Source organism: Capra hircus, chromosome 23, assembly GCF_001704415.2.
Source record: "Capra hircus breed San Clemente chromosome 23, ASM170441v1, whole genome shotgun sequence".
Taxonomy (NCBI): domain Eukaryota; kingdom Metazoa; phylum Chordata; class Mammalia; order Artiodactyla; family Bovidae; genus Capra; species Capra hircus.
In genome coordinates, this window is record NC_030830.1 from 24,555,405 (window position 1) to 24,627,493 (window position 72,089).

Sequence of the window (72,089 nt, forward strand, 5' to 3'; positions counted from 1 at the left end):
GCCATTAACCACCCATCCCTTTGGGTACTTCATGTCCTTGGGGCTCAGTTTCCCTTTTAAGAAAATTAATTTTTGCACCAGGCAATCTTAGATTGTCTGAATTTTTAGAGAAAGAAAACAGTGGGAGAACAAATAGGGGCAGTAAATTAGGGGCGATGACTTTGCTTAGTGATTTTCCTCAGATTTATCAGCCTTGCTTCTTGGAGGCCTGGGGAACAGGTACCCACAAGTAACCAGGAACTGCAACCTGGCTGTTGAGAGCTGGGTAAGGTATGGGGAGGAGGAGCAGATAGAGGCTGGGAGGCTGGGAGGCTGGCTTCCTGGGAGCCAAGCATGCTTTGGAAGGGATGGTCCTAGTGAAGTGTCTCTGGGATTCTTGACTTAGGGAAATGATCTTCAAAGCTCCTTGACTGTATTACATTATCAAACAGCATTCCCTTCTACTTATAGTAGAGAATGACATGGGAGATAGAAGGATATATATTCCTTAAATTAAGACTGCCATTAAAAAATTAAATAAATAAATAAATAATTTTTTGCTTAGGTGGTGGGGTTACCATGGAGATAATCACTGTTGTCTTTTTTATTTCTACTCTAGAGCCTTTTAAAATAAATATAGCAATAGTCTGAGTAGAAGAGGAGGCCCTGTGCCATCATTAATGATTTCTGTATATTACGCCTTAAAGACAATGGCTACTCAAAGAAATGGGTGTCATGTTGTCTCATGGTGTTCACATCACCAGTAATCCTCCTTTCTCTTGCTGTTGATTTACTATAGAAAGGATAATGAGTAGCTGCCAAGAATCTTGTTGGGTTTTGAATTTGTGGGTCAGCATACAAGAACCAACGTCAGATACTTAATAGGAAGACATGGTTTTGAGGGAAGGGAATGTTTGCAGCAGAGTCATCTGGAGGGCCTTGGAGGAATCAGTACAGTTGGGATTTAGCTGAGATCCAGATTTAGATCCAGTTGTTCAAAATCGAGATCATCTAATTTTGAGGTATTAATAGTGTTATGTACCAGAGGCTCAGCTCTGCGGTTAAAGCTGTTGTGTTTAAAGGATCACAAGTTACTATATGTGAAATCACCATGGTTTTTTTAAATAAGAAAGATCAATCTTAGTATCAGCCTGATAGTATCATTGCTCATCTCCAGAGCAAAGCTGTTAAGCATTCACTATGGCTGTGTTTCTGAGGGCCATCCTGAACGATGAACTGTTGGGTGGGAATTCTGCAGGGGTAGGTAACAGACTTCCCCTGAAATCGCTGGTGGAGGGATTTCCCCCCTTATGTGACATGATAAATTGAAGGAGATATGAATAGAGAGAAGCTCTAAATGAATCATTGTTAATGGGCTGGTGAGGGCTGAGAAGTGAGGAGGCAGAATCCTTTTCCAACATTTGGACTCCATTTTTTCACCACTGGTCATTCTAACTCTCGCAGGGTTGTTGATGAAGATACACTGTAAACAGCTCCTGTGAGTGACTAATTATCTTTCTTCTGCTATTCGTTTTTTGAAATTTTATTTTATTTTTTGCTATTCATTTTTGATGTTGCAAGAGCCTAGATCTAGCCCAGACCAGACTATTTTTATCTGATAGAGTCAGATCACAAAACTGTACGTCTTTTTCTTTTTTTTCCATTGGGATATAGTTGCTTTCTAATGTGTTAGTTTCTGCTGTACAATGAAGTGAATCAGCTATGTGTATACAAGTATCCCCTCTTTCATGGACCTCCTTCCCATCCTGCCCCGACCCCCTCTACCTCGGGTCACCACAGACCTCTGAGCTGAGCTCCCAGTGTTATATGACAGTTTCCTCTAGCTATCTATTTTACACATGGTAGTGTGTATATTTCAATCCCGTTCTCCTGATTCATCCCATCCCCTCCTCCCATCCTGTGTCCACATACCTGTTCTCTACATCTGCATCTCTGTTCCTGCCCTGCAAATAGTTTCATCTGTACCATCTTCCTGGATTCCACATACGTGCCTTGATATATGATATTTTAACAAACTCATTCTATGTAGTCAAAAGAATGTTGATCAGCTGTGACTTTAGCCACCTGAGGGATTTGATTGACAAGCATTCTGTCCCTGGTGACTCCCCAGAAGTGCATCTTCATTATTTGGGTAAATGAGATTTACTCTTACACATCTTTTCCCGGCCTGAAAGCATTGAGATGATATTTGGAAGATGTGACGAAACCAAGCCATACAAGAAGGAAGATATATCACATCACGTCATCTTAAAACAACCGCAGTCCATCAGTGTTTCCCCAGTGTCTGCATGAACATCCACAACCCAACTCATCAGACGAGCATGTCAGTTTCTCCTTTGAGTAATGATTACTACTAACCTCATGGAAACCAAGCCTCTTCCTTAGGTAAGTTTTTCATTAGCATTTTACTGAAACACTGATTTAAAGTGGGTCAGAAAACTTTCCATTTCTTTTCAAACCAAAGCATTTAGAATTCTATCCCAATACGTTAGCAGGCCCATGCAAATTTTCTTTTTACGGGTGGGCTTCCCTTTGGTAATGCTGACTTCATCTGATACCTTGAGAATTAAGGTCAGCAAATGACTGAAGTTTCAAGTCTGAACGGATGTCACTGAAAAGTAAGGTCTAAAATTAAACAAGCAAACCAAACCGCACACTGAGGTTGGGCCATCAACTTATCAGTTTTATTTTCTTTGCAGCAATTTTGAAGTTAATATGATTTAGAGACAACCGCAAAATGTATTTAAATGCAAGATTCTACATGCAGACCCGGAACAAATTGCGAATTGGTTTTTCTTTTTAGACAACACAGAGGATCCTCTGGTTAAGGTGGTTTCTCCGAAGACTGGAAATATAGTAAAATCAATATATAGTGATGTTATGTTCGTTTATTCCAAAATCCTTAGAAGGACTTGAGATGATTTATAACAAAAATTCAGATAATAGAGTAGATAAAAAATATGAATCAGGCCTGGCAAAAAGAGAGTCAAAGGTCAAGATCGGGGAAAGAAAACCCAAAGTCTTAGTCTATTGAGTTTACATTTGTCTCTGTGCTTTCTGGCAGCCAAAATGAAAGGTAGATACACTCAGTTACATAGTTCTCATTGTCAGCAAGGAAGAAGCTAGCTAATTCCTCAGAATAGATGGAATTTTTCTTATCATTATCTTTCGAAATAAAATTTTCATTCGGGGCTTATACGGGGCTCCTGTTTGACATGTTCTGGCATGTTCTGGCAACAGACATTCCTATAATGATACATCAGCCTCATTTTGGTAGCTGTGTGCCTTTGGGGACATTATATCATGTACATCCCAGTGTCCATACCTATAAAGTGGACATAACAGTAGAATATGACTCATAGATTATTGAAAGGAGTAAATTAAATAATATATGTGTCAGTACATATTGACAAAATATTAACTTTTATAGGAACACCAGGGCAATAGAATCTGACAGTTTGTCAGATTTTTTTTAAAAACCATTGAATCTGAGAGTCAGACATTGAATCTGACTAGTTATCTGCTAATTGAATGTCTACTCTCTGGGTAAGGAGGGAGATTTCTTCAGGCTTTCATATGGCTGAGGTGAGATGGCCCTTCATTTAAAAAGTTTTTCTTGAGCACCTGTTCTATGGACTTCCCTGGTGACTCCACGGTAAAGAATCCATCTGCCAATGCGGGACACATGGCTTTAATCCCTGGGTCGGGAAGATCTCCTGGAGAAGGGAATAGCAACCCCCTCCAGTATTTTTGCCTGGAGAATCCCATGGACAGAGGAGTCTGGTGGGCTACAGTCCATGGGGTCACAAAAGGTCGGACGTGACTTAGTGGCCGAACAGCAGCAGCCTTTTCTATACCAGGCAGGCACTGTGTGCGCTGTGGGGAGAGAGCAGGGCACCAGCAGGAAAGGCCCTGCTTCCAGGGAGCTGTCATCCAGAGTCATGCAGGTTCTTTATTTGTATTCTGTACTTTTCAGACTGCCTGCTGATAATGAATTGGGTTTCTTAGGCACTAGGATAATTTGGAAATCAGTGCTCTGGATAGGAGACATGGGAATCTGGCTAGTGGAAAGGAATAGTTCTTTCTACAATTTATTTGTCCTGGTTTATATACTGGTGCACTGATGATAAAGAATTTCAAGACTTACCTTACATTGTATTGAACTTAATTCAGAATTGCCACTCCATATATACATATTTATGTACATATTTTATATCAATCTATCATCTCTCTATCTATCTATCTATTATCTATCTACACAGGCACAAGCACACACACACACATATACTTTCCTTCTGACCATGAACGTGATATATGCTCTTTTGTTATATACAATAGACAAGACCTGGTTCAGGGAGCAAAAGGAAGACAGCAAAATTAACCCATAATCCTGGTCATTAAAAACAAAGTTTAGGATTATATTGTTCCTGTTATTTTATAAAACTGGTGTCATTTGAAGTGTATTACCCTAGTTTAAAAAAATACATTAAAAAACTACAAGTATTTTATTTTACCAAATTAGATCATGTTACAATATGCTTTGTTTTCTCATGTGACAATATATTCTAAACATTTTTTCCCCTTTTAAAACTTTTTTATTTGTTTGTGTGTGTTTGAAACTGATTGGCTACCTAACATCCTGAAAATGAAGAAATAGCCGACCATTTAACCAGTTGCTTTTGTTCAACATTTTAATCGCTTCTGTGTTTTCATTATTTCTTTGATTTTTCTGTGTCATCTCCCCATAGCAGCAACAAGTCTCATACTTAGGTGCTCAGTAATTATTGTAGAGTTCCACTTTTGCAAAGTGACTGCATTTGACAGAAGACCAGTGCTATCAAGACCTAAAAACAAAGGAAGAAAAGATCCACAGGGTTGTACATGCTTGGTTGTGTAAGGAGAGCGTCCATCATGAATTCATAGCACTAGGAATTTATAATTGTTTTTATTTTTTTAATTATTTTTTTAATTTTTATTTTTACTTTATTTTACTTTACAATACTGTATTGGTTTTGCCATACCTTGACATGAATCCACCACGGGTGTACATGCGATCCCAAACATGAACCGCCCTCCCACCTCCCTCCCCACAACATCCCTCTTGGTCATCCCCGTGCACCAGCCCCAAGCATGCTGTATCCTGCATCGGACATAGACTGGCGATTCGATTCTTACATGATAGTATACATGTTTCAATGCCATTCTCCCAAATCATCCCACCCTCCCCCTCTCCCTCTGAGTCCAGAAGTCCGCTATACACATCTGTGTCTTTTTTGCTGTCTTGCATACAGGGTCATCATTGCCATCTTTCTAAATTCCATATCTATGTGTTAGTATACTGTATTGGTGTTTTTCTTTCTGGCTTACTTCACTCTGTATAATCGGTTCCAGTTTCATCCATCTCATCAGAACTGATTCAAATGTATTTTTTTAACGGCTGAGTAATACTCCATTGTGTATATGTACCACAGCTTTCTTATCCATTTATCTGCTGATGGACATCTAGGTTGTTTCCATGTGCTGGCTATATAATTGTTTTTAATAATGGCATCACTCAGAAGGAAGAAACCCCAACCCAAGAGTTAAAGAATGACCTGGTGACAAGGCCCTACAGGATGGGTTAGGAGAGCAAAGCTTTCTTTGTAGTTACAATGGTATGAAAAGTTTAACTATAACGGGACATATTCAATATTTTAATGATTCAGTTCAGTTCAGTTGCTCAGTTGTGTCCAACTCTTTGCGACCCCATGGACTGCAACACGCCAGGCCTCCCTGTCCATTACCACCTCCCAGAGTTTACTCAAACTCATGTCCATTGAGTTGGGATGCCATCAACCATCTCATCCTCTGTCGTCCCCTTCTCCTCCTGCCTTCAATCTTTCCCAGCATCAGGGTCATTTCAAATGAGTCAGCTCTTCACATCAGGTGTCCAAAGTATTGGAGTTTCAGCTTCAGCATCAGTCCCTCCAATGAATATTCAGGACTGATCTCCTTTGGGATGGACTGGTTGGATTACCTTGAATATTCTTGAATCTCAAGAATATTCTCCAACACCACAGTTCAGAAGCATTAATGCTTCGGTGCTGAGCTTTCTCTATAGTCCAACTCTCACATCCATACATGACAACTGGAAAAATCATAGCCTTGACTAGATGGACCATTGTTGGCAAAGCAATGTCTCTGCTTTTTAATATGCTGTCTAATATGGTAGGTCATAACTTTTCCTTCCAAGGAGTAAGTATCTTTTAATTTCATGGCTGCAATCATCATCTGCAGTGATTTTGGAGCCCCCCAAAATAAAATCTGCCACTGTTTCCCCATCTATTTGCATGAAGTGATGGGGCCGGGTGCCATGATCTTTGTTTTCTGAATGTTGTGTTTTAAGCCAACTTTTTCACACTCTTCTTTCACTTTCATCAAGAGGCTGTTTAGTTCTTCTTTGCTTTCTGCCATAAGGGTGGTGGCATCTGAATATCTGAGGTTATTGATATTTCTCCTGGCAATCTTGAATCCAGCTTGTGCTTCATCCAGCCCAGCATGTCTCATGATGTACTCTGCATATAAGTTAAATAAGCAGGGTGACAATATACAGCCTTGACATACTCCTTTCCCTGTTTGGAACCAGTTTGTTGTTCCATGTCCAGTTCTAACTATTGCTTCTTGATCTGCATACAGATTTCTAAGAAGGCAGGTCAGGTGGTCTGATATTCCCATCTCTTTCAGAATTTTCCAGAGTTTGTTGTGATCCACACAGTCAAAGGCTTTAGCATAGTCAATAAAACAGAAATTGATGATTTTCTGGAACTCTTTTGCTTTTTTGATGACCCAATGGATGTTGGCAATTTGATCTCTGGTTCCTCTGCCTTTTCTAAATCTAGTTTGAACATCTGGAAGTTCATGGTTCACATACTGTTGAGGCCTGGCTTGGAGAATTTTGAGCATTACTTTACTAGTGTGTGAGATGAGTGCAATTGTGTGGTAATTTGAGCATTCTTTGGCACTGTCTTTCTTTGGGATGGGAATGAAAACTAACCTTTTCCAGTCTTGTGGCCACTGCTGAGTTTTCCAAATTTGCTGGCATATTGAGTGCAGCACTTTCACAGCATCATCTTTTAGGATTTGAAATAGCTCGACTGGAGTTTCATCACCTCCACTAGCTTTGTTCATAGTGATGCTTCCTAAGGCCCACTTGACTTTGCATTCCAGGATGTCTGGCTCTAGGTGAGTGATCATACCATTGTGATTATCTGGAGATCACCAGATGGTCAACACCAAAATCAGATTGATTATATTCTTTGCAGCCAAAGATGGAGAAGCTCTATACAGTCAGCAATAACAAGATTTGGAGCTGACTGTGGCTCGGATCATGAACTCTTTATTACCAAATTCAGACTTAAATTGAAGAAAGTAGGGAAAACCACTAGACCATTCAGGTATGACCTAAATCAAATCCCTTATGATTATACAGTGGAAGTGAGAAATAGATTTAAGGGACTAGATCTGATAGACAGAGTGCCTGTTGAACTATGATTGAGGTTTGTGACATTGTACAGGAGACAGGGATCAAGACCATCCCCAAGAAAAAGAAATGCAGAAAGGCAAAATGGCTCTCTGAGGAGGCCTTACAAATAGCTGTGAAAAAAGAAGTGAAAGACAAAAGAGAAAAGGAAAGATATACCCATTTAAGTGCAGAGTTCCAAAGAATAGCAAGGAGAGATAAGAAAGCCTTCCTCAGTGATCAGTGCAAACAAATAGAGGAAAACAATAGAATGGGAAAGATTAGAGATCTCTTCAAGAAAATTAAGGATACCAAGGGAACATTTCATGCAAAGATGGGCTCGATCAAGGACAGAAATGGTATGGACCTAACAGAAGCAGAAGATATTAAGAAGAGATGGCAAGAATGCATAGAAAAACTATTTTAATGATTATAAATTATTAAACAAACGATTTATTTGTTTAGCCTTCTTTAAGTTACATGTTTACTGGTTTGCATTTTCCCATGCTGAGAAAATGAGTGATTATTTTACTCAAAATACTTTCCCATCAATTTTTGCTTGATATGACAAAAATAAAAATTGTGTTGATATCAACAGCTTTATTAAGGGAATTATGCTGTCTTGTCCCATAAGAACATGAATATAATGTGATCAACTTATAGATGTATGACAATCAAATATAATAATAAAAATAATGCTTAAGAAACATTGACAGAAAATTATGAAACTTGTTAAAATTGTAGGCAATGTTATTTCAATGGTAATAGCCATTAAAGACATCAATAAAAATATTTGCAATAAAAAGGCTTATGATACTGTAAAAATAGTGGTCTGCCATATGGTTGATGTCAAATAAATATAAATGATACAAATTTTGTAATGTCACAGAGAAAGAGCTTTTGGGTATATTTATCCATTCATTTAATCTCTATAACAATCTTGTACTTTGATCCTATAACTATCCTATATATTTAGATACTATTACCCATATTACAGAAAAGAAAACTAAGGTTTGGAAGGTTTCTGTAACGAGTCCAGAATGATCTAGCTAGAAGGTTGCTACCCTGAAATGAATCAGAGACATGATGATTCTCGGGTCTGTGGACTTTTCACTGTGACCAACTGAAAACACTAATACTGAAAACATTTTAAAAGCTTATTTTGCAAGTGATTTTCCAACTTTTTGAAACTGACTTTCTCTTCTGATATTTTTAAAGTTTGAAATCTTAAAGATTATCAAATTGTTTTTCTTTCATCATCCATTTTGTGGTATCACTTCTTTCATTTACCCTTGTCCATTATCTTTGTTTTACTGACAATCCCTCTTTGTCTAGTGCTATGACTAAGACATTCCCAGCTTATCTTCATTTTGTGATTCCCTCAAAGTGGAGATTTTCATGAAAGTAATGCAAGGAAAGGCAGAGAGAGGTGTCTATGGTGGTGGTGGTGGGTTAGTTGTGTCCGACTCTTGCAATCCGTGGACTGTAGCCTGCCAGGCTCCTCTGTCCATGGGATTCTCCAGGCAAGAATACTGGAGTGGGTTGCTATTTCCTTCTCCAGGGGATCTTCCCAACCCAGGAACTGAACCCAAGTCTCCTGCATTGCAGGCAGATGATTTACCAACTGAGCTATGAGGGAAGCCTAGGGGTGAAACACATCTGTGTTTCACTAAGGGTAGAGATAAGAGGATTAGTGCTCACTTTCCCAATCATATTACAGTGGCAGTAACTTTTCCTTTCTTTTTCTTTTTTTTTTTTCCTATAAAAAAATGTGGGGGTTGGGAGAAGCAGAATTTAAGCATGAGAACCATATAGATGACGGCTATGAATCAGACTGTGTTTTCTCTTTGATCTGAAAAAACTAGGCCATTACAGTCATAATGCATTTTGGCTATCATGAAAAACTTTGCAGAAGTCAGGCTTTTAAACATTAAACCTTTATTGAGTTAAACCTCATGAACTTGATGTCAAGTATAAGAGGATAATACATGAAGAGCAGTTAATTAAAAAATTTTCCAATGTATGTATCATTTAAACATGTTTGCTTAGAATTCAATTGCAAGTATATACCATAATCTATTAAATCTCCCATTAGTGTATTTAAAATTCATCATTATCCATTATCAATCAGTACAATGATAAATATCATATTCTTTGGATCTTTGCTCAAATACATATTATTACTATAGGATATATAACTCTTATAGGGTTTTTGTATTATTATCTACATTTTACCAAGACATTTTGAAGACCATATGGTTTCTTAGTTTGTAATAGAAACTCAGTGGAGCTAGTTTAAGAAAAAACGTGGAAATAATTATAAGGATATAAAATGGTTCAGGAAAATGAAGGCTAGGAATTCCAGAAGGGAAAAACAAGAACAAGAGTTAAAAAGCCAATGGGAATCAAGCAGTTGCTTTCTCAGTCTCTCAAACATCTTCCTCAAACTATGTCATTGCTTTCTCTGTGGATTCCTTTTCTCTGTACTCCTGGCTCTGCCAGAGCATATTCAAGGTCCACGGATAGGCATTGCTAAGTTTTAAGCCTTAGAATCAGGAGAATCTGATTAGCTTAACTGGACTCTCATGTCTAATCAGCTGGGGTTGAGTGGATCATATTGTACAAACAGGGCTGCTGGGGAATCCAAGTTTGTGGTTAAGTTAGCCCTAATCTCAAAGAAAAGGAGTCTGGTCTGGGAAGACATTCTAAGTGGTGTGTGTACTCTAGTAAATTTTCTCCTTTGACAGAGGACAAGCATCTATCTGTAGGTGGCCAAGTAATTTCTTTCCTCCATACCATCAGATCTTGGTAAGGATGCCTCCAGCTCTCTGAGCTTTGTTATTCCTCCTCAACTTGAGTGATACGAGTGTTTTTATTTTGCTGATGGCATTATATTTTAAATATACATGTTATATAATATACTTGTATTATACAATTTATATATGTAATGTGCGTATATCTCTATAATTATGAATAAAATTTTAGAGATCTGTACTCACTAGACTAAATGTATTAAGTTGCCATTCTTAGCACTGTATAAAATGCATACAGAAAATGTTTAATACATGCTTGTTACTATCATTTCAAGATAGTCTTCCTATCTGAAAAGGCTGGATACAGAACAATTATCTGCCCACATTTAAAAACAGTTGCATGTTTTATGTAAGTCTATGTGGATCCTGCTGAACTGATGTGGTTTGTAAGCTTTCCTTTGATAAGATCTGCTGAATAAAGCATGTACAGACCTAATGTGGTGAGCCTGACACCTGAAAGTGAGAAATGGGGAGCTAGGGTCCTATGTGGGCTAAACAAAGCATCTGCTAGACATGATGAGCGAACAGCCAGCAAGGAAGTGGTTGACAGACCATTTGACCGAGGTGAGAAACTCATCTGCATTTATACTTGTTGCCAGAAGACATACTTCAGCAGGGTGTCTGATGTAAACATATGAAACTCTAAAATTGCTTTTGTTTGGGAAATTGGATTTCAGCAGAAATACATTGCCCACTGGTTGTCCTAATTCAGTTCATCAAACATCCCCATCCATCCATCCATTTACCCATCTTGTAAACATTTATTGAACAATTACTGTATAAAAAACAGCAAGAACTATAATTTTAGAAGGAGTATTGGTTGAGTCACACTTAAAAGTTTATAGACGAATAGGAAAGCTTTGAGTTAGACACATCTGGATTCACTCTGCTGTCTCCTCGCTTTGAGACTTTAGTCAAGTTACTTAATACTCTCTAAATCGCAAGTTCCTCAACTTTAAAGTGATAATAATAAAAATAAAAAAATAATACTTGCATTTGTATCATAGTTATTGAAAGGTTTGGAGGAGATACTGTAGGTAATGCTTTTTGCACAGAGCCATAAATATTATGTGCTATTGTTTCTAACCATCAGAATGATATTCATCACCAACCACAAATGAGTTCTCACAAGAGGTCAAATATGCATTGTGGAATCTATGGAAAGAAGGTAAATTCTGCCTGTTACAAGCTGTCACTGTAAGGAAACTGGTGCACAGGAAAGGAAAGGAAAGTGAAGTCGCTCAGTCGTGTCCGACTGTTTGCGACCCCATGGACTGTAGCTTATCAGGCTCCTCTGTCCATGGTATTTTCCAGGCAAGCGTGCTGGAGTGGATTGCCAGACATCTGAAGAAAGAAAAAGCCAGTTTATCAGAATGCTTTGCCTACTTGTTGCCAAATATAATTTGTTTCTTGTTTATGCACTATTGTATCCAGGTGGGCTAATTTTTTCACTTTTCATCTGTAGGTTTAAACAGTCTGCACGAATGGCTTTAGACTTACAGACCTATGGAATGAAAAATGAAAAAAAAAATTCAGAGAGCTTATTCAATCAATAGGTGTTCTTAAAAACTTGCTGAAACATCTATGCTTTATCTAAACACATTCAGAGAAAGAGATATTATAACTGCTTTGGAAATGTATCCTAATTTCTAGTTGAACTCTCTCTGTTTATAAATTCAATCAATGTGTTTTGTTATATTCTTAAGTGATATCTTCTAAATTAATGAGGTCCAAACTTTTTCACTGTCTTTGACTTTATATATATATTTTAAAATTTTATTTATTTGCTTCGGGCTTTGTTGGGTCTTCGCTGCTGTTTGAGGGCTACTTTCTTGTTGCAACACACGGGCTCTAGACTCGTGGGGCATGGGCTTAGCTGCTCTGCTGCACATGGGACCTTCCTTTACCAAGAATCGAACCCATGTTCCGTGCATCAACTGGCAGATTCTCAACTACTGGACCACCACGGAAGTTCTCATTGTCTTTTAAAATTGAAGTTTTGTTGATGTACAATATTATGTAAGTTACAGGTATACAATATAGTGATTCACAAGTTTTACAGGTTATACTCCATTTACAGTTTATTATAAAATATTGACTATCTTCCCCATGTCGTACAATATGCTTGTAGCTTATTTTTTTTTTTCTTCCCCTGCTGCCTCTCTTCTGAGCCCTGTCTCCAGTTGTCACTGAGTCCTACTGATTTTCTGTGTTCTTCTGCCATGTGATAAGAGAAGTTCTTCCCACCATTGTTCAGGTCCCCTTCCTTTGGGCTTTTCCAATTGCCATTGTTTCCTACTGGAACTTCACTGTCTCCAGACCCTTCTCCTTGCAGCCCATCCCACGCACTAAAACTGCACTCATCTTCCTTAGCCATCACTATCCACAAAGGTTTTCCTGTGGAAAGTTATTACAGGACAGATAACCCTTGGTCTTCTCCCTTTATCCATCAGGGTTCTCCATGTGTGGAACTGCCCTTCTTGTCCAGCCTTAAACTTTATCATTCTCAGCTCTGCTTCTGTCTAGACAATTTTCTGTCTTGCTAACACAGTGCTCCAACATTTTAGCAGGTCTTCGCTCCTGCAGATTATTTCTTCCCTCTCTTTTTGACTGTTGTATGGCTACATGGTTCAAAAATGGTAAAATTATTAATATAAAGGTTTAAACTTTTGCTAGCAATTTGTTGTAAGAGAGAAACGTTCAGATGGTCAGTGGATGACATAGGACTTGTGGATAATCTTCTCTGCTTTCACATGAGCTGGGAACTGGATGGTTTCCTCTGCTGCTGCTGCTGCTGCTAAGTCGCCTCAGTCGTGTCCGACTCTGTGCGACCCCACAGATGGCAGCCCACCAGGCTCCCCCGTCCCTGGGATTCTCCAGGCAAGAACACTGGAGTGGGTTGCCATTTCCTTCTCCAATGCATGAAAGTGAAAAGTGAATAGTGAAAGTGAAGTCGCTCAGTCGTGTCTGACTCCTACGACCCCCTGGACTGCAGCCCACCAGGCTCCTCCGTCCATGGGATTTTCAAGGCAAGAGTGCTGGAGTGGGGTGCCATTGCCTTCTCTGTTCCTCAGACTAGAACCTGGGGAATACGGGAGGTTCTGAGACGGATTCTTGATTTAGGGCTCATGGGTTTCTAAGAAGTCTATGGATAAGATTCAAGGAACATGCAAACTTACTAAAATTATAAGTAAAGATGCATGCATATGAACATTGTTTTTTGGTGAAAACATCCACCACTTGCATTAAGAGAAACAGGACATTTGACAAGGAGAAGCTTCAGTTAGGGGGTTGAGTGGATGGAAGAAGATAGCATGGTAAGATAGCCCCTGTCTCTTCTGGTTGGAGGAGACGGGGGCCATACGGGACATACTTAAAAGATTAAGAACAGGATTCTGGGAACTTCCCTGATGGTCTAGTGGTTAAGATTCTGTGCTCCTATGGTGGGGGGCATAGATTCCATCCTTCGTCAGGGAACTAAGATCCTGGCTCCTCATACCCAAAAACCCAAACACAACAACCCCCATGTTCTGCCCCTTAAAAAAAAAGCAAAGACCAAACTGGATTCTGGAAAGAATTGAGATTTTTTTTTGACAGGGCCACCTTGAATGATTTCAGGTAAAATTGTCCTTGTAGATGAAAAGAAGAACAGGATCTGTATGTGTTTAGAACATATTGTTAACTCAAGAAACTTGTGATTAGGGTTTAGTTATCTGAGTTTCATCTCTATTATTTTTGTATGTTCAACTTTTTTTTTTTTAGTTTCAGATTTTATCACAAGTTTTTCCTTTTAATTTTTCATGCAGATGTTTTAAAGATGTGAAGCCGATCTGTTCTGAAGAGGAGGAAACATGGGAAAGTGATGGGGTTTTGTGGGGAGGGTGAAGGGTACTATCTTAACCGATGGTGTAGTTACTCAGGGGAATGTCCTTTCCATAGCTCTGACAGATGTCTGGCTGAAGTCCTTCACTTATAGCCCTCCCACCTCCAGGTATCCATCGCCTAACTATGCCTTGGTCCTGTTCAAATCCAGGAGGATATAACTCCCTATTGACCTTCTGACACACCCCTTACTCTCTCTCCCTAGGTCCTTGGTTCTTAATCAGGAATGAGACCGTGGAGCTTTTACAAAATAACCCCCCACCATACTGAGCATACGTATGGACAATTTGGTAAAAAAAAAAAAAGGATTTTTCACTTGTCATGTGTGGTTTATCTTCCTAGTAATACTCTTGGCTCTTTTAGGGGTGCTGGAATCAGATCCATGGGTTCAAATCCTGGCTGTTCTACAGCCTATGTTATTTTATGTGAAGTACACAAGGCTTCCCTGGTAGCTCAGCTGGTAAAAAATTCCCCTGCAATGTGGGAGACCTGGGTTTGATCTCTGGGTTGGGAAGATACCCTGGAGAAGGGAACGGCTACCCACTCATAGTATTCTTGCCTAGAGAATACCATGGATCCATGCACTGTATAGTTCATGGGGTTACAAAGAGTCGGACACGACTGAGCAACTTTTACTTCACACAAGCTTGCTAAACCATGGTTCTTCATTTAAAATAGATTGATTGGTATTGGATGGTAATGTAACAAACTCATTAAAAGTACTGGAAAATAATAGAGATGATAAGAATTGAGATTGATAATATTTAAGGGTAGAATGAATATACGTAGTTAAGGCTAAAGTATCTGAAACAATGCATCCTACATTTTCCATATACTAAATATTACCAAAAAGTAAGGCTTTTTTTTTTTTTTTTTTTTTTTAGTGAAGGAGATGCTTCAGAAATAAATGAATCCAAATTTAACAGAGAGGAATTTGTTGGTAAATTAGATCCCATGATAAGAGGAGAATGTCTAACAGGTTTCAGGCAATCAAGTCTAAATAAGGGCAGGTAAAGGTTTTGAAATTAAGAGCTATTGTTAAAATTATTAAGTGAAGAAGGATGCATAGTTCATATTCCCTCACAAGAAGATCAACGTTTGCTGGGTTAGCAAAATAGGTTGAAGCTATAATTTAAAATGCCGGATTGCAACATGTTAATCTTTGAATGTTAGCAAAATAGATGGATTCAGTGAAGATTATTTTATGACCTATTTTCTAAGAAAATAAAGTTTCAAGTTTGCTAACAGAAACTACGCAAATGAAAGTGATCATAACTCAATAATGACATAATGAGAGAGGTAAAAGAGTTGTAATTTTCCAACAAAAAGATTTTCCGATTGAAGTTAAAAATCTGACAATTCAATCTCTTTAAGAAATAAAAAAGATACATATCTTCGAAAAGTTAGCAGACAGTTTAGCTTTCAAGACTTGTGAATATAAGAGAAACAGCAAGCAATGGGAAAGATATCTTGAATAATAAGAACCTGATGAGCCTGAATTTGTCTCCAGGTGGCAATTAAAAAAACAGCCTGGAAAATGCATCAGAGATAAATATTTGGATATATAAGAAGAAATGAAATTGTAACTGGAATTAAATCTTCACTGTTAGAACAAGAAAGATTTTATTATTATTTATGTTTAAAAAAATTAAAATATTTACTTAATACTAATGACGGACAGGGAAGCCTGGCATACTGCACTCCACGGGGTTGCCAAGAGTTGGAAAAGACTTAATGACTAAATAGCAACAACAGAAATGAATACAAATGGAAAAGAAAAAAGGTTGGAAAATACACTTTTTTTTTTCAAAATGTTAAGAATGTTTTATGAAAATGGATATCATTATGAGCTTTGCTCTTCAGATACCCTTAGTGTAGAATTTTGCAAAGGGCCAGCATCTTAGCACAACTGGGAGGAAATATCTTCTTTCTTGTATCAGAGGCCTGGGACTCCCTTGGGTGCCCTTCAGGCATCTGAGCCAAGGACTGCCAGGCCTGAGAGGCACGGTTTATCTGTAGCATTCCTGGTTATCAGAATATGGGCCTCCCTGGTTATCAGATGTTGTCAGATCCCCAGCTTCTCAAATATTCTGAGATGCTGGGGATCTTCTTGGAAAGTCTTACCTGTCTTTGTTACTCTCATCTAGACAGCAGATGAGAGAGAATTTTGCTGTGGACAAGTTTGATTTGGTTCACAGACCTCAGGTCTAATGCTGTAAGAAGGAGCCTGAAATGGGGTGGGGATGGAGGAAAACAGACACAGCTATATTTCCGTTAAGGGAGATATACTCCACTTTTGAATGAGGCTGAAGGATCAGGTTTGAGATCAATTGATTATGCTGGGGAATAAAACTTTCTTGTTGGCCACAGGATAAGGAGAAGGAATATTTAAAGCTACAGATACCAAAGCTTAGGTTGTATTTGCATTTAAGGAGGCTGAATGCACAACTCCTTCAAAACAGGGTCCAATGGTCACATTTCTCTCATCAGCCACTCACGGTAGATCTTGAAATGCCATTGTTAGGGGTAAATTTCTCTGCCTATTCTCTGGAACTCTCTTTTTAGTAAAATAAGTGACATTAAGTCAAGCACATAGAGAGTGGGTTACTTACTCTCTCCTGCGTTGACTAGGAAAAAAATGCACAATGTGAGAGACGTGAGGTAAGTTTTGTTTGGGCCAAAATGATAGTTACAGCCTGGGAGTCAGCCTCTCAGATTTCTGAGGAACTGTTCTGACGTGATAAGTGGGGAGGAGGTCAGTACCAACGAGATTCTGATGAAAAGAATATGTGCAACCAGGCACACATTTTGGCAGAAGGTTTCTGCTAGTCACAAGGAGATGTCTCTGTGAATGATTTTAGAGGTTTCCTAGATATGAGAAGATGCGAGAAGCTGGGCTCATAAAATCTCCTGAAAATACATTACTATTTGAGGGTCTTTCCACCAGTTTTTCCCAGAGCACAAAGTGCTTCTTTTCTGATCTCCGCCCTGAACTCTTTTTAGGGTGTGTTAAAGGTTAGCAACTGCAGTGACTAGTGATTTCATGCTTATGGAACCAGATAGCAACCAGATTAGGTGGTGCCTGATACTCCAAGGGCACCGAGGAAGGGAAGAGAGGAAGCCAGGGATAAAGAGGGATGGGGAAATGGTGCAGAGAGGTGTTGACAGGGCAAGGAGATTAATTTTCCTGCTTCATCCTGTGCTCAGAGACCTGCCCTATATTCCCAGTCCCTGGGTTGTAGCCTTGTCTAGGGCCTCCCTCACATAACTCCTCTTTCAAATTCAGTTCCAATTGCAATGCTGGGAATCCACGGTCACATGCCCAGGACTATTGCTTTTGGCGTGGGGGAGCTTTCAAGCAAATAACACTTCTTTGCACCTTTTGAAAAGGTGGAACGGGTGCAGAAATGGTCACATGATAAAAAAAAAATTCACCTCTCACCCCCCACCTCATACAAGCATGACAATAAACACTATTAGTGTTTTGGTGCCTTTGTCTATTGTGACTGAAATTAACCTGGATATACAATTTTATATCTGACATTAAAAAAAATTTAAATGGTATGATACATATTTCTTTATATGATCAATAACCTTTGTAAATATGTAAATAATGGGTATCTAAATTTTCTTCCTGTGGATTTTTCATCACTTGTTTAAAATTTCCATGTTCTTGAGTACTTAGACTATTCCTCATATTCTGCTATAATACTGTGATGAACAACTCTGTGGAGCATAAATCTGTCTCCACTTTGGATTATTTCTTTAGGACCCTAAAAATGAAATATATAGAGTATGAGCATTTTTGAGACCCATGTTATATACTGTCGAATTACTTTCTGAAAACCAAGGTTCCAATTTATACTCCTAGCAGATGAGAGTGCGGTTTCTACTATACATATGAAAAATTAATAAACTGAAAGCCAGTGAAAGAGTAGGGAGACCAGAAGGGGGCGCTCTCACACTCTGTGAGGATAGTGGAGCCCAACAGGAAGAAGGAAGACTCCTTTCCTGGCAAGGAAAAGCCATGGACTCTTGGTTCACTACAGCCCTCCTAATGTTTTCCTTACTACAAATAAAAGCCACCTCCTTCCCCAGTCTTGAGGGGACTTACCCGTAGCTCATCAGGGTTGCAGACCTTGAACTGCAATTTTATACTGATCCTGTATAAACTCATCTTTGCTAGAGAAATATCTGGCAGTCTGTTTCAGGTCAACAATGTTATTTAATTCATTGAATGAAATGAACAATAATTATTTATTGAATCCTTACTGGCATTGTTATCATAAACAATCCAAACTAGAAAAAAACACTGATAACAATACATATCATGCCAATTCATACACAAAGGAATGCATTTAACTGTTATGATTTACATTTCCTTAAAAGACTGACATACACAGAAAATTTTTGTGGAAGGAATTATTTCTTTGCTGACACCTGGGGCTGTCCACAGGTGGGCTAGAATTTTTTATTTGTACATGGGAGACTGGCTCAAGACCTGAAGAGAATCTTCTTTTATTAATTCTGAATGAAGAAACTCTTTAAAATGAACTCAACCTCAAACGGATACCTCAGAGAGAGCTCCCAAGGCAACCGGCATCTTCAGTGATGAGAGCAAACGTTTGGGAAATAGTGCTTACTATTTGCAAAGAATATTCCAACTGACCCACTAAAGTTGTGTATTGACCCACCAACTCCTTCCAGCCACTCTCAGAAGTGTTGCAGGAAGGGGGACCCCTTCCAGGGCCCGAAACCGGGCTCTTATCTAACACTTGGAAATGAATTATCCGAGGAGACTCATGTGCTGACAAAGCAAGAGATTTTATTGGGAAAGGGCACCTGGGTGGAGAGCAGTAGGGTAAAGGAACCCAGAAGAACTTCTCTGCCTCGTGGCTCGCAGTCTTGGGTTTTATGGTGATGGGATTAGTTTCCGGGTAGTCTTTGGCCAATCATTCTACCTCAGAGTCTTTCCTGGTGGTGCACACATCGCTCAGCCAAGATGGATGCTAGTGAGAGGGATTCTGGGAAGGGGATGGACATGGGGTGTCTCCTTTCGACCTTTCCCGAACTCTTCCGGTGGGTGGTGGCTTATTAGTTCCGTATATCTTATCAGGATCTCCTGTCATAAAACAACTCATGCAAATGGTTACTATGGTGCCTGGCCAGGGTGGGCGGTTTCAATCAGTGTGCTTCCCCTAACAGAAGTAGATACTATTACCATCCTTATTTTGTGGGTGAGAAAAATAAGGCTAGAGGGTTAAAGAATGTGCCCAGAATCACACCATTAGTAGGCTGAACAGTTGGGCACTGAATACATCAGTCTGCACATAAAGTCTGATTTCTTCACCACCATGTTGCCTTGTATGTCAGAAATATTACTGAGACAAGGTGGCTGATCCTATTCTAAGCCTTCTTCACATTCAGTGTTTATTCTGATTTTGTATTACATGAGATAATTATCTGTGACATGCTTTCTTAAAAGTCTCTTCTGCTAGAATTTAAGCTCCCTGGGGCATTTTCCAGCCTCATTGAGTCCCTATCTCTAGGAAATATCATGTACATGTGTCTGTAGACAGTATATACACACTAAGTATTTGTTAGCTGAGTGAATGAATAGCCTTAAAATTATGTCTTTTTTTCCAGTGGGGGTTTGGCAAGGGGCCAGGTCAATATCCGTGTGGTCAGATAATGGGAGGCGAGGTGTGGGGAGGTGAGCACTAAGTGGATGGGCTACAGGCAGTGAGTGAGTGAGTGGGAGTTCAGACATTATCTTCCCAGTGGGTGAAAGTCCTGGCTGGTCCTTCCACACTTGTCCTCACTCTCCTCCTTCATTGCCAAGGGCATATCCTTGATGTTATCTGGCTGAATCTGTGAGCGTGGACTGGCTTTCCTGGCCTGGAGAAGAATGGATCCAGATAAGTTGGTTTACGCCAAGAGACCTTAGGAAGCATCTAAACCTAAGGAAGCAGGTGTAAAGAGATTCAGGACTTGGATCAAGGATGAGGCTAGCTTACAAGCTTCCTGCTGTCTCACTCACCAGGCTAGTTTACAAGCTCCCTGCTGTCTCACTCACTAGTCAGTGCTCTTTTCAGGGCAACGCACGATAATTTTAAGATGTGCTAAGAAATTTAAGCCAATTTTTCTAAATTGGCAGAGCACAGAGAAGTATGTGTGAGGGACCAATTTCTCATCTCAGACTCTTCCTTGATATGATAAGAGGAGGATCCTAAATGAAACCTCCAGGGTCCCTTTAAACCAGCATGGTGCAATCATTTGAACCACATATGGAATCGTAAAAAGTTTTAAAAAAGAAACAGTGAAATGAATTGTAGTAACGTATCTTATTTAACCCAAGATAAAACATCATTTGAACATGCCATAATATAAACGAATCATTAATAAGATATTAGAAAAGACAATAGGTGCCAACACACTATAATACAATGTCGTAAGTGATACAACAGTTTAAGAAGTGAAGTGAAGTCACTCAGTCGTGCCGAGTCTTTGCGACCCCATGGACTGTAGCCTACCAGGTTCCACCATCCATGCGGTTTTCCAGGCAAGGATACTGGAGTGGATTACCATTTCCTTCAACAACGGTTGAAGGGAAATATAATTAAACCAAAATAACAAATTTGTATTTGACAGAAATATTTTACACTGCTTCAGTGGGTTGGGTTTTTTTGCTTTTTAATTTGCTTATTTTTTAATTGAAGGATAATCGCTTTACAGAATTTTGTTGGTTTCTGCCAAACATCAACATGAATCAGCCATAGGTATACATATGTCCCCTCCTTCTAAAGCCTCCCTCCCACCTACACTGCTTCACTTTTAAATTTAAATTAATTAAAATTAAATACAATTTCAAATCCAGCTCCTTAGTTCTGTTAGCCATATTTCAAGGGAAATGTGGGAAGCCTTCCCTTAGTTCTCAGACTGGTTTTGGTACCCTCCTATGGGCTCCCATAGCACCCTTCTCTCTGCCTTTTATAATTCTTACAGTCTGTATGTGTTTATTTGCTTATCTAAATCTTATCTGTGAAGGTATATTTCTATTTTGTTCCCCACTGTATCTTCTAAGCCTGGCTTATAATATTCGGTATAATGATAAAAATAATATTAGTAGTAGTTAGCATTTATTGAACATGCACTAATTAACGTTTAAAGCAAACTCCAGGAGATAGTGAAAGACAGGGAAACCTGGCATGCTGCAGTTCATGGGGTCACAAAGAGTTGCACACAACTTAGCAACTGAACAGCCAAGTTCACATAACCCTCAACCATATATTTTTGAGGAAGGTACTATTATTTCCATTTCATAAATCAGGAGACTAACCCTTAGGGAAGTGAAACAAATTTTACAAAGACAGCCAGATAGCAAATGTCAGAGCCAGGTTTGAACCCAACTTGATTCTGAGCTCAAATTCTCAGTGGATCATCTGGCGTGGGTACCCCACAAACAGTACTTTCTAGTAGAGCCTTGGCGGGTTAGACTGCTGCTGCTGCTGCTAAGTCGCTTCAGTCATGTCCGACTCTGTGCTACCCCATAGATGGCAGCCCACCAGGCTTGCCTGCCGCTGGGATTCTCCAGGCAAGAACATGGGAGTGTGTTGCCATTTCCTTCTCCAATGCGTGAAAGTGAAAAGTGAAAGTGAAGTCGCTCAGTTGTGTCCTACTTCTAGCGACCCCATGGACTGCAGCCTACCAGGCTCCTCCGTCCATGGGATTTTCCAGGTAAGAGTACTGGAGGGGGGTGCTATTGCCTTCTCTGACAGTTAGACTAGAATCCCTCATTTCTGGTTCAAAGATTCAAGAGGCTACTTTTTATGTAGTTATACCAACTCTCTGAGGTAATCCTCTTTTAGTCTCCTGATGTTTGCAAATAGCCATTGGTAGCATATTTTATGCTGGGAGGATTGCACAGTAGCTTGATTCACTGAACACTACCATTGACTCTTCAGTGCTTCAGCTAAAAATCGAACGGGACTGAAATCTGTGCTTTTTCCCCCCAAATTCTTTGGATCTTATTTATGAACAACTGCTCCTGTTGGCTTGGACATAGCTTATTCACTGTAAAAACCTGGTTCAATGTACATCCTATAATTTATAAATATTTATTAGCATTATTCCCTGGAAATGCTGAGTAAGCACGTGTGTATTACTAGAGTAAGTTCTGTGTTTAAACCCTTGCTATCAACAGTTTAGAGAAGTTCTTGAGAAAAAAGGAAATTGTCTTACTATTTACCAGGGTTTGACAAAAGTCTGGGCTTAACAAAGGCTGTTGAGAGATGCTGTTATTGATGTTTCAAATGCAGTAAGCATTAAACTAGTGGTAAACTATCCTTCCTACTATCAACTGCTGTCATCTGGTGGCAAATGTGAGAAATAGCAGAAAACTTCACTATCCACAGGAATTTTCTTTTTTGATGTTCAGTAAAGTGGATTGGGGCTTCCCTGATAGCTCAGTTGGCAAAGAATCCACCTGCAATGGAGGAGACCCCGGTTCGATTCCTGGGTCGGGAAGATCCCCTGGAGAAGGGATACGCTACCCACTCCAGTATCCCTTGTGATTCAGCTGGTAAAGAATCCACCTGCAATGCGGGAGACCTGGGTTCGATCGTTGGGTTGGGAAGATCCCCTGGAGAAGGGAAAGGGCACCCTCTCCAGTATTCTGGCCTGGAGAATTCCACGAACTATATAGTCCATGGGGTCACAAAGAGTTGGACATGACTGAGCAACCTTCACTTTCACTTTCAAAGTGGATTGAATGCTTTCACTGTGTTTGCCCTTAGCATAGAATCAACCTAAGTGCTTATGACAAAGCCAGGATTTATTATAAACTAAACCTCAGCTCATCTTTCTTTAGCCTATAGTAATAATAACTGATATTGACTGAAAGTAAATCAAAGACCAGGGCCTGGTTTCAGTGCTTTATGTGAATCATCTTATTTAATATTTATAAGACTTCTGTGAGATGTCTATCATTATTATCTTCATTTTAACCCACTGAAGCAACTACTGATTGAGTAATTCACCCCAATCGCACCACAAAGAAGTGGTAGAGCCAGAATCATAATCCAAGAGATTCTGATTTCTGCCTCCATGATTTTTTCTTTTAATTAAAATTGTTTTTTATTGGAGTATAGTTGATTTACAATTTTGTGTTACTTTCTGCTGTACAGCACAGTGAATCAGTTATACATACAAAAGCATATCCACTTTTGTTTTTTTTTAGATTCTTTTCCCATATAGGTCATTACAGAGTATTAAGTAGCATTCCCTGTACAAAAAGCCCAGTTTTAAACACTTCCTCTAGTGGCCTTTTATAAGTGAAAAGTTGTACCCATGATCTTAACCACTGCTTTACTACTGGGAATCAGAAGCTAAGATAGCCAGAGGAAGAACAAACTGGAGGTGGGAAACTTGAGTGTGAATTTTAGCTCCACTGCCATCTCCTTAGGAACGATTCCTTGTTCCAAAAAAGAAATACCTGTAACATACAATATTGTACATCAACTATACTGCAAACACATAAACCAACCAAAAAAGACTCACATCAGCAGGATCTGAACTTGGTCCTGTTCATCTCCTCTGGGTTCCTTTTTGTTTTCCATGAAATCATGGGATTGGACGGCAGTTTTCAAGCTGTTGTTTGCGATATGCTGGTGTTTCCACATGTGATGGGGTCAGAGAGAGAGAGAGAGATGAAAGGGAAGGGGTTCTTGGCCAGTGGGGTTGGGACTGTCACGCCTACTCCTTTACATCTTTTACATGACAATCTCCTAATTAACTTTTGGGTTCTACAAATTACATAAAGGCTAAAAAAATTGTAGAAACAAGAGGGTCAAACTCTCCTGGTGACTCCAGAAATACTTGATGGAAGGACCATCCCTAGACAGTTGCAGGTGGGAAGCGTCACCAAGACACCAATGGTCTTCAAGAGAAGAGCAAAAGAAATCCATTCCTATGTGGACAATCCCATAGCATTGTGAAAGACAGTTATTTCTGTAGAGTATTCAGAATATATACTTACAACACGCTTACAGCAATAACAAAGCTCTTTGTCCATCGGGGAGAACCTAAGAGGAAGCCTCTTTTATATTCAGAATAGGGTGCAGATTTAAAGGAAAATCCTTTGAGAACTTTTGAAGCTGTTTCTTTGGGGGAGCATGATTTAATCCAACAGAAGCAGAAAAGAAACAAACAAACCATGCACTATCAGTTTTAATGTTTCCAGCAATTTTTTGCCTACCAAAAATGCATCAATAATTATAAGCATACTTATATCTCATTTTACTTGAGCTTGTATTGTCTCGATTAATCGATACTTTGGTTGCTTATGGGATATACAGTCTTTGAAAGTTTTGGTTCTGGGTAATATATTTTACCTCAGATATTGAAATCTGTGCCCATTCTGACCACGGAACCTAGTGCATAGCAGGTATCCAGTAATTGAGGAATATTACTGTTGAGGAAATGATTGTCCTTTCACGAAGGAGCATGCTACATTGGAAACTACCCAAATTAATTCTTTGGCTCTGAGGTCTACTGAATATTCACTTGCTTATAAAGTTGATTTTTTAGGTCTACTGGTTTCCCCCACTTTATAGATACAGAAACTGAGGCCAGGAAAATGACATTGTTCCACTGTGTTATGAAAAGTCTGTCAAAGGGAATCAGAACCTACGTTTTCCTGATGGCTGGATGTTGGCTATCTAAAAATTCAGTTTCCTGAAAGCCAGTTTACTGGCTTCAATGCACTGTGCTTACTTGTTTTTTTCAAGTATTTTAAATATTCAGGTTTGTGTGACCTACTTTCACAGCTGCATTTTAAGGGGTGTTAAATTGATTCTCTCCCCATCACCTGCCACCACACTTGGATACTGAGGGTAGGGGGAGGTGGAAGCTGAGGAAGGGAGGGGGGCTTAGAGGGGGGCTGGTTTATAGACTAAACACTATAAGACATTTTCCTTTTCAAGAGTGTACTAATGAGTCATCATGAATATATTCTCCTGTTCCTTCTTTGGATCATGGGATTCTTGGTTTATTAAATGTCACTGGTTGGCTTAAGATCTTTCCCCCTCCCTGTTTTGTTTTATTCCTACTTTCTCTTCGCATCTACCCCTACGCTGCCTCCATCTCTGGCAACATTAAAATGAGCTTCCTATGTACCTTTTTGCTTGTTTGTGATCTTCCAGACTGGGTGTTGTTTTGTGCACATGTATTAACTTACCCAAATCGTATTGTGTTACAGATCACGTTTGTTTTCATTCAGCTCTCTCCAGATGCTGTTAGAGGGCATCCAAACTGTTTAGAGCACATGGTGTCCATTGCTTCTTACCCCGAGGTGCCCACTTCACCCAGCCCCTCCCTCTGTGATGGAGGCAACCACTGCCCTCTGTCTCTACCCCAAGCGAGGCTGCAGTGAATATCCTTGCATCTGCTCTTTTACAGACTGAATGGGCAGAGCTTTAAGCTGTACACCTAGGAGGAGGAAATCTGAATCATCAGAATTCACATGTTTCTATTCTGACGACAAGAATTCCTGATGTTTCAGTGGAAAATTCTATAAATAGATGAGACCCACTTAACCTTCTGTGAAGAAAAAACTAAAAACTGTCGGGGGCTGAAACTGTGTGTGAAAATGCAGCTATTGTCGTTTTTTTTTCCCAGGGAAAAAACTCAAAAGGAAATGGGTTTTCATAGCATTAGGGGAATTCATGGGGCGAATGAGGGAGAGTTTTCAGTAGCAAGATTCTGTCAAGGATGTGTATGAAGCTTCTTTTCTTGGACAGAGGATGGTCAGGGCAGGGTCCACACTGGGTCTTGGGCAGGGAATCAGAGGGTCACTCCATGGGGGTAGAGTCAGTGTTCAAATTCAGCCCCCCACCGCCCTTGTCAAAGAGCCATTAGCCTTTTACCCAAGTCATGGTCATATTTAGCTGATCTTACTTGCAGAAGACCCCCAAACTGCATTTCCGATCATGACCTATGCTCTCTCTTCAATATTTCTATTGTTTTGAATGTGGATACCACTGGGGAGTAGAAATAGGGGTTGGGGCAGAGGAATACTCTTTTCATTAAAAGCTTTAAAAATGTGAACTTTGTGTATATGCAGCTTTGAGAAAAATAAAACTTTTTTTAAATATTAAAAAAACTCTGCTGCTTATATTTTGTTGCATAAGTAATACCTACCCACTGGGCAAAATTGAGTAAATTCAGAGAACCACTCCCAAGCTTCACCATCTAGAAATATTTATGACAGACCTGGGAAGCCCAGGTAGCATTAGAGGTAAAGAACCCGCCTGCAATGCAGGAGGCATGAGACGCGGATTTGATCCCTGGGTCGGGAAGATCCCCTGGAGAAGGGCATGGCAACCCACTCCAGTATTCTTGCCTGGAGAGTCCTATGACAGAGGAGCCTGGTGGGTACTGTTCACTGGGTTGCAAAGAGTTGGACATGACTGAAGCAAGGAGATCCAACCAGTGAATCCTAAAGGAAATCAGTCTTGAATATTCATTGGAAAGATTGATGCTGCAGCTGAAACTCCAATACTTTGGCCACCTGATGTGAAGAACTGACTCATTGGAAAAGACCCTGATGCTGGGAAAGATTGAAGGCGGGAGGAGAAGGGGACAACAGGGGATGAGATGGTAGGATGGAATCACTGAGTCGATAGACATGAGTTTGAGTAAGCTCCGGGAGTTGGTGATGGACAGGGAGGCCTGGCATGTTGCAGTCCATGGGGTCGCAGAGTTGGACATGACTGAGCGACTGAACTGAATGGAAGCAATGTAACACACATTGTTAACCAATGTGTTAACATGACACATGTTGTTATAGATTCTTTCATATTTTCTCAACATGCACATAGACATATTTTTTCAAACAAAAACGAATCATGTCATTTTGCTTTTGTCACTTAAGAATATAGCTTTAGAATAAACTCCTAAGTCAAGGGGTGTTCATTTGATGCTATGTGAATTGGGATCCCTTTGTTTCCAGTGACAGAATTTCAGTGTTGTGTGTCTTCAGGAAAAAGGGATACGGGTTATAGGAACCAGGCCTTGGGATTAAGTAGATGCAGGACTTAAATGCTTCCAGGACTCTCTATCTCTTCTATCTTTGGTTGCTTTTTATGTAATCAGTTCATTCTTCTCTCTTACTGAACACTGGCAGAAAATATTGGAACCTGTTGTGGAATTTCACACCTTGCCATTTGAACTCTCCAAAGAAGTATATCCCTGATTTTTATGGACCTCAAATCCGAAGTCCCACAAAAGGGCACATTAGGACACTGTTTGGTCAGGAAAGGCTCTCATAGAAACCTGGTGAGTGAAGTGGAGGAGGAATTTTAAGAAGAATGGACAAGGAAGAGAGACCGCTATTAACAGAAAGGAAGGATTCAGAGCAGAGAAAGTAATAGCATCTTCCATAGATTTGTGAGGATAAACTATACTCTAGTGAGTATTGGGATTTCCTGGAGGCTGGAGGCTGGCCTCTTTACCTAGTGATGGTAAACAGTCTGCCTGCAATGCAGGAGACCTGGGTTCAATCCCTGGGTTGGAAGGATGCCCTGGAGAAGGGAACAGCTACTGATTCTAGTATTCTTGCCTGGAGAATTCCATGGACAGAGGAGCCTGGCAGGCCCCAGCCCATGGGGTCACAAAGAGTCAGACATGACTGAGTGACTTTCACTTCCAGTGAGTACACACCAATATTCACTCCACGCAGCAATGTAGTAGCTGCCCGTTGGCCAAAGTCTTAACATTACTGAGACTACTGTCAAAAAGGGCGTCATCTTACGGGACTTTTATGTTCTGAATTCTTGTGTGAAAGATGGTCCTGGCACTACTTCCCATCATCTCCTCCTGGGGAAGGGCACCTTCAGCACTTTCTGCTTGTTGTCTCCCTCTTAGAGACGCTGCCTGCCGGATGTGGGGGTGGGGGCCAGTGTGAAGGTGACCCAGTGCTGCCAATTTTGCCCACTGTGACGCTGTCATGTGCTGTCTCTTCCTGGCACAGGTATGATGACTATACAGGAACACACACCAAAGGACACAGCAGCCAGAGCTAAACCACATGCCCCGGTGGGTGGCTTAACCTAGATTCTGCCCTGAAAAGCGAACATGGCAGGATGAGCAAGCCCAGCCCTCAGGCACGACGCCCGGTTCTGACTGAGCTTGAATCCTGACTAACGCACAGTCTGGTCTTGCGGGACTTTTGGACAAAGATGTCAAGACCATTCATAGTTACCAGAAAAAATGCTTTCTGAAGGGTTCTGCTTTTTTTTTTTTTTTTTTTTTTTTTGGTGGCTGGTGGAAGCAAGGATACTTTTATTCCTCTTCTGGTTTTATGAAAATCAGACAGAAATGTAAATTTCACTCAAATTGCCAGGGGTTGAGTACAGTCATATTCTCAGGGGCTGAGCCAGGGTGGTATGCTGAGTTTGGATGCTCTAGCCTGTGGCTAGAGCTGTTTCCAGAAAGATGCAGTGGCCAGTGAAACGGAGCAGGACCTTGTCGGGCTCCAGGGCACAAAAGCCTTTCCGGGTCCTTCCCCTCGACCATTTCCTGATTATGGGTAATAGCCTTCATTCTGCCTCCATGGCCTTCCCTGAGTTCCAGCAGAACAGGTTGAAACAGTTGCCAATTAGGGAAGGGAGGGCCATACAAAGGAGGAACAGTCAAGAAACAGCAGTGCAGCCTTGGAGTAAAGCTCCGGTTCCCCCTCAAGGGACGTGTGTGTGTGTGTGTGTGTGTGTGTGTGTGTGTGTGTGTGTGTGTGAGTGCTCAGCTGTGTCTGACTCTTCCTGACCCCAGGGACTGTAGCCCCACAGGCCCCTACGTCCATGGGATTTTCCAGGCAAGAATACTGGAATGGATTACCATTTCCTCCTCCAGGGGGTCTTCCTGACCCAGAGATCGGACACACGTTTCCTATGGCTCCTGCACTGGCAGGCCTTTTCTTCCCGGCGCCCCCTGTGTGTATGTTGTTATGTATAGCCCTAGCTCTCGAGGGATATACATAACAGTATCTTTGAGCTGTTTTGCAGATACTGAAACCTCACTAGGTGGGAGAAGTTAAAAGCATGCTCCTATAGGCACAGAGACCCCAGACCTGTTGAAACCGGATGGTTGGTGATGCTGACCCCCATTTACCTTATCACCAACCAATCAGAAAAATGTCCATGAGCTGATCAAGCCCTCTTTGAAACATCCCTATAGAACTCTTCACTATCCACTCCAGGCGGGGACACGCAGTTCTGAGGACATTAGGCTGCTGCGGCCCCCTTTACCTGGCAAAGCAATAAAGCTATTCTTTTCTACTTTATGCAAAACTCTGAGATTTAATTTGGTATTGGGGTACAGAAGCCAGATACAGCTTCACCAAAGGCAAGGGTGAGTGGATTTAGACGGTAATGTTTGCCTCCTGTTCTCTGAGTAGTGTTGGAAGCCCTATGACCTGCCAAGGGCAAAGAGATGCTTTAATAACCACCCCGTAGGTGGGAGGAGGCAAGTGTCCTTAAAGCCAATCCATGTGTGGGTTGCCTTCTTCCTAAAAAAGACCAAGGTATTCTTTAGTCTTAGGTACATACCGCCCTGTTTCATCAGGCATTTTAGCCATAAAATCCCAAATCTGCAAGTGTTCCTGTCTGTACCTGACATTGTCCATCTAACTTTTACCCGAATGATCTCTGCTCAACTGAGTGGGAAGTTCCCTCCCTGTAAGGTGGACCCGATCATGTTTGTTCTCAAATTGTTTAATCCTCTGTGAGTCTGAGTGCTCTGCCACTGTGCTTCGGGATCCCGCTGTCTCTCTCGTGGGAGACGAACATCTAGCTCTTGGGGAAGGCAAGAACCTGGAGGCAGAGCCAGCTGGCTAGCATCCTATCCCTATTCTGGGATTGTACCAGCATGCTACATTTAAAGAGATATGCAGAAATAGTCAAACCAGAGATCACAGGATCTCATACTTTGTGTTTAGAATGAAAAATCAAGGTGATCACTTATTAAATAAATTTTTATTGAACATCAGCTTAGTTTCAGGAACATTTCAGATACATTGTCAAAGACACCCAGCACTAGTTTTATACCTTTACATTTTCATTTTGTTTTCATGAACACCTCGTGAGGTAGACACACTGTTAATATCTCCATCCTACATATGAGGGGATCTAGGCCTAGAGAGGTCAAACAGTTTGCCCAAAGTGGCACAGCTGGTGAGGGACAAGGATGCTGGGATCCACCAAGCAGTCTCATTCTGGCGCCTGTGTCTAAACTCCATACACTATGGCTTTCCTATACTCAGAAGGACAAATTGGTTACAGATGTGGTTGCAGGCTGGCATCTCGGCAGTGCTCTCAAACGAGTTTTCCAGGCAGGATATTTCTTTAAGGTAAGATGGTCAATCTCATGTATGAACCATTGATTTTTTTTTTTAGTAAAACTTCTTACATACTAGTAACACATACCAGAATGAAGGCATGCTACATAATAGAATAGTTAGAATATAAAGTTACCCTGTGATGAGGTTTCACTGATTTTTTTTTTTTTTTGAGTTCTTCTTTCTGTTTTTTTTTTTAAAGATTTGGTCTTTCCCTTCCAGTTATGAGTGCCTGTGGACACAACACTGTCTTTGAGCTGTTGTATGTACAACAGCCATACAACACCAGCTGCCATTGGTTGGGGGCCTGCATGTAGCTCTTGCTAAGCATTACCTTTTAAAATCCTCAAATCGACTTTAAGTATTATTGTCCCCGTTTTACAGAAGAGGAAGCTAAGATTTATATAAGGTTAACTGAGGCTCAGGGAGGCTACACCAGGACTAGTAAACAGGAGGGGCAGGATTCAAACCTGGTCCCCCTGAACCCCCAGGCACATACATATAATCACCAAATAAGCTTCCCTGTGTGGAGACTTGGTGGCTCCTGGGCATTGTGAGACCACACTGGTGTCAGAGGACAGAATGTGAACACAGGCTTCTGTAATTCCATCAGTAAATATAAGCCTTGCTAAAGTACTGGGCATATCCCAAGAAACACTGTTAAAGATAGACATTATTTTGGCCACGGCATGCAGCATGTGGGATCTTAGTTCCCCAAGCAGGGATCAAACCTGCGTCCTTGCATTGGAAGTATGAAGTTGTAACCACTGGACTGCCAAGGACGTCCTAAAGATAGTAATTTTGAAAGAGAAATTGGAAGGCAGGTCAGGATCCCTTCTTTAATAGCAGGTAAAAATGACTGTGGGCTTTCCAACTCCCTTACATGTATTCTAATTCCATTCCTCATAAAGCCATATGTGATAGGTACAATGGCTGTTATTATTCCCATTTTATAGATGGCAAACTGAGTCACACGTATATTTCTTAGTGAGTAGCTCTCTTTGGGTGAACTTGTTAGTAGACAGTGTGCCAGGCTTATATAATGGGCTGTGTAAAAGAATTATGTTTTGGTTTGACAGAAAAAACCAAAATTCTGTAAAGCAATTACTCTTCAATAAAAAATAAATTAATTAAAAAAAAAGAATTATGTTTTGGAACCAGTCATGCTGTGACTTGCAATTCCATTGCATTGTGCTATTTTCATAGATCCAATTTCTTTACTTAGACTCTTAGCCCTTTTGAGCCGGAGCCCCATCTTCTAAGGGTTACGCTCTCCCCTGGATGGTCCAGGGCTGAAGCACAGCCCATCCTAAAGCCCTTACTGTGTGTCAAGAGCACATGAGTGGGTCTAGCTGTGGGTGCAGGCACAGAGCTCTGTGTGCGGAAAGAAAGAACTCTGGCTCACTTGTGAAGCCAGGGCTCCCCTTTTCTCCCTTCCTGAGAGCATGAGTGTGATAACAAAATCAGTCATTTTCTTAAGAGAAACGGTAGTAGGTACTTTCAGCCACAGAAGGCGAATCTCTTCTGTTTCTCCAAGGACTGGGCTTTGCCAGCCCTGCTGTAGCTGGTTGAAGGGGACCAAACCTCTCAGGAAGACGGACTTGGTTCCGTTTGACCAGCCAGAGCAGGGGGCAGCTCCTGGGGGAGGTGACTGCAGCCTCTAGGGCGAGGATTCTTGGTGTGTCCCGAGCATCCCTGGTTCAAGCCTGCAACACAGAAGGAGCTGGCATTAGCATGAATCAGATCCCGGGAGCTTGCCTTGTCCAGAACGCTCTCTTTGGGTTTGTGAAAACCATAAGCAATTTGTATTTTGCATTGCACAACTTTATGTCTTTTACCCTTATTCTTTTTTCAAATGTGAAATTGTGAGGAACTAACATGATAAAGAATTGTAGAATTTGGAAAATAAAAATCTCCCACATTTTTCACTCCTCTGATTTTCCAAAACAAACAACATTCTGAAGTAAGCTTTTGAATATCTTATATCATAATTTTCAAAATAGTTTATAATTTTAATTCAAATGCAGTATATTTATGAAAGAATAAATGTAACACGTGTGTAAATTATGACACATAGTGATGAAATCAATACCAACAACAAACAACTGTTTACCTTAGAAAAAGAACTGGTGAAATCAATACTATTGAAGCTTTCTGAATGCTTTTCCCAGTTTATCTCTTTAGTTTCCCCTCATAGGTAATTATTATTCTGAGCTCTGTTTTTCGTACAATTTAAATGTTCTTCTTTATACTTTTTACCAGAATAATATATTATTTCCTAAATAATATATTGCTTGTTTTTTTTTTAACATAATAGTATCATACAGGAGGTATTCTGCTCTAATGGTGTTCTCACCTAAAATGATATTTATAAGATTTATTCATATTTTGTGGCAGCAGTCATTTATTAATTTTTATTATTTTTATAGTTTTCTACTGTGAGAGTATACATCAGTTTCATTAGTCATTCTCCAGGTGATAGACAGTGAGGCTGTTTGGTTTTCATAAATGGCCAGAACTGACTAAATGGTTGTCCCACAGAGGTTGGGAAATCTTTGATTCCTATATTTTTTAAAGGAGAAGTCTGGGCTCCAGTGTGTAGGGACCTGTAGGCTGCCCTTGCAAAGGAAAAGCAACGTTGACCAGTTCCAAACCTCTGACAGCCCAGAAATCTGGTAAAAACTGCTCTTCAGGTGATTCTGATGCAGCTGAAGTCTGAGAACCACTGGGTGAGCAGAGGTACCCACTGGTTTCCCTGGATTTCTGGGAAAGTGTGGCCAAGGGGTCAAGGAGCTGATCAAGGAGGATATCTTCCCCAGGAAGGTGGCCTGGCTATCTTCATCTTACATTTGAGCAGCTGAGGGAAGAGATAAGAAGAAAGGATATTTTGAATGGTGCTGGGAAATTGCTCTTGAGGGTGGGCTTGCCAGCCCTTTTATATCCTCTCCCTGATGAAGGGAGTGAAATGAAGCAGAAAGCCTGTGGCCTTGGAGTCATACTTACCTGCGATCAGATCCCATGGATGCCTCCTGGCTCTCTTGCTTTTCAGAAGTTAAACCTCAATTTATGCCTCTGTGCAGTTGGGGGAGCATACCTACCACACAGACTTGTTGTAAGTCTTAGTGGAAACAAAGGAAAGGGGTCCAGGGGACCCCTTCAGGGGTCATGGGAAAGTCCTCGGGACAATCCCCACTGCTTTTGAGGTCAAGAGTTTCACTCTCAATGCCAGTTTGTCCTTTACATGTTTCCCTTCCATTGACTGCAAGTATTTTCATTTTGTCTCTGAAGTTTTGGAAACCACTGATGGGAAAAAGCAGAGCTGGTTTACCTAGCCAAGCAGACCTCTGCCAGGGGCGTCCCAGCTTAAGAGCACTGCCTGGGGGCAATAAGACACCCCAGAAACCAAATTGCTCAACAAGGCACCAGAGAAGTGGCAGGTGTGACGGTTGTGGTGGAGGACCAGGGGTCCCGTCAACTGCGCCTGGGTCCAGAGTGATGCTGGTGCAGCCCTTCTTGTTCTGAATCCCCGCCTCCTTGGCTGGCATCCTGCAACTCTGCAGTTAAGTACCTCATCTTTACCCTCGGCTCCTACCTGTGACACAGATGTCTTGCAGCCACAGCTTATGGTTCACTAGCTCTTCCCCCGGCTACTGCTATCCTAGCCCGACAATCCTCTGGTTCCTTCTAAGGAGCAAGAGTTAGATAGGCAGCCATGCAGGTGGAGGTCAGCCAGGTGAAAAAAGTGCATTGTCCAGCTCATCAGTCAAGCCCTGGGCACTGCAGTTTCCTCAACTCAGGACACTGCTCTTCATCACCTCTCCCCTATTCTTCATTTACTTCCTGCCTCACTCACACATTACAACCCCAATTTCTAAGCAGATGACATGAAATAAATCTTAGGGTAGGAATAGGAAAACTATCTTTGGAGCAGGTATGATTTAGAAAAGGGAAGGGCTGTCACTGAAAAGAAGCACAACTTGGAGGTATCTGCCCATTTTACAGGTTTGAAGACAAAGCAATGCTTATGAAAGAAGGGCAAAAATTTTCTTTGAGGGATAATGTACTATCATATACCCATGTCAGCGACTTCAGTCAAAGTGACATGATCTAAAGGAAGGGTTTCTCAACCTCGGCATATTGACATTTAGATAAGTCTCTGTTGTGGGGGCTGTCCTGTGCATTGTAGGGTGTTTGGCAGCTTCTCTGATCTGTGTCCACTTGATACCAGTAGAACTGCCTAGTTGTGACAACCAGGAATGTCCCCAGACATTGCCAAATGTGCCCCGGGCAGGGGGCTATATCACCTCCAGTTGAGAATTGCTTATCTAAAACTGTAAGTTTCTCCATTCCATCCTGTGGCTGCCCCATCTGTAGTAATTCTCCCACATTCTTCTAAGTTTCCTCCAATTTTCAAGGAGTCCTGTTTGGCTGCCCTTGAAGGACTTCCGGTGTCTGGAAGAGGTAGGCAGGTGATGTTACCTGTCTTGCTGCAGCCCGGGGAGGGGTCCAGCCCCTTGTGGTCCTTCAGTGCTGACTGCTCAGCCTTCACCTGCCATCGGCTTTGTAACATGGTGGCCCCTCCCTTCATCCTTTCCGTCCCTCCTTATCCCAAGCTCTCATTCTGGGGCTTCTCAGTTCCAGTTAACAGCCCCTTCCTGTGTCTCTCAGCACACATCCATCCAATCTTGTGGTGTCTCCTTTTGTTATTTTGCTTGAGAACTTGTAGTAGAAGTTTAGAGCGGTCCCAGCCTTCATGTCACACACTCACCTAACAAGAAGGAAGCAGAGCCGTGGGATGCAGGAAGCCCCCCCTGGGGCTGGGCATCAGTGAAGGAGGGAGACCCTTCTCAGAGCTGGGATTAGCTGATGGCTAAGCCTTGGGGGACCACAGTTTCTCCTCATACTTAAGGCTTTCCTCTCTACGTCCACCTCCTTCCTGGTGCGGGTTCAGGTGCTTTAGGCTCAAGGCTGGGAACAAAGAGGTTCAGGGAAGAGGAGAGAAAGGAACTAAGCCAACTGGATGAGAGAATCTCTATTCTAACACCTCAAACCTTTTCCACAGACAGCCTCTTTCACTACTGCTTGGTGACAGGTTGTGATACAAAGAGGAAAAGACAGTAGAGCAGGGTCAGGGGACTGGCTGTGTGACAAGGCTGGATCCCCTGAGCCTCCCAGCTCCTACCCATCTGCAGTGAGAACCCTTGGAGATGCAGAAACTGCCCTAGACACCAGTAATGATGAAGGAAAGTGATACAGCCAGGTATGAAGGCTTTACGGTTCAGTTTGGTTGGTAGAAACATCTTTCAGGAGCAAAAGGACAGGAGGAAGGAGCTTGGACGGTGAGGGCTGACCTTGCAACAAATCTTCAGGTGATGTGTGCTCTCCTGAATGAGGAGCTAAGTGTGGGGGAGACGGCCATGGAGGGCACTCGGAGACCACAATCAGTGTGCCTGATCCTTGGGTGGAGGATGAAACCTCAGGAGGGAGAGAAAGGCTGTGGGGAGGACTCCAGGCAAGATTCGGAGGCTCTCCCTTTCTCAATGAGGATGCCTGGGGGTGCAAGGCCAGGATGGGGAAGAAGGGGCCAGGTGCTCTGGGTGGGACTGTGGGGCCGAGGAGAGGCGCTCGCCGAAACCACACACTTCCTTACATTCCATAGCAAAGTAATCCGTATGGGGATATAAAGAAGCATGTGGCCTTGGGAAGCAGTCTTGGCCCCTTCCTGCTTCCTCCATCGTCCAGATGCAGCCCCACATCTCAGATGGGGGCCCCTCCCACTCTCCTCCTCCTCCTCTAGGTGGGAAAACTTGGAAGGCAGGGCTCCCGGGACCTCAAGCCATCACCCCAGCATTCTCCTCAAACCGTCCTGCAACACATCTGTTGTGAGGCATAGGGGTGCTTTGGGGTGGGGGTGGGGGTCCAGCCCTTGCTCTACTGTTTGCTCAGGAAAAAATGGCACCCAAGTTTCTCTAGCTTATTTTCACTCAGTTATAATGTATCAAAACTTTTATTATTACTATTCACTAATTTGCCTTGGTTTTATACAGGTCAATATGATTCTGTTTTAATGTTTGGAATCCCATGAAGGAAAATTAGAGAGAAAGAGAAAGAGAGGGAGAGAGAAAAAGCGGGCGACAGAGAGCACCCTACAGAGATGCTATTCCTCACATGCACAGTGAAGGATCCCTGCTTGGACCATACCAGGCCTTCTGCGCTTCCTACTGTATGTCTGTCATGGGCGCAACTGATGGGCTGCAGCTGCCATGCAGCATTCCGAGCACCATTGTGGAGCAGATTCTGCTCCCCCTCGCTCATCACCTGCCCTACGATCTGTGAGGCCCAAGCTGCAGAAAAGCGAGGAACGCTGGCAGCTGGGGAGTCACCCAGAGTCTGGACAGGCCACCCCGGCTGAAGGGTAATGGGGTTTTTCAGCTTCAGAGGATCTAATACTCTGCCAGGAATCAGAGAGGATGCGGAGGGAAGACCTGTGCCCCAAAGAAGGTTTGGGCTTCACAGTGTTGACAAGGGCAATCAATGAAATCTATTAAAAGTAACACAAATAAGAACAGAAATGTTTTCAAGCATGTTCTCTATGACAGAGATGATTTTTGGTGCTCTGACAAGTTCCTTGAATCCTCCCTACTCTATGAAATAGCTGTTACGTTCATCTGGTTTTAGAGATCGGGGTTGTAGAAATGAATCTGTTCATACATATGTAAATGGTAAGCCCTTAAAAAAGTGAATCAGGTTGGAAGGACAGTCTTGGATCCACCCATGGAGATAGGCTTGGAAGTTGGGAATTCAATGGGAAGCAAGGGAAGAAAATGTCTATAGGTTTTATACTCTGTGAACATTGATTCCTCTGCAGCTGCACCCTTGAGGTGGTGGCTTATGTACCATACTTTTTCTCAGGAAAATGACACCCCAGTCAAAATCTTTATGGCTGATCTCAGGAATTATCCAATAACTCATTTAATCCAATCCAAGGGCTTATGAATCAGCTTCTGCTGTGAAAACAAAGTTGTCCCCCATAGTCAAGTACAAACTTAGTGTGAGTGAGAATGTGGGACTGTTCTTTCTCCCCCAGGTTTGGGGGCTGTGGTCAATTAAAACAAGGGCTGGTGGGGAGGAGAGACAGAGGGACCAATGAGAAGATGTAGCTGTGCTTTTGAGAAGATCAAAATGTCTCATCTCTTTCACTGAACCAGAGAACTCAGAGTTGAGTACAGGTTCATTTTAACTGGTTAAATCCTTCACATCTAGATCTGCGAAGCCCATGCATGACACGCGTGTGCTTTTCAGGAAAGAGGATTTGCATAAGTGAGAGAGACTGAGTTTTTTGGTCCTGAGAACTAGAAAGAGCCAGTTTTAAGAGACCTGTCCTTCATAAACCAGCTGAGGGCCAGAAGGTGATTAATTCATGTAAGGATGCAAAAAAAAAAAAAAATCAATTTCTCAAGAAATGATGCCAGAAAACCAAGACCATGCTAACCATCCCTGGGGTGAGACTGTCTCTAGCATTTGGATGTGAATTATTTTGTCTTTTGGTCAAGCCCAACCTCATATGGTCAAAAGATTATTTAAAATTTCCTTTCAAAGTTTCAGAAAAAAACAACAATAAACTTTGAAGAACCAACTACTTGATTGTTTTGAGTCTCATCTTACTTTTCTATGTCATCTAACTTAAAATATCAGGAAGGAAATTCATGGAAATTCATGGAACAGATGTGGAAGTGAAGGGAAAGGTAGGCTGGAAAAACAAAGCAAACAACTGCAATAAAATCAGAATCTTTCAGACCAGCATAAATGGGAGGAAAAATTCTAGGATAGGACTATAAAAACATGTTTCTGAGTTTTGCACAGGGCAAGGGACATTGATACAGCAATTGGCTTTAGGTCTTTTTTGCAGATTATGTTTTTAGCTTCTTACCTGCCCAAATCTTCTGATTTTGGCTGGTGGTGTTAGTAGGAAGGATGGGGAGGGGTGTTGTGTCGCATGGCCACAAGTGTGCTCCAAGATGTTGGTGAAATCACTACCCTTTCTCTTTCATTCCTGTAATAGCTGTATAACTCCATCTGCCCTCCACAGTGTGGGTTGAAGATTAATGAGATAACACATGTGGAGGGTCTTGAGTTTCAGAGAACAGGCTGACGGCTATATAAAATGTCACTCAACATGTTATATTGAAAACAAGATTTATTTCCCCCTCCTCTGCCCTGTAGTCCGTTGATCACAAGCCTTAAATTTCCCTTGTTCTTGAGAAACTCCATTTAAAAGCATTCAGAACGTAAGTAACAGTCAAGGTAGCATGAAAAGCATAAGCAGAAATTATAGTTCTTTCCTACTTCTTTCACCAATCAGGGCAGTATTTGAATATAAGTGTCTCAGAAACAGCATGAGAAGGAAAGATGGTGGTTTCCCATGAATGGCCTCAGAAAGACTCTTGCATTTGGGCAAAATCAAGGATGAGCTAAAACAAGGAGCGGTCTGAATGATAGGCAACGGAATCTTCAAGATTACTGATGGCAGAGGGGTGTAGGCAGGAAGAACCTGGCTTGGGCATCTGTGCATTCTGGCTCTGTGACTCTGAGCAAGCTACTTAACCTCTCTGAACCTGTTTCTTCACCTGTAAAGTGATTGTAATGCTACTGATTCAACAGGAGGCTTCAGTGAAATAGAAGCATGTACAGTGCCATGAAGCCAGTATTAGAAGTCCAACAAATGGTCTCTATCACTCTTGTAACTCCTATTCAATATATTCTTTATTAATTAATATTAATATGGCAACAGAGACTACCCACTCCACGGAAGTCCTTATGTTTGACCCATTTTAAAGAGTTTCATTCATGTGACAGTTTTACAAGGGGTGGTTCTATGATATTTGCTGCTGCTGCTGCTGCTGCTAAGTCACTTCAGTCGTGTCTGACTCTGTTCCACCCCATAGACAGCAGCCCACCAGGTGCCCCCGTCCCTGGGATTCTCCAAGCAAGAACACTGGAGTGGGTTGCCATTTCCTTCTCCAATGCATGAAAGAGAAAAGTGAAAGTGAAGTCGCTCAGTTGTGTCTGACTCTTAGGGACTCCATGGACTGCAGCCCACCAGACTCCTCCGTCCATGGGATTTTCCAGGCGAGATATTTGGGAAAGCTTAAATATTTTTAAAAAATATACCTTTCACAATTTTGGTTTCCCTTATTTAAAAAAAATCCCATTTGTAATAATTTCATATGTCTGAAAAAGATTTGTTAAGGAAAGAATTCATCAGTATCATATCTGACAAGAATCAATAGAAATTCTGAATATACAGAGCTCCAGTCTCATTTTCAGGAGTTTTAGGAAAAGACATGAATGGTGAGATACTCAGACTGTCCCCTTATCCATCTTAAGGCCTTGCCCTCTGATGACAGAGCTGACCCTACCTAGTCAGCCCTTTGCTGGATGAAGAGAAAGCAAGACTGCAGGAAAATCACCCCCATTTCACTCTCTGAATTTCGAGTAGAAGCATCTTAGTTTTCTCTCTCCCTTCTCTGCCCCATAGAAAGGCCTATAAAAGCTTCTTACAATAGAACCCTAAAGTTGATGCTTTTATGGGGATTAGGATCCTTCTGGTCTCTGCAGGAGGACAGTCCACACAGATGCATCTACCCTGGGAGTCTGAGCTCTTGTGACCTGTACTGGAATCACTGCTGGTGTGCTTGGTCGCTGCCATGAAACAGAAGCTATTCTGGAGTTCACCAAGGCTCAAGACAAATTATTTGGGGCTTACCATCATCTGGCTGAGGGGGTAGGAAATAAAGCAGAGGCCCCTCCTTTTAAGGCAAGCCTAGATTAATGTGTGGAGACAGAACTTATTTTTCCAAAGGCTCAGCCAGACATCTTGCTATTTTTAGAGGACTGGCCAGTCCTGAATGTTGATTCCATCCTGGGCATGAGCCTGATTTTAACTTCCCAGGGCCAGCCAAGAGCAAGGGCAGCTCCCAAACCCATCTTCTCTCCCTGCAGGCACCCTGCCACTTCTCTCGGTGGTATTTCACCATCACTGCTGTGCTTATCCTGTTTCTCATCAGAGCTGGAGGGCTGAACTGGTACTTTGGAGGAGGCTGGGGCAAGGGGACCAGGAGAGAGAGCCAGCATGATACTAAGTCACTTACTTCTTTATGCTTCCAGCCATTCTGTGAAGTACCTTTCATTACATAGGATGAAACTCACTCCAGCAGGTTAGATAACCTGGAGGCAAGGAGTGGTTAGGAAACACCCACATCACACGATAAATAACTAACCTAGGACTTGAAAGACCTCTTTGACCCAGAGCACGCATTCATTTCATGCGCTGTATATCCCAACCTCATCTGAGCCTAGAGCCACAGAGGCACCTTTTCCCAACATAGAGGCACCTATTCCCAACATAGAGGCACCGTGTTCCCAACAACCCAGAGCCACAGAATCAGAATCTCCATGGGACTGGCCCGGCATTCACATTTTAAACAAGATTCTTCTAGGGGATTTCTAGGCTCTGCAAATTTGGGAAAGAACAGCTCTGGAAGAGCTGCTTTCAAACTTAGAGAGAACATTAGAATCATAAGGGAGCTTGTTAAAAATGCAGATTCTTCTGTCTTGCCCTCCAAAGCTCCTGAGAGAAGCCAGGGAGCCTGGGCTCAGGAATCTGCATTTTTGCAACTGTTCTCAATTGATTCTGCTGAAAGTGGGCAGAAGACTTTGAAAAACAGGGACCTAATAATAAGAAAGAGAGAAGTAGATACTAAAGTAATGAAATCATTTAATACTGGAAAGGACTCATTTGAGAGCAGTCGAAGGAAAATTATTTAGTTTGGATTTAAGGAAGAATTTCTTGCAGACATGACGACAAATGGGTGACCTCTTTCTACTATGTGAACAGTGAACATATTAGTAGCAGAAAGGGGAGCAGGCACTGTGGTCCACACCTGGCCACTGGCATCTGATCTTTTCCATGTTCCCGAACCTCAGCTTCTACCTGGAATGTTCTTTTCCCACTAGTTAAAGTTTCTCTCAAATCTCAGTTCAAAAGATACTTGCTCCACAAAGTTTTCTCCCAGTTTCCCCTCTTCATCTTTGTTTCTATTTGCACCTGTCTTTGGGCGTGCATCACATCTCACCCTGCTGTTGGATTCCCTGGGTACCTGTAATGCACGTTTCCTCACAAAAAGGGCTAGGACCTGACAGCTTTGGTTTTGATTCCCCACACCACTCGGTGAAGGCCTTTTGCTCAATAAGGGTGGAGGAGATAAAGCCATCACCACTGCTACTCTTCCTATGTAAGTGTTGTCAGCACTGTAACAAGCAACTTTTATTAAATATTCCTATTTTGCTGATGAAGGACACAAGGCACTGACTGAGAGATGGTTGTTTGTGGAGGGGTCTCTTTTAGAAGTGTGGCTCAGAGGTTAAAGCATCTGCCTGCAATGCAGGAGACCTGGGTTCGATCCCTGGGTTGGGAAGATCCCCTGGAGAAGGAAATGGCAACCCACTCCAGTATTCTTGCCTGGAGAATCCCATGGACAGAGGAGCCTGGTGGGCTACAGTCCACGGGGTTGCAAAGAGTCGGACATGACTGAGAGACTTTACTTGCTAGCGCTGTAGGCAACCAGAGTCCCACCTGTAGGGAGATCTGAGCTCTGTGTTAAGGAAGTGAAGTGAAGTGAATTTGCTCAATTGTGTCCGATTCTTTGCGACCCCATGGACTGTAGCCCACCAGGCTCCTCCGGAGAGAGCACTTTAAGAAACCTTAAGCTTTGAATTTGGTATAACAAAGTCCCCTGGAGGGCTGGCTAAGGCACAGAATGCTGGCCCCACCCCAGGAGTGCCTGACTCAGTAGGTCTGGAAGTGAAAGAAAGTGAAAGTTGCTCATTCTTGTCTGACTCTTTGTGACCCCATAGACTCTACAGTCCATGGAATTCTCCAGGCCAGAATACTGGAGTGGGTAGCCTTTCCCTTCTCCATGGGATCGTCCCAATCCACGTCTCCCACATTCCAGGTAGACTTTTTACTGTCTGAGCCATGCTGGAGAATACTGGAGTGGGTGGCCTATCCCTTCTCCAGGGAATCTTCCCAACCCAAGGATAGAACCCAGGTCTCCCACATTACAGGCAGACTCTTTACCAGCTGAGTTATGCCTGGGAAGCAGTAAGTCTGGAGTGGGATCCAAGACTCTGCATCTCTAACAGGCTCCTGGGTGATTCTGATGCTGCTGGTCTGGGAACCACACTTGGGGGAGCCACTGCTCTAGTTCAATAGTGTTTGAACAATTCAAGGGCAAAGAATCAGCCCTTACATTCTGAACTTTCTAAAAATGAGGAGGTGAGGAAGAGGACTAAAGCCATACAGAAGCCAGGAAGGCGTGAGCTCCGTTCAGGGGTGCGGTTATAGGAGCTTTCACCAGTGAGGGTGCACAGAGACACGCAACACTCCAAAGACAGAAGCCCAGTCTATGAAGTTACTAACTGACTAAAAGAGTTTTCAGCTTGAGGCGTTGTACACAACTGGGGGCCATTTCTTTGGCTCCCAATTCTTACAAATAAACTTCGAATGGGGTTTGCTGTAGAATGGATATAAAATGAGGTGGACGTTTTTCTTGAGAAGCTATCTCAGCAGAGGGTCCACTGACATATGACCTCACATTGTACTTGCAGAGGGATCATAATGATAACACAGCGCAATAATACAGAATATTGATAAAACTCTGTAGCTCCATAATCTCTCACTTAAAAAAAAAAAAGTGCACCTGTTAAATTGAGTGAAGATCGAGAATTGCTTAAGATCCAGGGAACATATTAGAGAATCTGGTTCTTGTCCTAGTTTTCCAAAGAAGTACATTGCTCAGGGACTTCTCAGTTTTTTAATAAGATGTAACACTTCATAACATCTTAGTGGGGACATCTATGGGGTCATCGGAAGAAAATGCTCCCATTCAGTGATTATTTGAGATACATGACAGATTAGAACTGCCTTTGCATTGCTTTGAAGAACATTTCAACATACATTCAAAATAACCAAGGCACTGGAAGGGCAAGAGGCCAGTTCAAGGTCACAAGGTCCGAGTCTCGTTCATCCCATCCCCAAGCCTACTTCTTCTTTAGGCCATGGAGCAGCCCCTAGGCGACTGTGGAATCTCTACCCTCTTCATCAACTGTCTTTTCCACCCACCCTCCTTCCCCTCTGCTTTTGCTTCAAGCCCCAGCACACAGAATCGGGTTCACTGTCGGGACCAAGCCGACAAGTCACTCCCACACACCAATCATGCGGGCTGGGGCGATTTCTCTCCTCCAATTCCCCTGGCCTGGCTCTGCCTGATGGAGCTGGATTCCAGCGATGTCCTCCCCCGCCCCTGTGGGATGCAGACGTGAAGCTTCACCTGCTTCTGGAGACACCGTGGAGCTGGCTTCAGATGACAGAAGCAGGCTGCCCGCAGGGCTTCCACAAAATGCACAAAGAGAGAAAGACAGATGGGCCAGGCAGGAACGGCCAGAGGACAGTTAGAGGAGAAAGCCCTCCCCCTACCCCACCACCCGCGGGAGCAGCTCTGTACCTACCTGGGGAAAAGTTGCCGCTGGGTCCCTCCTCTGTGTGCCTTCTTCCCTTGCAGGCTCCAGCCCCGTGGAGGTGTTTGGAGCGTGGATTTTTTTTTTTTTTTTTCCCAGAGCTAGCAGTGTTGGCTTGCATTTCTATGCCTTCCTGTCAGAATTCTCTCAAGGAAACAGCAGCTGGTGAGCTCAGAAATGTCAGTCAGAATCTTGGCCTAGTTTGGGGCCTTGAAGATTCTTGCAGAAAGTTAAAAAGGTTTCTGGGCCAGTGTCTCCTCTGGGTTTTCCCTCTCCTGCTTCTCACCTTTTCCATCTTCTATTTTATTTATTTATTTATTTATTTTTCATGTTTACCTCAGGAGCTGGCTACTTAAATCGCCCGCCTCCGTCCTTCTGATGGTTCCCTTTGGAGTCTGGCTATGGCGCGTCTCCCGGTCAGCCAAACTGCCCGGTGACTTTCTAAGCATTTAGCTTGTGCGCTTTTTCCTTATTTTGACTCCTTACTTGCTCCCTTTTCCTGTCTCCTCCTTTTCTCTTCACGCATATCTTTTTAATCATCATTTCTCCTTATTTGTGTCAGGTCCGCTCACTGGCCCTTTATCTCTTTTGTTCTGTTTTTTTTTTCCCTCTGATTGTGTCCTGCCTAGCTCTGCTGCCCCCTCTCCACCTGTTCCCTGGGCAGGCTTGCTCTCCGCCTTCTTCATCTCTGCCCTCAGAAGGCCAGCCTCTGCCTTTTGTACCCTCCAGCCCTCCGCCCACCCCCAGCACGCTCTCCCACCTGTTTGTGTCTTTTAAGGGCCTTGGTCATGTCCATGCCTTCTGTCCACCTCAATCACTGCAGTGACGGGCCTCTGAAAGCTGTTAAATGACACCTCTTCAGCTGTCCCCTCGCAAGGAGAAATGCCCTTTGCTAAACCCTTTCTCACACAGACCAGTCTATAGTCATGCTTCCGTTTATGGAATACCCTGAAATGATCCATCTATTATTTTTGAGAGTACAGAACAGAAATTTATTTCAAGTGAATGAATCTCCATCTCTCAGCACTAGGTTTCTTTGAAGTGATGTTAATATATAGCTTTTCTGGTGGCTCAGATGGTAAAGAATCCCCCTACAATGCAGGAAACCTGGGCTCGATCCCTGGGTTGGGAAGATCCCCCTCAGAAAGGAATGGCTAACCATCCAGCATTCTGGCCTGGAGAATTCTATAAACAGAGGAGTCTAGCAGGCTACAGTCCATAGGGTTACAAAGAGTCAGACAGGACTGAGTGACTTTCACTTCACTAATAAGTAACACCTCTGATACAGTCCTTTTAGCGTGTCTCAATTTTGGCCACTTTTCGAACCAGAGAGTGTTCCTAGTGGACTTATGGAAAACGTGGCTAGCTGGGGACTTGAAAAGATGCTCGGTTGTGTATATTTAGTATGTGTGTGTGTGTGTGTGTGTGTGTGTGTGTGTGTGCTCAGTCGCTCAGTCGTGTCAGACTCTGCGACCCCATGGACTGTAGCCCACCAGGCTCCTCTGTCCATGGGATTCTCCAGGCAAGAATACTGGAGTGGGTTGCCATTTCCTACTCCAGGGGATCTTCCGGGCCCAGAGATTGAACCCACGTCTCTTGTCTCTTGTGTTTCCTGCATGGGCAGGCAGATTCTTTACCACTAATGCCACCTGGCAAGCCCCATGTTTGGGAGTAGTGTCCACCAAATTGCAGTGTAACATAGAAGGCACTGGAATCATAAACAAATGTCTACATTCCTTGACTTGAAAGACTTAAACAGTTTCTTTTGTGGATAGGGTGTGTATCTGGAAAAATAAGTATATGAAAAATATGATGATTGCAAACTGATAGTACAGTGAACAGTGCTATTGGCATTCAGATACAAGGAATGATGAGCGGGGGCAAGGTTGGGAAAGCTTCCTGGAGGATGTTGGGTTTCACCTGGGTCCTGAAGGTAGGGGGTCTGACATACCTGGAGAGATGAGGGAGGGACTTTCCCAGGTGGGTGAACATCTGGAAGCAGATATGTACAGAGAATGCTCAGGAAATCCTGATTAACCTGTGGCCAGATCCAGGACTTTGTAAAGGGTCAGCCTGCGGTGCAGTCTTGGACACAGAGCCCATATACTCGTAGTGGGAGATTTCTATTTCTAAAAAAGAGTTTCTTTAGCCAACCCACACCTTGATAGGTGCTTAATTTTAATTACTTATTTTTCCTTTTTTGTTTATTTTTTCTTCTGTTTTTCAGTGCCTTCATTTCAAAAAGAAAAAAATGCTATAGTGTTCTGATTTCTACAATTTAAGCATGTGTAGATTCTTTGAGAATTAACATCTGAAAAACCACAGTCTGAAATCTGTTGTTATTGAATATAGAGAGAAATGATTTCTTTCCAAAGCCCAAATATTAAGATTCTGTTTCTTATTTAATTCTGGCATTTGATATTGAAGGTCTGCTGTTATAAATGTAGACAACTGCTCATCCCACTCATTTTCAGTCTGTTCCCAGTTCTGTCTCCTTCAGGAGCCTGCCCCAAACTCTAGTTAACACCAATCTTTCCTCTTGCTAAAGGCTCAGATCCCAACTTGGTTGGGTTGTGCATTTGCTATGGGGCTAGATCTACTTTACTTTTTAAAATTGATTAATTAATTTTATTTTTGGCTATGCTAGGTCTCTGTGGTTGTGCGTGGGCTTTCTCTAGCTACTGTGAGTGGGGGCTACTCTTGGTTGCAGTGTGTGGGATTGCACTGGTTTCTCTTGCAGAGCACGGGCTCTAGGATGCTTGGACTTCAGCTCAATAGTTGTGGCTCAAGGGCCCTAGACAGAGGGCTCAGTGGCTTCCGCAGGTGGGCTCTAGAGCACTGGCTCAGTAGTCGCGGTTCATGGGCTTAATTGCTCTGCGGCATGTGGGATCTTCCCGTACCAGGGATAGAACCTGTGTCCCCTGCACGGGCAGGCAGATTCTCAGACACTGTCCCAAGGAAGCCCAGGCTTATATACAATTTAATGTGTCAGTCAGTTCAGTTCAGCTCAGTCGCTCAGTCGTGTCCGACTCTTTGCGGCCCCATGAACCGCAGCACGCCAGGCCTCCCTGTCCATCACCATCTCCCGGAGTTCACTCAAACTCACGTCCATCGAGTCAGTGATGCCATCCAGCCATCTCATCCTCTGTCGTCCCCTCTTCCTCCTGCCCCCAATTTCTCCCAGCATCAGAGTCTTTTCCAATGAGTCAACTCTTCACATGAGGTGGCCAAAGTACTGGAGTTTCAGCCTCAGCATCATTTTAAAATTTGTTTCACAATTTTTGTATGTGTACAAGTGTTGAATTTACAAGGTTGTAAACGCCTCGAGGTCAAGTTGACACTTATTTTTACTTCTTCTCTTGACTCCAGCACAATGTAAGACATACAGTGGGCTCCTAAAAATTCACTGGCACTTTACAACAAAATTTAAACCCATCAGCCACCTGCCGATGGGAGGCAAGCATTTTTTTTAATGTCGTATAAATCTTTTAGCTCTTCTGAGATTTATCGAGTGCCAAAAGAGGGAAATGAACTTAACTGAATGATTTATTGGGATAGATGGTTATACTTCACATTTTCAAGTCACACTTTCTTGTGAGCCTCAAAGATGGCTTGGAACAGGTAAGTCAGGTATAGATATTTGAATTTGGAAGATGAGCCATCAGAGGTACAAAGAAGGGTCTTACTGAGAGCTAGACAGCTAGCTACTGAAAAACCTATTCTGAAATTGAAATCTTAGGACTCCCATAACATTTCTTTTTTTTAAACCTTAGGTTAGGAATTCTGATTTCCCTGGTAAAAAGCTACGTTGATTTCCCTAAACAGTCACTGGTTTTTAAATTTTCTTTATTTATTTTTGGTTTTTATTGAAGCATAATGGCTTCCTAGGTGACTCAGTGGTAAAGAATCTGCCTGCCAATGCAGGTTTGATCCTAAGGTCAGGAAGATCCCCTTGAGTAGGAAATGGCAACCCACTCCAGGATTCTTGCCTGGAAAGTCCCCTGGACAGAGGAGCCTGGTGGGCTATAGTCCATGGGATTGCAAAAGAGTTCCACATGACTCAGTAACTGAGCACATACACGGTTGATTTACAATGCTGTGGTAGTTTCTGGTGTTCATGCCAGTGATTTAGTTATATAAGCCAGGTTGGTTTTTAACAAGGCAAACTGATGGGTGAGGTAGAAACAGTAATGAGGTGTGGGAGGCTCTTCTTCCTGAGCTCTTTCCTGGTGAGGTGCTCTTCCCTGTGGAAATCTCCAGAATCCGGGAAACGGGAAATCTAGAGCTGGTCTGAGCAAAATTATCCTCAAGATTAACTATCTCATTTTGTCATTTCATTTAATTTGTGAGGAATCCTATAGCATAGGGAAGTATAATCAGCATCTTGTGATCATCTATATTGGAAAAGAAGCAGAAAAAGAATTATACACACATACATACATATATATATATATGTAAATGTGGGTTTCCCTAGCTGGCTCAGTGGTGAAGAATCTGCCTGCCAATGCAAGAGATGTGGGTTTCTATCCCTGGGTCAAGAAGATCTTCTGGAGAAGGAGATGGCAACCCACTCCAGGATTCTTGCCTGGGAAATCTCATGGACAGAGGAGCCTGGTGGTCTACAGTCCATGGGGTCACAAAAGAGTCAGACACGATTGAGCAACCAAGCAACAACAACGTGTAAATGTATTAAATATATATACACACACATATATATCTGAATCACTTTGCTGTATACTTGAAAATATTATAATATTGTAAATTTACTATACTTCAGTTAAAAAAAGAAAAAAAAAATACAAGGAATCCGAGGCCCAAGTTGGCAAAGAGACTTTCCCTCATTCACCACACTGGCAGCCTCTGACCAGCTCTATGCTCTTTGTATCATATGGTCAGTTGGCTCCTGTTGTTAAACAGCCCCTCAAAGGGCCTTTTCCCCACCAAGGTGACCCCAGGACAAAGCAGTGATGGTGGAGGGACTCCTCAGGATGACTTCTTCATGGCTGCAGATGATCACCTAGAACCCCTCCAACAGTGAGCAGGAATTGGGGGTGGTGGGGAGAGGGGGAATCCTTTGTGATGATGGGAATGCAGAAAACAGATTGTCCCATGTAGAACATGGGCTTCATGCTTTGTAGTAGGCTCAGCTACTGCATTTCATAAGGCGATAATAATAATAATGAAATCATGGGATGATAATAATAAATCCTTTGAGATGCTGCCAGAGTTGTGAATAGGAGGCTTTAGACACCAGTGGGCAGCTGCTTGGCTAAATGTGGCCCCCAGTTGTCAAGCAGAGACCCACCCCGATACGAGAGAAACAAATCAACAAGGATGTGCAGGGCACACACAGGGCAGAGCTGCTTGGAGGTGAAGGTTTCAGTGGAGACCCCATTTCTGCCTTTGAGAAGTCGCCCAAACGGTCAAATTTGACTTGGAGGCATTAATGGCCCCAGGCACTGGTTTGCATGAATCAGAGATTGAACATCATATGCCCTGGTTGGTTATCCTGGTTTCAACCAAATTGTTGACAGTTGCAAGCATCGTGAAGCTGGACACATCTGAAGGTAGTGTGAGCAGGAAGTTCCGCTAACTTTCTCCTTTCCAAGATGGTTTGGTTTCTTCAGAACTGGAAGGCAGGACTTTTTTTACCTCCTGTGCGGGTGCCAGGAATCACTGACTCTCGTCTCAGTCTCCTCATTTGCAGACTAATGATATTAATAATAAGTGAACTACCTCCCTTATTTGGAGGGTTAAATGAAGTAGCTTATTTGCTATGAGATATCTCAGGTGGTGCTAGTGGTAAAGAATGCTTCTGACAGTGCAGGATATGCAAGAGTTGCAGTTTCAATCCTTGGGTTGGGAAGATCCTCTGGAGTAGGAAATGGCAACCCACTCCAGTATTCTTACCTGAGCCTAGCGGGCATTGTGTCCCGTGTGTGACAGTCCATGCGTCCCCAAAGACTCGGACACACATACATACACACATACACACAGACACACATCCTGTGGGGGAATCTTGGTTTATTTTAGTTGTATTTGAGTGAGTGAATGCTAAGCAGTGTGATGAAAGGACAGAAGAGTTTGAATTTCATTCAGCAGTGGAGAGGTTTGCTTTGAGGCATTTGCTTATAAATGTTCATTTTAATGGGAGATGGTCTAGTTCAGTAAAGAAATGGAGTCCTGAATAAACCTTTGACAAAATTCAGCACCCATTTATGATTAAAACTCTTCAAAAAATGGGCATAGAAGGAACCTACCTCAACATGCTTCTGCTGCTGCTAAGTCGCATCAGTCGTGTCCGACTCTGTGCGACCCCATAGACAGCGCCCACCAGGCTCTGCTGTCCCTGGGATTCTCCAGGCAAGAACACTGGAGTGGGTTGCCATTTCCTTCTCCAAAGCATGAAAGTGAAAAGTAAAAGTGAAGTCGCTCAGTTGTTTCTGACTCTTCGTGACCCCATGGACTGAAGCCTACCAGACTCCTTCATCCATGGGATTTTCCAGGCAAGAGTACTGGAGTGGGTTGCCATTGCCTTCTCCATCTCAACATAGTAAAGGCCATATATGATAAGCCTAAGGTGAAAAACTGAAAGCATTCCCCATAAGATCAGGAACAAGACAAGGGTGTCCACTTTCACCACTATTATTCAAACATAGTTTTGGAAGTCTTAGCTACAGCAATCAGAAAAGAAAAAGAAATACAAAGAATCCAGATAGGAAAAGAAGAAGTAAATCTCTCATTGTTTGCAGATGACATGATACTGTACAAAGAAAACTCGAAAGATAGTATCAGAAAATTACTAGAGCTAATAAGTGAATTTAGCAAAGTCACAGGATATAATCAATACACAGAAATACATAATCACTTGCATTTCTATATACTAACAATGAAAAATCAGAAAGAGAAATTAAGGAATCAATCGCATTCACCATTGCAACAAAAAGAATAAAATATCTAGGAATAAACTTACCTAAGGAGACAAAAGAACTATGCACAGAAAATTATAAGACACTGATGAAAGAAATCAAGGACGACATAAACAGATGGAGAGATATTCCATATTCCTGGGTAGGAATAATCAATAGCATGAAAATGACTATACCACCAAACGCAATCTACAGATTCAAAGCAATCCTTATCAAACTACCAACGGTAATTACCAATGGTGATTTTCCAGAGAACTAGAACAAAAAATTTCATAATTCATATGGAAACATGAAAGACCCTGAATAGCCAAAGAAGTCTTGAGAAAGAAGAATGGAGCTAGAGGAATCAAACTTCCTGATTTCAGATTATACTACAAAGCTACAGTCATCAAGACAGTATGGTACTGGCACAAAAACAGAAATACAGACCAAGAACAAGATAGAAAGCCCAGAAATAAACCCATGCGACAAAGGAGGCAAGAATATACAATGGGGCAAAGATAGCCTCTTCAATAAATGGTGCTGGGAAAACTGGACAGCTACATGTAAAAGAATGAAATTAGAACACTTCCTAACACCACACACAAAGATAAACTCAAAATGGATTAAAGACGTAAATGTAAGACCAGAAAATATAAAACTCTTAGAGGAAAACAGGCAGAACACTTGATGACATAAATCAAAGCAAGATCATCTATGACCTACCTTATAGAGTAATTAAAATTTAAAAAAAATGTAAACAAGTGGGACCTGATTAAACTTAAAAGCTTTTGCACACTAAAGGAAACTATAAGCAAGGTGAAAAGACAACCCTCAGAATGGGAGAAAATAATAGCTAATGAAGCAACTGACAAAGGATTAATTTCCAAAATATACAAGCAGCTCATACTACTGAGTACCAGAAAAACAAACAATCTGATCAAAAAGTGGGAAAAAGACCTAAAGAGACATTTCTCCAAAGAAGACATACAGATGGCTAACAAACACATGAAAAGATGCTCAACATTGCTCATTATTAGGGAAAAACAAATCAAAACTACAGTGAGATATCACCTCACACCAGTCAGAATGGCCATCATCAAAAAGCCCCTAAACAATAAATGCTGGAGAGGGTGTGGAGAAAAAGGAACACTCTTGTACTACTGGTGGGAATGTAAATTGATACAGCCACTATGGAAGACATTATGGAGATTCCTTAAAAAACTAGGAATAAAATCACCATATGACCCAGCAATCCCACTCCTAGGCATATGCCCCGAAGAAACCAAAATTGAAAAAGACACATGTATCCCATTATTCATTGCAGAACTATTTTACAATAGCTAGAACATGGAAGCAACCTAGATGCCCATTGACAGATGAATGGATAAAGAAGTTGTGGTACATATGCACAATGGAATATTACTCATCCATAAAAAGAACACATTTGAGTCAATTCTAATGAGGTGGATGAACCTAGAGCCTATTATATAGAGTGAAGTAAGTCAGAAAGAGAAAGATGAATATCATATACTAATGCATATATACAGAATCTAGAAAAATGGTACTGAAGAATTTATTTGCAGGGCAGCAATGGAGAAACAGACATAGATAATACACTTATGGACGTGGGGAGAGGGGAGAAGAGGGTGAGATATATGGAAAGAGTAACATGGAAACTTACATTACCATATGTAAAATAGATAGCCAACGGGAATTTGCTGTATGTCTCAGGAGACTGAAACAGGGACTCTGTGTCAACCTAGAGGCCTGGGATGGGGAGGAAAACGGGAAGGAGGCTCAAAAGGGAGGGGATATATGTATACATATGGCTGATCATGTTGAGGTTTGACAGAAAACAACAAAATTCTGTAAAGCAATTCTCCTTCTATTAAAAAATAAATAAAATTTAAAAATCTAATCAAAGGTCATGAACCTTAAAAAATAAAAAAATGGAGTCCTGGATGGTTAAGTTGACTTCCCTGCGCTAATATCATTCATGGAATAATCCTCAGAGCTGGGGTCAGAACCCAGGCCCACATTCCTAACCTTACAGAGTCAGCCAGGCTTGTGCCGAAGGCCTGAGCTGCTGTGCTGTGTGCTCAGTTGCAGTCCGACTCTTTGTGACCCTCTGGACTGCAGCCTCCAGGCTCCGCTGTCCATGGAATCTTCCAGGCAAAAATACTGGAGTGGGTTGCCATGTCAAAGGTCAAGCGAGAACAAAGGAGACCACGATGGTGGGAATTACCTGCCAACAGAAGGCCATGACATAGATGCGCAGTGTTCTCTGAATGAGATGTGTCCCCCAAGCACTGTGACTGTAGCGCAGGGTGCTTTCTCCAGGGTGATGGCAGCGGTGTGAGGCCTTGGCCACCAGCTGCTCCCCCGAAGCTTTCCCAGCTGCTGCTCAGACCAGCGCTGTGGTGGGGGAGCCCCGTGGTGGGTATTCCAAGAGCGCAGATTCCTTACAGGACGGGGCAAAGCAGGTCAAAGGCAGAACAGTTGAAGCTATTTGGGAAACAGGTGGGAACAATGAAAAATTCATTTGGTTAAAAGTGGGCTTAAGTCAACACAGAAGTTGTCCCAGTTGCTTGGTTTGAGAAGACAGTTCATGCAGTGCCTAAAAGCTTTCCTTCCTTTCTCCCTCCCACCCTGCCTCCCTCCTTTGTTTTCTTTCCTTTTTTGTTCTCTTCCCTTCTTTTTTCTCTTCCTCTTCTTCCCCTAGTCCCCCTTCCCCCTTTCTCTCCTCTCTGTCTCTCCCTCCCTTCCTCCTTTCTTGTTCTTTGTTCTTTTTAAATTTACATGCGAGACTTGCTCAGAATTTAAAAGAAACTAAAAAAGTGAACTCTCTGAAGAGATAACTAAATGAAAGTTGATTACTAATTAGTTGCTTTAAAAAAAAAAAAATCCTGTCCTATAACAAGAGGACTTGATTTCCATGTGGGGTTGGAGGCAGTGGTGGGGGGTGGGTGGCGGGAAGAGATTAGGTAAATGTAAGGGAAACTAAACTTTAGCAGGTCCCCTGGCCTGGGTCAGCTCCATGCTTTCACACACGTTTTCGTTTAATCCTCTCAAAACTTCCTTGCCCCCTACCATTAGACGATAAACTCTTCAGTGGCAGGGGGAGTCTTCCTTGTCTTTGGTATTCTGTCCCAGATTTCAGCATTCAGATTGTTATTTTTAAAAATGTAGCTTATGTCTTTTTTGTCTCTGCTCTACTTCATTTTATTTTGTTTTGTTTTGTTTTCTACTTCATTTTGAAGGGGACGTATTCTCTAAAAGATTTAATTTTACAATTACAATTATTTGAAAAACTTTATATTTCTGGTATAAATATTGACATAAGTTCAAATATTGTATCATTCTTTTGAACACATCCAATGAAACTTAATCCACAGCAATTTGACATTTGTCACTCTCTTTAAAAGAATATGAAAGCGAGCTTTTCTAAACAGTTGGAATTTTGTAATGTTCTTTATTTTTTAAACTTGTATTATTCTGTTTCATTTCTCACAAATTTTACCCTAAAGAGTACATTATGTTTGAAAATATTTTATTACCCTATCAGATTTTGCTACAACATAATATAAATATCCCAAGATGGAAATTAAATTTAAGAACTTTCTAATTAAAAATTAAATAAAAATTATTTTAGTTTCCTGAGACTTACAGAGCTAAGATTAAAATTTTTCCTTTGGACTATAGCCCTCCAGGCTCCTTTGATAATTCTATCATTACAATTATTACTAGTACTGAGTTACTCAAAATAGCATAAATATATTGCAAATAATATTACTAAATGTAAAAATTAATATTTATTGGAAATGCATCTCTCATGAGATTGATAGGGCTTGAAACATTTTTTCTTGGGTTCATGCATCCATGGGTAGATATTGCTAACTGTTAGCATGGAGGTTTAGCATCAGCTCCCCACCCCCCACCCCCACCATTTATAGATATGAACACTGAGAACATTTGTTCACGTAAATAAGAAGATGGGAATGGAAGGAATTTTACGGTGGTGATCTCTCAATTCTTTGATTCACGTCTGATTTTATGCCAGAAGTTAAATAGTATCTTGTTATCAAAATTATTATTAATGATCCATCACTCACATCTTGTTGAGGTTCTCCTTTCAGTTTTGTTGAAAACTATGAAATGGGAACTTTACTTGCAGAAGAGCTTGTTACTTGGTTATTTTGCTGGGAGAGGCCCTGAGTGTCTGGGCACATTCTTGCCAAACGTGCCAAGAATGTGAGGCTCTGTCTGCTTTTTATCCAGACCACTTCTCAGAGCAGTGAGCAACCTTGAGATGAGGTAAGATCTCTATCCAGATGAAGAGAAAGACTGCTTCTGCTTGCTATGAAAATCTCAAATCCTCTAAGCTCAGGGTGCTACAAACCCACAGTGTACACAGAGTCCATCTGAGTCCATCCATCTACTTGTATGGCCCCCATGCGACTTGGAGCACACAGGGAATCAATGCAAACCAACATAATGCTCATGCTTCTTGCTGTGCCAAGGGCAATGAAGGTCAGCCTCTGACCCGTGAGTTTCATGGCTTTTGCCAGCATTTGTGGAACCTTTAACAGGCTAGTTCATCAGGTTTCAGTAGAGTAAAACCCCAGATCCTTCACAGACCTTTGTGTATTATGTTTAACTTCTGAGAAGAATATCAGGAAGACTTTACCACGGCTCACTGAATGACTGTTAATTGTAGCATTCCCTCTTTTACATGGAGGCACTCTGTTTACAACAATCCAAAGTGTTAGAAAAATCCAAAGCTTGTTAACTTCAATGCACCCTTGTCAATATATTTTTTGAAAAACACTTTAAAGCTCTTACCATGTAACTTTATTTTTTCATATATGGTTTTGTTTTATTTTTTAATTTATTTATTTTAATTGGAGGTTAATTACTTTACAATATTGTATGGCACCCCACTCCAGTATTCTTGCCTGGAAAATCCCATGGACGGAGGAGCTTGGTGGGCTACAGTCCACAGGGTCGCAAAGAGTCGGACACGACTGAGCGACTTCACCTTCACCTCATCTTGCCATACATCAACATGAATCTGCCACCGGTATACACGTGTTCCCCGTCCTGAACTCCCTTCCCTCCTCCCTCCCCATACCATCCCTCTGGGTCATCCCAGTGCTGCAGCCCCAAGTATCCAGTATCATGCATCGAACCTGGAATATATATATTCATCAAAAATTTGGAGCCATAGATTTAGCTCATTCGGTTTGGAGGATGTCTGCCATTAACACTTGATTGGCAAAGCCAGTCTTTATAATCAAACCCATCAGCCAAAGTAAACTGGAGTGAGTGAGCGTTGTATGCTCAGCCCTGTCTGACTCTTTCTGACCCCATGGACTCTAGCCCCCCAGGCTCCTTTGTCCATGGGATTATCTAGGCAAGAATACTGGGGAGGTTTGCTGTTTCCTTCTCCAGGGGATCTTCCCGACCCAGGGATTGAACCCTTATTTCCTGGATCTCCTACACTGGCAGGTGGATTCTTTGCCACTGAGTCACATGGGAAGCCCCAAATAAATTTATTCAAATCAGATATCTGTCTTTATTTTTGTGTCTCAGGGTACAAAAGCATGCAAACAGGCATCGAAACTGGAGGGAGAGTCCAGATGACTGCCTTTTACATTTTTTCAATCACAATGTAAACTCAATTTAAAAAAATCATTCACTGTTGTACTTAAAAAAAAAATTATTTAATTCATTTGTTCAGTTGCACTGGGCCTTAGTTGCAACACGAAGGATTTTTCTGTCTTTGTTGAGGCATGCAGGTCCTTTAGTTATGGCATGAGAACTCTTATTTCCACGCATGGGATCTCATTCCTTGACCAGGGAACGAACCTCAGGCTCCCTGCATTGAAAGCTTGGAGTCTTAGCCACTGGACCACCAGGGAGGTCACTGGATTTCACTGTTTTGAATTAGACTTTTTCTTAAAGTAATGGAGTGAGAGTTTCACATCTCCCTAATTCCATCAGGGAGACATCCCACGGGTATAAATAAACCACATTTCTATCCATGTATGATGCTAAATCTGAGTGAACTCCGGGAGTTGGTGATGGACAGGGAGGCCTGGCGTGCTGCAATTCATGGGGTCGCAAAGAGTCGGACACGACTGAGTGACTGAAGTGAACTGAACTGAACTGAACTGAACTGATGATGCTAAAGCTGAAACTCCAGTACTTTGGCCACCTCATGCGAAGAGTTGACTCATTGGAAAAGAGTCTGATGCTGGGAGGAATTGGGGGCAGGAGGAGAAGGGGATGACAGAGGATGAGATGGCTGGATGGCATCACTGACTCGATGGACATTAGTCTGAGTGAACTCCGGGAGTTGGTGATGGACAGGGAGGTCTGGCGTGCTGCGATTCATGGGGTCGCAAAGAGTCAGACACAACTGAGCGACTGAACTGAACTGAACTGAACTGATGTTAGTATTTTATTAATAATTAATGTATTTAAAATGAATAAAAATTAAATTTGGAAAATGGTGCAGGCAGAGGGCACATATAATGTTACTGTACACAAAGTAGAATAGCATCCATGGTTTGGCCTTGTACCCAAGGGAATGTCAGTAGTACTTGCAGAGGGCTGTGGTAGGTTGTACACTTATCTGTGATAAATGAAACTCTCCCGGAGGAGTCTCAGAAATTTTGGTGTAATGGGGAGAGTTGTAGGAAATTAAAGTTCTGCTGAGCACGTGGGGAAGGGCAAGTGCCATGACATTTGGGTTAATGACACCCCATTTGTCACCACATTCCAATGTATGAGAGCGCCCAGTGGAAACTTAGGTTACACATAAAAACCTTAGTTCTTTGGAGCAGCAACTGCTGAAACCTCTTCCTTCTTCCCTATCAGCTGCCTCTTGAATTACCTCCCCTAGGGCCCTCCTTCATTTCATAAAAGGCTAGGTCTGGGATGTATCGTGTTTGCAATGCTTCGGAGGGAAGCAAGCCTTTTTCTTTTTTCCAAAGCAGACACTGGAATGTTCCCTCTAAACCCTTTGATGGACTAATTGAGATAGATCTCCAGGCCTCCTGGGATTTGAAGGAGGACTAAGAGGTGGTCTTCACAATGGCCTTGGGAAAAGGATGAGAATAGAAAATGATGGTGTCTCACATATCATTAAAGAACATTTTGCCTATTCAACATATTCAACTGTATTATTTGAATATTCAGGGGCCCCCAACCTCCAGGATTTAATGCCTGATGATCTGAGGTGGAGCTGATGTGATCATAATAGAAATAAAGGGCACAATAAATGTAATGCACTTGAATCATCCTGAAACCATTGCCCTCCCCCCCCCACCCACCTCACTGTAGTCTGTGGAAAAATTGTTTTCCACGAAACCTGTCCTTGGTGCCAAAAAGGTTGGGGACCACTAAATATACATAATCTGACTTATTTCCAGGTTAAAATGTACAGTCGAATAATTGACTTATTTTACGTTTTCCTCTTTATTAAGGTATGATTGACAAATAAAAATTGTGTATCTATAGGTTGTACAACATGATTCGTTAGAGCACTTGAATGATTGATTTAGTCAACTTTTGTTGGCATCATACTATGAAGAGAAATCAAATTTCACTATATTAACAAGTTAATTCATTCCTGCCCCCCGCCCCCCGATTTATAAGAATTGAGAGTCTTGGAAAGATTTCACTTGTAAATTAGATTATAGTGTTCATGAGACAAATCAAATGTATTAAATTCATAAATAAAAGTTAAAATGTTTAAGGGACTTTAATTAAGTAGGTTAGTTCCAAAATCCTAAACCAAGGCCCCTTGAAAAGTGATAGCTAAAAACTGCTAAATTTATAGACAGAATAAGATTTGTAAGCTGAACACAAGAGCTGGATGAACTTTTGTTTTATTTGTGGTTGTTTTTGAGTTTTCTTTTTTCATTTGTAACTTCAATAAATTCAACAATAATTTAAAATAGCAAATAAAATAAAATGATGATTTTTCTCCATGGGTGGGGAACCAGCCATCCCACCTGTTCCCAGCTCAGCCCTGCCCTCAGAGCCCAAGGCTGGCAGGTTGCCTAGTTAATGTTTAAAACAAAAACCTGTTGAACAGAAAGAAAGTCTTTGAAAGTACAAAAGGCCTTCCTACTGAAGGCCCCCTCCTAAACCTCCCCTGGGTAAAGAACACTGGATGCATTATCTCCAGTAACTCTTGGTGAGAAGGCATCGGCTTCTCAGCGAAGGTATTACTGGTATTTAGGTCAGGAAAAACAAAGTTCTCAGGAAGAGCCTAGAACTTTAGGGCAAGGGAGGGGGCACTGAGAAGATGAATGGGCCCCAAACACAAGTGGGTCCAGAGAGGGTCTTGGGTCCTTTGAACGTAAACCAGCCAGAAGGTTTGCCATGAGCTGGGTCCGCACAACAGCTGGGGTCAGCCAGACTGATTTCTGAGAAAGGCCGTCCTGTCAGCAACACTGGAAGAATGTTCTGGAATTTTGGTTAGAAGTGGGTAATGTATGCAGCAGGAAGGAAGAACTAAGTAAATATTTGACGTTCAGCTTGTGATCTGGAGGAGAGGAGGCAATGGAGGATTCTCCTGAAATAAAGGGTATTTTATCTGGAATTGTTTGATAATAATGAAAGAACTTGTAATGGAATGTCCACGACCCTTCATTTTCAGCGTGGGGTGTTCTGAGGGACGCCCTACTTTCTCTACTCTGCTAAGAGATAGAGGTGGCCCCCTTAGGAAGTATAAATGTCTGGGGTATAACAGAGATTGACCTCACGGGGGGACAAGTAACTAGTTATTGGAGGACCTTCACCTGGAGTGTCATGTTCCCACAAACAGTGTCTGAAGAGTGGATGGGCAAGGTTTTGGTGCACAGAAAGGACAATGGCTAAAATATAAACTCAGCATTTGTTTGTGGATGTATCCTAAGTGCTCGGACCAGTGTTTGCTACATGAATGGCTTTGCTCACATGACAGGAGGGACCGCCTGCTAAGGCCAGTACAGCCTCTGGATGCAAGGGTGCTTCTCGCCGAGGTGGCTTTCCCGGTGCCCTGCATCTGCCTCCTCCAGGCCATGTCTCTCTCGCCCTTCCTCTCAGCCTTCTCACACTAAAAGTCAACTAAAAAATGTTGCTTCTATCCCTTTTTCCAACTGACATTTCTGCTTCCTGTTTAGCTGCCCCAATCCCTAGGTATACCCCCTCCAAAAGGGATCTATCTTTATAGTTTTCAGATGAATAAAAGGAGACAAAAAGCACAATTTCATAGTCTATCCAGATATTTGCTACGGGGCAAATAAATGATCTGCCTGTGAAGTGTGACTATCTATCACCTCTGCGTGCTCCCAACCTGTACTTCTAAAAATTCTTAGGGAGCAGAGATGCTATTTATAAGATATTTTGTGGCATAGAAGAAGTGATGAATCTTTATTCCATAAGAGATAAACACTTGGCCCAGCAGCAGCCAGGTTGATGTGTCATGCTATATCCCATGATGGAACAGAATCGAGGAGCAGGAAAGCAGATAGGATATGCAATTTCTTCTTCTTTGTGGTTCATTCATTAATTCGACATATACTTATGGCACCCTGACTCTGCCCCAAGCATTGTTGCTGGAAACCTGGATGCAGTGGTAAAGAACCCTATTTTTCTGGAGCTTAAAGTTTTTCTGGGAAATTAGGTGTTTTCTACCTAGGTGAGAGGACAGAGAGAGGAGTTAAGAGATAGCTAGATTTGTTGCAATCTATGAATTCTTCCAAAGAAGTATAAAAATAGAAGGCTAGTAGCATTTTTGATGCTAAATTAGCCTGATGTAACCCAGTGGCTCAGTGGTGAAAGATCTGCCTGCCAATGCGGATGTGGGTTTGATCCCTGGGTCGGGAAGATCCCCTGGAGAAGAAAACAGCAACCCACACCAATATTCTTGCTTGGGAAATTCCATGGACAGAGGAGCCTGGCGCGTTCTCTGTGACAGTTCATGGGGTTGCAAAAGAGTTAGACATGATTTAGCAACTCCAAAATGACAAACAAATAAACAAAAAAGGAAGGTTATATTAACCCTAGGAGAGATCTAACTGGACCACAGGAAAAGAATTAAGAATGATACATGAAACATTTTTCTAAGAAAATCTGGGAGTATGTCAGGGTATGTTTTTAAGGTCAGTTTTAATGTTGCAACTACTAATACACATCTTCCTAGCTTATTTCTTAAAAAAATTTTTTTATGTGGACCATTTTTAAAGTCTTTATTGAATTTGTTAAAATATTGCTTTTGTTTTATATTTTGGTTTCTTGGCTATGAATCAGGCAGAACCTTATCTCTCAGACCAGGGATCAAACCCGCACCCCTGGCATCAGAAAGTGAAGTCTTAACCACTGGACCACCAGGGAATTTCCTTTTCCTAGCTTATCTGCGATTGTACCTGCAGAAAGCCAAAGTGGATACTCCATGCTGTTTGGATGGCAAGATCAGAGAGGGAGGAGCCCATTCATCTCTCCCCTCCTCACACACAGAACATCTGCTTCCTTATAACAGGGAGCACACCTCCCAAGCCCCCACAGATACAGGAGGGCTGCACGGGGCTGAGCTGATGGCTGAAACCAAAGAAGCCCCAGACCTGTGGTTGAAGCAGCTGCATGAGCCATAAATTGTTTGTAGAAGCAGCCTAAGTGGCTGTCTAAGGGGAGGGGGCAACAGGAGCAGCTACAGTCAGGACTGATTTCCCTTTGGTTTCTCCATCCAGCTCAGAGTTGCAGGATTCTAGGTTCTTTTCCAGAGAAGGCAATGGCACGCCACTCCAGTACTCTTGCCTGCAAAATCCCATGGACAGAGGAGCCTGGTTGGCTGCAGTCCATGGGGTCGCTGAGTTAGACACGACTGAGTGACTTTACTTTCACACATTGGAGAAGGAAATGGCAACCGACTCCAGTGTTCTTGCCTGGAGAATCCCAGGGACGGGGGAGCCTGGTGGGCTGCTGTCTCTGGCATTGCACAGAGTCGGACATGACTAAAGCGACTTAGCAGCAGCAGCAGCAGGTTCTTTTCTGGAGACAGAAATACAAAAGCTGGGCTTCTTTTGGACTCCTTTAGTCAGGGCAGGGCAGGCAAGCTCCCTTCCTCTTTGTGTGTGGTTCTACTCTTGGGCTGATTTCCATTTCCGAGAGAGCACTGAAGGTCCTCAGCCTTGTGCGGCTGACAAAGCAGCCCTTCTCTAGGTCTTCTAGGGCCCTTCTCCTGTTGGTCTTTATAGCATAGTATATGTCCAATGAGCTGACTCTTTGGAAAAGACCCTGATGCTGGGAAAGAGGGAATGCAAGAGGAGAAGGGGATGGCAGAGGATGAGATGATTAAATGGCTTTACTGACTCAATGGACATGAATTTGAGCAAACTCTGGGAGGTGGTGGAGGACAGAGGAGCCTGACATTCTGCAGTTCATGGGGATGCTGAGTCAGACATGACTTAGCAAGAGAACAAGGACAGCAACATATCGTTTCACAGGTGAGAGAAAGCAGTGCTGTGCATGTGTCTCAGCTTCATTTTCTTCCCTTGCAGATTACAAATAAAAACCTTGGTAATCAAGTGGGGTCCCATGCCTGTCCCCAGGGGAGGGCCATACACCACATGTGGCTGTCTCCTTCTGGACATTTTGGCCTCAGCTGATACACCATTGCCTGAGAAGGACCTCCCCTTAATATTTAAATATGCTCCCTTGTCCCTCCTATCACATCATCTTTTACTTTTAGTTACTGATGTCTCTCACTATCTGAAGTCGGCTGTTCATTTATGCTTTACTTGTATATTGATGGTCTTCTCCAACAGAACGGAATCCTTATGGGAATGGAGACTTTAACTGCCTGATTTAATCTCCTGCCTGTGCCCGTCACATAGTGGGTCCTCATCGTCACCCAGTCACTTCCTGGGTGCCTCAGCAGTAAAGAACCCACCTGCCAGTGCAGGAGATGGAGGAGACACGGATTTGAGCCCTGGGTCAGGAAGATCCTGTGGAGGAGGGCATGACAACCCACTCCAGTATTCTTGCCTGGCAAATCTCATGGACAGAGGAGCCTGGTGGGCTGCAGTGCATGGGGTCCCAAAGAGCTGGACACGACTGAGTACGCATGTGCACACACCAATTACCCATCTGCTCGTGACCCTTCACTTTTTCCCATCTTAGAGGGAGTTAAGGTCTTGTATTTCGATAACCTACAAGGCCCTCCAAGCTCCATCTCTCAAGCACCACTTGCCTCTCAAGTACCACCTCTCTGAGCTCGCTTTCTTTCTTACTCCACTCTGGTCAGACTGGTTGGGTCATCACACTGGGTGTGCCAAGAAGATGCCTTTCTCACGCTCTTACACCTGCTGTTTGTTTGCCTGGAGCCCTCTGACCTGACACATCCATGGGGTTGTTTCTTCATTGCTTCGTATCTTTATCTGATGTCTTCCCTCCCTTCCTATCACAGCCGTTAGTCCCACGCTGGCATTTCCCCTCTTCCTTCCTTTATTTTCCTCCTTGGCACTTGACATAATCTAACCTGTTATATATTATACTTGCTTTTCTGGTTTATTTTCCCTCTCTCCCACTAGACTGTGGGCTTCCCTGATAGCTCAGTTGGTAAAGAATCTGCTTGCAATGCAGGAGACTCTGGTTTGATTCCTGGGTTGGGAAGATCTGCTGGAGAAAGGATAGTCTACCCACCCCAGTATTCTAGGGCTTCCCTTGCGGCTCAGCTGGTAAAGAATCTGCCTGCAATGCCAGAGACCTGGGTTCGATCCCTGGGTTAGGAAGATGCCCTGGAGAAGGGAAAGGCTACCTACTCCATTATTCTTGCCTGGATAATTCCATGGACTCTTTAGTCCATTGGGTTGCAAAAAGTCGGACACCACTGAGCAACTGCCACTTTCCCATTAGACTGTAGTTCTCTGAGGGTAGCGGTGTTTGTCTGTTTGGTTCTCTATTATATTTTGGTGCTTGAGCAGTGTCTGACACTTAGTTCACAGTAAGCATTTATTGAGTGAATGAAAAGTGAGGGAGAACTTGGTGTTCTCTGTCATAAATTCTGGACTGATTGGAAGCCACTGAACACTGTGAAGGACAAAAATGTCAATTTTCCACTGGAAAAAAAGATTGATTGGGGCACTTGGGATGAATGGATTGGGAGAGCAAGTGTGGATATGGAGTGATAAATTAGGAAGATTTGCAAGAGTTTAGGGGAAAGAGAGTGGTAGCCTGGACTGGGGCTGGGGGAGTGAGAATGGAGATCGCGGATGTGTTAGAAACTGTTCAGATTCTGAATATGTAAGTCTTGGGGGCTGATTAGAAATGGGAAGCTGTGGTTGGAGACAAGATGTGGAGTAGGAGAATGTATGTATTCATATAACTGGTTCACTTTGCTTTACAGTAGAAACTAACATGACATTGTAAGGCAACTTTATTCCAGTGAAAATTTAGAAAAGGAATGGGAAGCTAAGCTGCATCAAGAATGAATCTAGGGTTTCCCTGTGTGAGTAAGAACCTGTGTGAATGGTTTGTTGTTCTATTCCTGGATACAAAAAAAGCAGTGGAGGAGGAAGAGATTTGAGGCAGAAGATCAAGGGCTTAAAGTCTCTGGCCTTGCTGAGTTTAGGGCATCTGAGAGATAGCGGAGTGGAAATACTGTGTTCGCAGTTGGATATTCAGGTCAGGAGCTCAGAAGGTTCGAGTCATCGGCACATAGATAGCACATGAAGCCATGGAAATGGATGATAAACAAAACCCAGCATCAGGTTGCATCTGTGAGATCAAAATTCATCAGACATTTTTATGGTTCCAGTGTGGCTGCATCGACTGAAAGAAAAAATGCACAACCAATTGATAAAAGTTGAGAATTGTGACTTATTTGGCAGACTTTCTGAGGACTCCAGCCTGGGAGGCAGCCTCTCAGACAGCTCTGAGGGACTGCTCCGAAAAGGAAGGGAGCCCGAATATATAGGGGTTTTTGCAACAAAAATTAGGTAGTCAGAACATCAAAAGATGACTGTTAAAGAAAACTGGATATCTCAAGTTAGTGAATTTAGTGCTTTTCTGTGTATGGGAAGATCCAAGAATCTGGGCTCATTGAAAGCAATTCTTTGCTATGCACCTTAATTATCAAGGGCCAGAATCCTGCTTTTCTCCATCCTGAATCCCCTCAGGGTGTACCATTGGGTGGCTTGATGACTGTAGCATCCTTTGTTTACTGAGATGACAAGTGACATTTTTCATCCACAGCTGTTTCTCTCTGGGAAGGCTGGTTTGCGAGGTCACTCCTAAGGGGGGAGGAGGCAGCGGGGCAGTGGAGGCAGGGTATGGGGGGTCAGAGTCCTCAGCCTCCCCCTCCAACCTGAATCTTCTGTTGGTCCAACCTGCAACCCTCCACCAGAGTTGCTCTGGATAAGACTGCACCTCTGTCTTTAGACTTAGTTCTATTTTTGAAAGTTTCCCTTCCGCCATCAGTCCTGAGTCTTCCCCAGAAACCAAGTTAGTGAGGGGATGGTGACAGTTACCATCTAACCCAGCTGTTGATGGGGACAGTTTTTTCCTGAAGCTTTTGGACCTGTGTTCAAAGGGGGCAGGAAGACAGATGGCTCCAGAAAAGAGAAGTTCAGGACTAACAGATGGGCTTTATTATTTTTTATTTTTTAATTGGAGGATTGTTACTTTACAATGTTGGGTTAGGTTCTGCTGTACAATAGCATGAATCAGCTATATGTATATGTATATCTGTCACCTGAGTGTATGTTCCTCGGTTCTTTGTCTCGTCACAACAAAGATTTGGAGTGACGGACATTAAAGCCGGCTTGGCGTGTCACAGCTCTTGGGTCTTAGATCGACTGTGTTATAGTTCTCAGGTCTCGAAAGGACCATGTTATAACTCTTAGACAAATCAGTGTTACAGCTCTATTTTATTTAGAAGATAGCAGGAAAATCCATCGAGGCGTGAGGGCACATCGATCTAAAGACACGAGGAGAAGAGCACCCCAGCGCGCGGGGGGGGGGGGGGGGGGAAGAGAGAGAGAGAGAGAGAGAGAGAGAGAGAGAGAGAGAGCTGGCTTTGGCTTTTCTTTTTATATGTTTATCTCTCCCTGGGCCTGTCCTATGTAAACTGGGCCAGCCAGGAGTGTTGTTTGTTTTACCTGAGGTCCTCACTCTGGTCCTCGGACCTCCTTTTGTTCTATTTTCGCGGGCTTTTTCCTTCCTTGCCTTTTAGCCACCGCCATTTTGGACTCCTTTTCCCTCTTCTACCTACCTAACATATCTATATCTCCTTCCTCTTGAGTCTCCCACTCCACCTCCATCCCACTCCTCTATGTCATCACAGAGCACTGAGCTGAGCTCTCTGTGTTATACAGCTAGCTTCCCACTAGCTATCAAATTTTACAAGAGTTTATATGTTAATGCTACTCTCTCAAATCACCCCACCCTTCTCTTCCCACCCTGTGTCCCAGAAGAACTTTAAGTTGAATGAAGATCTTGGTGCAATTTCGCGAGCATTTTGACATCTTTGCATCTGAAATGGTAGTTGTAGGAAACCATGCATTTATTTTAGGCTTGTTTTATTCTCTTTCTCATTTAAAATGCTTTTTTTAAAAAATATTTAAAATTTAAAAAAAGAATTGGGGCCACATCCAGTGGCTTAGAGTATCTTCCCTGACGAGGGATTGAACCTGGGCCACCACAGTGAAAGCCTGGCATCCTAACCACTAGACCATGATGACTAAAAAAGATGTACAACTTGAGTGCTGTGAATTAAGTTTTATTTGGGACAAAATGAGGACTGCCGCCAGGAGGCAGCATCTCAGATAGCTCTGAGAGACTGCTCCAAATAAAACTTAACTCACAACTCTCAAGTTGTACATCTTTTTAGTTGACAGTTATGGCGACCGATGAAGTGACCCAGAGTGGACTTCCTTCCTTAGCCTGGACTTCACGAGGAACCGGAGTTTTGGTACCAGCAGTGGCCTCTTGCACCCATCCACCTCCTCGGGGAGTGTAGATGAATTTGGGTAAGTCTTTCCTGGTTGTCGAATATTGGTTGAGATTCTGAGTTTTATTTGGTGGTGGAGCAGATTACCTGCCCCCTTCCAGTAGGAAAGATACTGGGAGGGGAATGTGTGTGTATGAAACATCAGGGGCATACTCATGCATGATCTAGACACTGAGTGGAGCTCGGCTGAAAGATACTGAGATATTCCCACCCAGTCGAAAGATACTGAGATATTCCCACCCAGTCAAAAGATACTGGGTGTCAGGAGTTGAGGGGGAGGGTGGTGTGGTTGACTGAAAGATGCCAGGGCAATTGCCACCCAATGGAAAGGTACTGGGCGGGAAAGGGCTCAATTGGGAAAAAAATTGAGGAATACCTGGGGCCTGACTGAAAGATGCTGAGGTTGCTCCATTTTAGGTGACTGAATGGTCTTGGCTAAGTGGTTAAGTAAGAGGCTGATCTGACACTTTCCCTCAGTTTGACTGCCATTTGTCAGGATAAAAGTGAGGAGAATCCAAAGAAAAGGGACACGACTCCTCCCTGCCTGTTTGTTTTCTTGGGTGACTGAGAAATTTACAGTAGTGGTGGAGGCCTAGCCCGCATACTGTGCAGTGGTCCCATAGGCAAACCCACTCATTAATTAAAACACTTGCTTGTCCAGGGGTTGCACAGAAGAACTGGCCATTCAGCAACGTGAGGAGCCGCGGTGGTCTTAGATTGCCAGAGGCAGAATCTGGGACGTGTAAGACAGCTGAAATGATTCTGGGATGACTCCTGGAGGAGTTAAGCTCACAAACAGCACATGGGCCCACTACACAAGTTCACTAGTGATTTTATCCCTGAAAAATTCAGTTTAAAATGGGAAACATTTTTGTTATGGGGAGGGAGGTGGGAGGGGGGTTCATGTTTGGGAATGCATGTAAGAATTAAAGTAAAAAAAAAATTTTTTTTTTTTAAATGGAAAAAAAAAATAAAATGGGAAACAAAATCTCTCAAAAACAGAAACAAAGGGGTGTCAGAAAGCCAGCCTCTGACTAACACTCCAGCAAGATTCATACGGAGATTCATACAATACATACGGAGCTCATACTGGCAAGTACCTAGTTAATTGGAGAAATTATACTAAAAGAGATTTCAATCTAAAATGGCCAAATTTGGGTTCTTTTGGTATTCCAAAATTGATGTTTTTGTGTGCACAGTTAGAAAAGGCTGGCCGTGCTCACTTTGGTATCTAGAAGCTTCTAAAAGTGGAATTAATAGAGAAACTTCTTTGCAGGAAAACAACAAGAAATTGCTTGAAACTGTATCAGAACTTAAAAAAGGCTGCTAGCCCTGACTCTGCCAGGTCACAGATCTAGTGGAACTGGGAAGTCACATTTGGCATTTATGCCATTTGGTTTTTGATTTCTGAGCATCACTTTACCATCTTTTTGGGGCACTCTTGCCACTTGGATTTTGATTTCCAGGCATCACTTTGCCTTTTTTTTTTCTCATTTGGAGTGTGACTCCTGGCTGGTGAAGTTCTGGTTTGGTTTGGTTTTGTTGGTCTGTTTTGAGCACACAGACATCTGGTACAAACTGCTGGAGTTAATATGGAAATTGCTCACTCTAAGGTTCCACACTCCATCTGGGAACCCCTTGGAGAAAAAAGTTTTTTTTTTGACTGGTCAATCAATAGCTATGATCCAATGACAAGAAAAATGGCCTAAAAATATTAGATCTTTATTGACATTGGATAGGAAAATGGACTGAAGTTTCCCCTATGTCCAGGACTTCGTCCTGTATCTCTTTAAGAATTCTTGCCTTGAGGAAATAACTTCTCCTATACCTTTATACCAGAAGCATCACTACAAACAAAGCTAGTGGAGGTGATGGAATTCCAGTTGAGCTATTTCAAATCCTGGAAGATGATGCTGTGAAAGTGCTGCACTCAATATGCCAGCAAATTTGGAAAACTCAGCAGTGGCCACAGGACTGGAAAAGGTCAGTTTTCATTCCAATCCCAAAGAAAGGCAATGCCAAAGAATGCTCAAACTCCCGCACAGTTGCACTCATCTCACATGCTAGCAAAGTAATGCTCACAATTCTCCAAGCCAGGCTTCAGCAATACGTGAACCGTGAACACCCAGATGTTCAAGCTGGATTTAGAAAAGGCAGAGGAGCCAGAGATCGAATTGCCAACATCTGCTGGATCATGGAAAAAGCAAGAGAGTTCCAGAAAAACACCTATTTCTGTTTTATTGACTATGCCAAAGCCTTTGACTGTGTGGACTACAACTCTGGAAAATTCTTAAAGGGTTGGGAATACAAGATCACCTGACTTGCCACTTGAGAAATCTGCATGCAGGTGAGGAAGCAAAAGTTAGAACTGGACATGGAACAACAGACTGGTTCCAAATCAGGAAAGGAGTACATCAAAGCTGTGTGTTGTCACCCTGCATTAACTTAAATGAAGAGTACATCATGTGAAATGCCAGGCTGGATGAAGCACAAGCTGGAATCAAGATTGCTGGGGAAAATATCAATAACCTCAGATATGCAAAACACACCACCCTTATGGCAGAAAGCAAAGAACTGAAGAGCCTCTTGATGAAAGTGAAAGAGGAGAGTGAAAAAGTTGGCTTAAAACTCAACATTCAGAAAATTAAGATCATGGCATCCAGTTCCATCACTTCATGGCAAATAGATGGGGAAACTGTGGAAATAGTGACAGACTTTATTTTGGGGGGCTCCAAAATCACTGCAGATGGTGACTGCAGCCATGAAATTAAAGGACGCTTGCTCCTTGGAAGAAAAGTTATGACCAACCTAGATAGACAGCATTATTAAAAAGCAGAGACATTACTTTGCCAACAATGGTCCGTCTAGTCAAAGCTATGGTTTTTCCAGTAGTCATGTATGAATGTGAGAGTTAGACTATAAAGAAAGCTGAGTGCTGAAGAACTGATGCTTTTGAACTGTGGTGTGGTGGTATTGGAGAAGACTCTTGAGGGTCTCTTGGACAGCAAGGAGATCCAACCAGTCCATCCCAGAGGAAATCAGTCCTGAATATTCATTGGAAGGACTGATGCTGAAGCTGAAACTCAGCTACTTTGGCTACCTGATGGGTAGAAGTGACTCATTTGAAAAGACCCTGATGCTGGGAAAGATTGAAGGTGGGAGAAGGGGAAGACAGAGGATGAGATGGTTGGATGGCATCACCAACTTAAAGGTCATGAGTTTGAGTAAGCTCTGGGAGTTGCTGATGGACAGGGAGGCCTGGCATGCTGCATTCCATGGGGTCACAAATAGTCGAACATGACTGAGCAACTGAACTAACTGATATCTTTATATCAGAGCTCTCTGGATCATTTATCTAGACCATCTCTAATTCCTGAAACCAAAAGAAAAAAAAAAAAAGGAAAACAAAGCCTTTTACAATCTTATTTCAACCATTGTTTACAACTAGGAAGTTTTGTGTTGTGAAATCTGATTCATAACTAGGTTTGAAAAAAAGCTATAGGGTCTCGTGTCTATTTGGATATATGTATGTCTCTGTGTGTCTTTGTTTTTTGGATAATATTGCTGATTGCTGAGATCAGTTTGTAAATGAGCTCTAATCTAATTGGCATTAAAAAAAAAAGTAAGTGCTTACAAATCAAATAATTCTAAATACAAGAGAAATTAACCTAAATGAATTTCAGGTTCACGTGAACTGGGAAATATTTAGTATTAAATACCCGATATTAATGTTTGTTTGTTGATCCAACTAATATATACATTCTAAGTAATTAACATTAAGCAGAATATTTTCATTGTTTAGGAATGTCTGTCTAAAATAATCTCTCCAGATTGGGGTAACCTGAATTTCTAAGGGTTGTGCTAAACTAAGTATTGGAAGTTTATTGAATAGCTAGGTCATTTCCAAATAAAATAAGATTTTGAAACATTTACTACTGAACACTAATTTCCTCTTACAGAGAAACTAAAGAGATTTGGGACTAAAAATGAATGGTGTTTGGTGCCATCCTAAAATTTTCTCTCTAGGAAAGCAAAGGTTTTAGAAATTATCACCGATATTTATGCTCACCAATCTATAAAATGCTAATATATAAGTCAGTTCTTGGTTGCTTAAGGAAAGTAGGAAGTGTGTTTTGGTAAAGAAGGTATGAGGAATGAAATTGCATTTTGTGAATGGAAAAGGAAGTAAGCCTGACTTACAGGTGGCTTTTTAGGATGGAAGAACAAAGTAATCGATACAGAATGCGGTAAGAAGGCTTGTGAAAAGTCAACCATGAGAAAAGAATTTTTTACATGGTTTAAAATAAGTTTAAAATAATTTTAAGTTTAACTTTTAAATAAAGTGAAAGTGAGTGAAGTTACTCAGTCATGTCTGACTCTTTGCGACCCCATGGACTGTAACCTACCAGGCTCCTCTGTCCATGGGATTTTCCAGGCAAGAATACTGGAGTGGGTTGCTCCTCTATTGTTTCACAACGACCTATAATGGTGTCTGACCGAGTGTTCTAAACCTTTTTGATATTTGTTGACAAAACTTCCTAAATCATTCTAATGAAGAAGATTTGTAGCTAAATTTGGGATGCTTTGGAGGGCCCCTGAAACATCCCAAAGAGACGTTTACACTCTTTAGATGTTACACTAATTAGGTTCATTTTGTATACAGAATTACTTGGGAAGTATTGTCAGGTGAGTAATAAGTCTCAGGTTATATTGTATGGTTAATGATACTAATATAGATATCCTAGAAACTGTATGGAGTTCCTAAAATTCTGATAAGTTTGGGTAAAATGTTATCAGTCATAATTCTAGTTACTATCTCAAAATATTGTCATAGCACTAACCAAGTTTCACAAAAATACTTCCTCTTCAAGAAGATTTATAGAAAGGACTTTTGGATAAATACCAGTTTCTGAACTGGGTAAGGATTCTAATGGAAAACCTGATGATTTTACAAAGGTTAACAAAAGGATTAAATGAACTGGTGAATATGCTTATAATTTTTATGATTTCTATC

At 42.2% G+C, this 72,089-nt stretch overlaps 2 non-coding genes across 2 annotated transcripts; both read right to left on the reverse strand.

Annotated features, from left to right (window-relative positions):
- Positions 32,113–32,217, reverse strand: MIR133B (microRNA 133b). Its single transcript, NR_129580.1, has one exon. It is a non-coding gene; the product is annotated as a microRNA 133b (primary transcript).
- MIR206 (microRNA 206) lies at positions 36,206–36,291 on the reverse strand. Its single transcript, NR_129644.1, has one exon. It is a non-coding gene; the product is annotated as a microRNA 206 (primary transcript).